The sequence below is a fragment of the Dipodomys spectabilis genome, unplaced genomic scaffold (assembly GCF_019054845.1).
Source record: "Dipodomys spectabilis isolate Male_0828 unplaced genomic scaffold, ASM1905484v1 ptg000347l, whole genome shotgun sequence".
In the NCBI taxonomy this organism is placed as follows: Eukaryota; Metazoa; Chordata; class Mammalia; order Rodentia; family Heteromyidae; genus Dipodomys; species Dipodomys spectabilis.
In genome coordinates this window covers 126,569-198,657 of record NW_024871024.1, presented here as the reverse complement: position 1 = coordinate 198,657, position 72,089 = coordinate 126,569, and the positions used below count along the sequence as shown (strand labels likewise).

The window sequence follows — 72,089 nt, the reverse complement described above, 5'->3', positions numbered from 1 at the left end:
GTACCCCTCTAAATTGAGACCGACTGCTGATAAATATGTGCTTACCTCCACATGGATTCCAGTTTTGAATAAAAAGGGCATTTTTTGTTGCTGTTGTTGGTGATGGTTGTGGTCATGGGGTTTGAACTCAGGGCATGGGCACTGTCCCTGAGCTTTTTCTCTCAAGGCTAGCACTCCACCACTTTGATCCACAGTACCATTTCCAGTTTTCTGGTGATTAATTGGAGATAATAGTCTCAAGGACTTTCTCTGCCCTGGCTGGCTTTGAACTGTGATCCTCAGATCTCAGCCTCTGGAGTAGCTAGGATTACAGGCATGAGTCACTGGCGCTTGCCATAAAGGCCATTGGTGAGTTCAGAAAAGAGCAATACTTTGGGTCAGAATTGGGGAATATTAGAAGTAGCCCCATTCAAATATTAGTTCCAGGGAAACGTGCTAGAGGATACTGGTTAAGTCCATGCATTTTGAAGACCTAATTCTTTAATTCAAATCTCACTTCTGTCACTTCCTAGTTATTTTATTTTAGGCAATCTACCTAACCCTTCCATACTTTACTATTCTCTCTTCTCAAGAGGGATCAACAATTCCAAACTCATAGACCATTGCAAAGAGGACAGACATGAATTAATAAACAGAAACACGGAAACAGTGCCTAGCATGTGTAAGTGCTCATTATTACTAGAGCTTACAATTATTTACTCTATTACTTCCTGTGATTACAATGAAGAGCAAAGGGGACACTTCCACTGTCCTCATGGGTCTTACAATCCAGTAGAGAGGACTAAGCTATATTTAAACAGCTTTCCATTTAGACTTGTGATGAGTACTACAAAAGGGCTTATGAACATGCATAAGAAGGAAATCTATCCTACTCCAGAAGAGTAGGCTAGAGATCTATGCAGCAGTGATATTTAAGCAGTGGCATGGTGAATGAGTCAGTTAGCCTGGGGAAGAGGAGTAGACAGAGGAGGAAGGCAACACCAGGTGCTTCAGTGATCTCTGGGGAGACAGGAGAGTCAGTCAGCTTGATAGACAACATTCCTAGCAGACGTTGAAGCTGCTTACAGGAAAGGACTCCATGTGCTTCACCACGGATAAAATAGAGCCTTGAGGGCCAGGGAAAAAGAGAATCCCAGAGGCTTAGCCTTTGGAAACAGATCCTCTAATCCCCTGGGAAATTGTAGGGCCGAGTTGCACCAGCCAGGAACAAGGTGAATGCTGGGGGCTACATTTGTCAAGGCACATTAAGTACCCATGAGGATATTTTGGCAAGACAAGTCAAGGCAGGGAGGACACAAAGCAGGCCAAAGTCGTCTTTGTGGTTATGTTTGAGAAGAAAGTCCTTGAATACTTAAGAATTTCTATTTGCTGTATGTATGTGAAGGGTTGAATCAAGAGACCTCAACTGCTCAAATGTATTCCTGGCATGTCCAACCTTTAATTAGAGGGGCTAAATAAAGCTGTGGCCTGCCGTTTCTGAAAGTTTGCCAACCACTGATACAGATCGGGTGGAACTCGGGGCCTCATCTGTGCTGATCCTAAGACAGATGCTGGAACTGGCCTTTTGGCTCATATCTCTGACATCAGCCCTAATTTTTAGTCATGTATCTTGTTTTCAAAGACATAAAATAGTGAAGGGGAGGCCCTGAGGGAGGGTGCGCTTAAGTCCTCATCAGGCCAAAGGGTTCCTTTGTCTAGAAAATGAATGATTGATTCCTGACTCCAAGCTGTCTGCCCCAAACTATTATCTCTCTCTGTGTAGACCCATCTTCTTCTGGCTTTCAGAGGTGCCCTTTGACTTGGGAGCAACATCTCAAACATTCTTTTACTTTAGCATCAGCAAACAGCTCAGACCGCCCAGGCAGCTCCAAGTCATGCTCCACATCACCTTGTTTGGAAACATCACCATCTGGTGGGTTTCAAGGCATGTACTCTAAAAGACATGGCTATGTTCTGCCAATGGAGGGTATCCATGAGTTGCTAAATATTTCAGCTGTACACTGATTTTGTGATTGGATCTGGAGAAAACCAAAATGGCTGGGGGGGTGGGGCGGGAAGCACAAATAAGTCACAATACACTATTTCAGGCTTCTAAGACGAAATCATGGACCATAGTCATCTGGATACATTTACTGTTTGGTTGGCTGAAGTCAGCAGCACACTATGTCTTCCTTGTTTAATCCTTTCCCCTAAAGAGTCTCATTGTCCTTCTGTGGACCTTGCCTGCCTTTGCAAACACTACAGGAAATTTTCAAAGGGTGGAAAGGAACTTATAAATTGCTGTCCTTTTCCCTCATAGATGATTGAAATACAATCTCTGGAATCTGATTGAAGGCTGAAGTGCCTTTCCTAATTGTAGGCCTTCTCTAGCATGTTCTGACCCAGAGCCTTAGGTCTAATCACCTCCCTGGACAGCCTAGGCAAGACACATGCTATGGATCCATACTGCAATTGTTCCCTCCTTAGCTTAAGTGCTTTTTAAAAAAATTCTTATACACTATCTTTTATTAGTAGTAATGGGGAGTGTAGGGAGCAGAAAGATAGGAATATTTAGTCTTGAAAGAAAGTATCTGCTGGGGGGGAGGGGCGGGAAATATACTTGGGCTCTAGAGTTAAGCTAGCTAAAGTTGAAATCTCTGCTCCTCCAGAGTTTTTAGTTATGACCTTCCATGTCCTAGGAACAGAGTGGGGGAGATCATAACACCCACTTTTCCCCCTCGCAATGAAAATTAAGTGAGAAGGAAATTTTGCTGCAATTAACACTTACTTGATAATTTTAAAATACAATTGTTTGATTTTTTTAGGGATTTGTTCTAGTTTTTATAATAAAAAGAGTTCTAGTCTTCAGCAAAAATCCTTATTCAAAATTGATCCAAACTTAGACTGGTGCTCTCAGAGCAGGTTGGGCATCTATTTTGTGTCCAACAAAATGGAATCTTCAAGAATCTAAGTGAGTATTTTTAAATTATGGATGTATTTTAAATATAGTAGTCTCATTTACTTAGAGTAGTCTTCTCCACTTCATTATCTTATAGGTGGTAGTGTTTTTTTTCTCAAATGTATACACTCTCTTGGAACCCAACTCAGAAAGAAATGCAAACACACGAAAGCAGTAGCTAAGCAGGAGCTGTAGAAAGAAAAGCAGAATTCCATGAAGTACTCACTGGATTATGAGCTCCATGGCACCATGTACTTTGCCTTTCTGTTCAAGGGAACATCTCCAGCATGCACACCTATGCATCACATCAATAGGCCCCAAAGACACTTTGGAACAAATGATATATGTATAGTATAGAAGGAAGGCTGGCGCATAGCATATACCTGAGAAAACCTTTCATGCTTCCTACTAAACTAAAACCCTGAAGAAAATTGAATGGGATGGTGTTGGTGTGAGAACAAGAACTCCATGACCTCCTGCTCCTTTATTCTTATCATTCCTCTAGCATCCTAGAATCCCTCCAAAGAGGATCAAATGTATTCATGGGGATTGGTTATAGAGCAGACACGACAAGAAGAGTGGCTTTAATTTCACAGCTCCATTCTGAACTTCTCAAACATCTCTGGTGAAATGTTTGAAAACTAAGAACGAGGACCTGATACCAAACAAATATCCAAAGCACATTTTCTCACTAACAATGAGTTATCAAGGACAAAAAAGCCACATACTTGGCTCTGTTGCCAACAAGTCATATCAAAGATTTGTTTATTTTTATATATAATTTTGTACATATCATAGATTTAGATAATTCACATGAACAGGCAACTTAATGGAGAAGAATACAGACAAATTTGGGATTTCTGTGACTCAGATTCTAGGCTTGCTGGTTACTAGTTGGGTGACCTTTCAGGTAAGACTTCCTTGAGCTTCAAATTTTACATCTGCAAAGCTGTTTTCATTCCTTATCAGATTACAAACAACCTCCCCTACCAATACCCATATCATAGGTTTATGTGGAAATGAAGTGAACAGAAGAATTAGCTAATCAGCAAAATAGCTAGTACATTATGCACACTCAGCAAAATCTCATCTTCTCTTTTCCTCCTAAGTTACAGAAGAATCATGAAAAGATAGATTCTTCTAAAAAGAAACAGTAAAAAAGAACTACTATATGATCTTGCTATCCCACTCTTGGGAATGCATCTGAAGGAATGTAAGCTACCCTCTAGCACAAATACTTGTAAATCTATGTTTATAGCAGCATTGTTTACAATAACCTAGGTGCCTGTCAATTGAAGAAAATGTAGCATATACATATACATACATGCATATATATATATACATATATATATATATATATACATATATATATATAATTCAGGCACTGAGAAAGATAAAATCATGTTGTTTGCAAGAAAATGGATAGAACTGGACCTTAATATGTTAAGTGAAATAAGCAAGATTCAGTAAGACAAGTAGTACATGTTTTCTCATATATTTGGAATCTTAAATAGAAAAAAAGGGAGGCGTAGTCAGGAATAGAAAGGGAATCAGTGGAAGAGGGGAAGGAAGCTAAAAGGGGGTAGTACAATCAAAGTACCTATGTACATGTATGAAAATGCTGTAATGAAACACATTGCCTTGTATAGTTAACATATGCTAGTTTAAAAGAGATACTCTTCTATACAGAAGCCTCAAAGCCAAGATCTAAGATGATCTTTGAATGTGCGCATATACTCAGAGACTAGAGTTCAGGAATGTGTGTGTGTGTGTGTGTGTGTGTGTGTGTGTGTGTGTGTGTGTGTGTGTGTGTGTGTGTGTGTGAATGGAGATAAAATTCCAGCCCTGCTATTTGTTGATACTCACTTTCTCTGGGCCTCTACGTCCCTCCTTATAAATCTGAAACAATAATAATGATTCCTGCATTAGAAGATTATTGCAAAGATTAAGTGTAATAGCACATTGAAAACTCTTGAAGGTGGTAAGAGTTCAATACATGGTAGTAGTTACACTTCTTAGTATTTTTGGAATGAAAGAGTGGGTTAGAAAGAGGGGCAGTGTTCTTCAATTCTAAATAGGAATAGACATTCACTTCTAGCTAAGTGGTTCCACATGTGTCCTGAAAGTCAAGTACCCTTAAAGAAGGAAACAGGAGAGATCATTGTGGCCTGAGATCTAGTAAAAAATACAACTTCACTTTTTTGAGTTATAGTGATAATAGCCTGGGAAGTAAGTGACCAACATATCTGAGGCAGAGTTCCCACAGCAAGCAGACCTGAGCCCAAGATTTGTGTGCACGTGATTTACTAAGCATTTGCTTCTGGAAGAACTAGGTAAGCAGCACGCAGAAGGAGAGGAAGCAAAACAAGGGTGGAATCTCAGCCTCACCCTTATCCTTTAGGGAAGCTGTGGTATGAAAATTACACATCAGAACTGGACTTTGATATTTTGGCACCACTCAGTCCTTGGCAAAGACCTGCCCTGAAGGAAAGTAAATGCTCAGGCTCTTCTGGTTTCCTGTGATTTTTAAGAAAAAGCATTCTAATCATTCAAGGGGAGATTTCCTAAAAAGGTGGTGAGTCCTGACCATTCGAAATACTGTTTAAATAGGGTTACAGGTGGACCCATTACAATATGTTGAAAAAAGAAATTTACAACTTTGGCGGGGTGGGGGGTGGGGGGTGGGGTGGTGGTAGTAGGAGGTGTGGGGGTGTGGGGGGTGGAGAGGGGAAGGGATGGTATGGTGAAGCAAAGGAGGAGGCAACAATGCTTGATAAGAAATGTACTCACTATCTTGCCCATGTAATTGTAACCCCTCTGTATGCTATTTTCACAAATACACACACACACACACACACACACACACACACACACACACAGAAAGAAAACACAATGAAAGACAGTTTGTCAGTTTCTTATAAAACTATACATACTCCTACCATAGGATCCAGAAGTCACACTCCAGGGTCTTTGCTGATAAGAATCGAAAATATATGTCTACAGCAAGTAGAGGTATAGCTCTAGTGGTAGATTGCCAGCCTTGGTGTGTGTGTGTGGGGGGGGGGGGTGGGGGACAAAGAGAGAGCACAAAGCCCTGAGTTCAGAGACTAATACCCGAGAGCATGCATGTGCTCTGCACATGTGCACATGTGCACAGGCACACACACACACACACACACACACACACACACACACAGAAAATGTGTGTACACACACACATACACACAAACAAACCTACACACCCATGTTAGCAGCAGTTTCATTCTTTGGGCAGTCATGGGGCTTGAGCTCTGGGCCTAGGAGCTGTCCCTCAGCTCTTCAGCTCAAGGCTAGCACTCTACCACTAGTCACTGCGCCACTTCTGGTTTTTCTGTTTATGTAGTACTGAGGAATCGAACCCAGGGCTTCATGCATGCAAGGCAAGCACTTTACCACTAGGCCACATTCCCAGCCCTTAATGGGCAGAACTTGGAAGCAACCAAACAGTCTTTAGTAGATGAATAGATGTTAACTGCATCCAAACAATACACTATTGTTCAGTGCTGAAGAGGAAAGATCCATCAAGCCATGATGACATGGGGAAACCTTAAATACATATTATCATGTTCAGGAAGTCAATGTGAAAACTCTACATCTTGTACAATTCCAGTTATAAAGCACCCTGGAAAAGGGAAAAGTACACAGAAAATAAGAGTATTAATTTGTTACTAGGAGTTAAAAGAGACGAGTATAGCACAGTAGCTATTCAAGGCAATGAAAATGTTAGGTGATATTATAGCGATAGCGATGGGTAAGTGTCATTATACATTTGTGCAAATCCATAGAATGTACCAAGAGTCACCAAGAGGAAACTGTATCATAATCTATGGATTTGGGGGTAATTATGATGTGTCAGTTCAGGTTTATCAGTTGGAATAAATTACTACTACACTTTTGGCAAATGTTGATAATAGGGTAGATTGTGTGTGGTGAGGGTTAGAGAGCATATGGAAAATCACTATGCTTTGGGGAGGGGGAGATGGGAGGACAAGGATGGTAGGGGAAACAAAGGAGGAGGCTACAATGCTTGATAAGAAATGTACTCATTATCTTGCCCATGTAACTGTAACCCCTCTGTATGGTATTTTCACAATAAAAAAAATTAATAAAAAAATCACTATGCCTTCCTCTCAATTTTTCCGTAAATTTGAACGTTCTGTAAGAAAAAATCCACAGCAGTTAGCCAGAGGCTGGTAGTTCACGCCTGTAATCCTAGGTACTCAGGAGGCTGAGATCTAAGGATCCAGGTTCAAAGCCAGCCTGGCAGAATAGTCCACAAGACTCTTATTTCCGATAAACTACATCCCAAAATGCCAGAAGTAGAGCTATGTCTTAAGTGGTAGAGCACTAGCCTTGAGCAAAATATCTCAGGGACCTTACCTACATTGTGAGTTCAAGCCCCAGGACTGGCGCGCACACACACACACACACACACACACACACACACACACACACACACACACACTTATACAGAACAACCAAGCATGGTGATGTACACCTGTAATCCCAGCATTCCAGAGACCGTGGCAAGAAAATCACAAGTTGGAGGCCAGGTTTCAGCTTAGTAAGACCCTGTTACACACACACACACACACACACACACACACACGCACAAATACACAGAAAGCTGGCAAGGTAGATACAGTCCCATCTGCAACTGTATCTTCCCTTAACATGAATTACATTCTTAGGTTGCAGGATATTTAGGGTGACCATTACATTGCTGACTATAGCATGAGCTTTAACACCAAAGACATTTTGTATTTTGTACAAAGTGCATTCACCCCACCCCAACTTCTCTAATGTTTTACCTCAATAATACCAGTAACTCAAATTTATTGTCTATTGCCAGCTAAAACCCTAAGTTTCCTCATCTTTTACATCTAATATAGTTGATATTCTGGGGATAGTGCACCATAGAGAACAATTCTTCTCTGATCTACGAGGCTCTGACAGTCAAGAGGCTCCCAAACATGATGATATGAGCTGATGGTTATATATGCTTATACTTACAACAGGAGAAAATGGAGGTTAATGAAGGAATCACTTCTCCCAAGCACTTTCAAAAGCAAGGAAGGCAAAATTCAGTTGGCTTCCATGACATGGAAATGATGAAGGTATTGGCTTCACCTGTGGACTGGCAAACTCCTCTGGTTCATACCCTTACCGCTAAGCAATTCTTTCTTTCTGTGAAAGGATGCATGTGTTTGCAGGTTATTATCTCATAGACCTGCTTTTTGTTGTGCAGACGTTGGAGGCCCAGGAATCTTCTTTCATACAAGGCTCGCTGCCCTACTTAGTCTAATATGGCAACATTTCTGCTTGAATAAAATTCTCAGGAACATTTTGTGCCTCCCATATTGCTTACAGAGATTCACTCCATTAAGCAAGAGCCCCAAAAGTTTAACAATTGGGAGGAGGTGATATGAGGGTAAAAAAGAGTAATAGAAAGGGTAATTTTAATTAGACTATAATATGGAAATACCACAATAAATCCCTTTGTATAATGAATATATACAAATGAATTTGTTTTTTTGGGTCTGGTCATGGGGCCTGAACTCTGAGCCTGGGCGCTGTCCCTCAGCTCTTCAGCTCAAGGCTAGCGCTCTAGCACTTGAGCTACAGCGCCACTTCCGGCTTTTTTCTTTTTGCTTATGTGGTGCTGAGGAATCGAACCCAGAGCCTCATGCATGCAAGGCAAGAGCTCTACCACTGAGCCACCTTCCCAGGCCCACAAATGAATTTTTGAACAAGAAGCTCATTCAAAGATCTTTCCTGGATAATCCTATTGTTATTTTGACATCTGCAGAAAAGGATGATGGGATCTGAGTTACACCTAAATCTTTTCAAAGTGGTGAATACATAGTCTCACCTCGTCTATGAGGATTACCTGTCAGGGCCCCCAAGGGATGACTGAAACAGCGGATGGTAGTAAGGCCTCCACATACAGGTTCGGTGTGTCTTACCTAAAATGCTTCAGACCAGACATGTGACAGAGATTCAAGTTTGGAATATGTGCATATAACATAATGAGATATCTTGGGATGGAGATTCAAGTCTAAGTAAGAGAGTCACTTATGCTTCATATACACTTTATTATATACACAGCCTGAAGGTAATTTTTTATTTTTTTATTGTTATTATAAAGGTGATATACAGAGGGTTATAGTTACATAAGTCAGATAAAGAGTACATTTATTTCTGAGCAATGTCACCCTTTCTCTCATTCTCTCCCATGAAGGCAACTATACAATATTTTAAACGATATTGTGCATGGAATAAAGTTTTGTGGCCTGATCATTTTGTTGGTGAATATTAGACAATATAGCATTTTGGGATTCTAACACTTCCCACAGTGTTTGTTGCACTATGTTGTTTGCTTGTTTAGAATGTTCCTTGGTCAGTAACTTGATTAGAGTCATTTAAATGAAATCTATTTCTCTATTTTCCTATTGAAGAGCCAAGGATCTCACTATGTTGCCCAGATTGACCTCAAACTTCTGGGTCAAAATAGTCCTCCTGCTCAGTCTCCTGAGTGGGTGGGACTACAGTGGGTGCCACTGTACCCAGCCTTCGACTAAATGTTTATAATTGATCACCTCCACATGGTGAGGCCATGGATGTCTTAGTTCTTTTTCCTCTTGTTTTTATTTTAAAAACCTGGCCTTTGAAAGGTCATTACTAGGTCTTTATGGCTTATTGAAGAGCCAAATATTGGTCAGAAGTTGTGCTTAAACATGTTGCGCCAGGAAGTCTTCTCTCTGATGATGGATCTGTGTGTGGGTAGAGGAAAACATTCAAAACTCCAGGCTGTTTTCAAGACTTCTCTGATTTTGCTTTTGCCAGGCTTCCTTATGACTCCTCTGTGTGTGCATGTGTTGTCTCTGTCAGCCAGGAGCTTGTGGGCGGCTTAAGCCTATTCTCATCTCTGCTGCACATGTGCACATCCTCCTATTAACTCACAATATGTGGGAAGCATATCAGCACCCTACAGTCTGTCACCTCTCCAAACACCATACTACATTCTTGCCTAGTCTGAAACAAGCACAAGACCTCCGGCTGATGGATCCACTAGTCTTCCTTTTGGGTTGCTACTGAATTTGCTATTTCCACTGAGAACATAGTTGTCCATTTAAGCATCAAAACTACTAGTTTGCACAGCCTTCCTCACCTTGATTTATTATCCCAACAATAGATCTTATATATGCAAGTTCAAGTATAGCCAGGCTAACCAATAGCATACGCTGTTCTTATACAACATTTGACGGTTCTCATAAGTAAATACATCTCAGTTTGTTTCATGCCTTTGTTTGAATTCCAGAATGTTAAAATGGTGGGGTTTTAAACAATATGTTGCATAGCTTTGTTTATTTATTTAGTTCCAGTACTAGGGCTTGAGCTCAATTGAGCTACAATGCCACTTCCACCTTTGTGTGAGTAGTTTATTAGACATAAGAGTCTGACGGACTTTCTTGGCAAGGCTGGCTTCGAACCGTGATCCTCAGATATATAAGTCTCCTGAGTAGCTAGGATTACTGGTATGAGCCCCCAGCGCCCAGCTCACTAGTCCTTCTTTGCTTAAGGCAAAAAAAAAAAGTTTTATCATTTGAGCTACACCTCCCCTTCTGGCTTTTTGCTGTTTAATTGGAGATAAGAACATCACAGAATTTTATGCCTGTGATCTTCAGATCTCAGCCTCCATAGTAGCTAGGATTACAGGCATGAGCCATCAGAGCCTGGCAGTATAGCTATATAGATGATTTTTGAGGAAAGGATTTTTCCATCTTATGCCATACTAGAACTCTAATCCTATAATTAATATTTTATAAATAACTTTTTATTCTTTGTCTTTGTGGAATTCATTATTTCTCTTACATTTTTGTATATTCTCTAGTATTTTATACATATACTTTTGTCACTGTGATCTACATAATTTTACTTCTTCCTCTCCAATATGTCTGCTTTCTCTTTTACTTGCATTATTGTCAAATTCTGTACAAAGTTGAATAGAGGAGGTAAGATGAGACAATCCTTCATTTTTTTCTCTTTATCTTTTTCATAGCCAAACAGCATTTAAAAGACACACACACACAATTTATGGCTATATAGGAGATGATGTATTAGAAGATTATATAGAAAGTTCTGGTAGCAAAGTTAAATGAGAGAAAAATGTTAAATGATTGCCCCTTTAGAACCAGGTCTCCTGCTAATTAGCTAAATGACCTTGAAGAAGTCCCTTCCCATAAGGTTCTTTATCTCTTAAACAAGGGAGGTTGAACTGACCACATATAATTGGTAGTTCTCAAAATTTAGAAATAATCTATTTTCTTAAAGTGTTTTGCAAAGCACAGAAAATCAAAACTGAAAATATAAATGAGATTACATCACACAAGAAAAGGAAGAATAAAGAGACATATTGAAAGAAATATTTGCCAATTATTCATCTGACAAAGGGTCAATATCTCTAATGTATAAACATTTCTGAAAACTCATCAGCAAAAAATCCGAATGATCCAATTTTTAAGTGGACAAGTAATGCAAATAGATACTTTTCAAAAGAAGAAATACAAATTGCTAATGAGTATGTGCTATAAATCACATCACTAATCATTAAAGAAATACAAAACAAAACCACACTGAGATGTCATCTTACCCTGATCTGAAGAAAAAGAAAAATAGTACAGTGATATGGAAATATAGTGAAAGGAGCATTCATACACTTTTGTGTTGGTAGTATAAATTAGTGCAGCCACTATGGAAAGCAGTGTAAAGTTTCCTCAGAAAACCAAAATTAGATTTACCTGTCCAACTTCTGACTATATAGCCAGGGGAAATGAAATCAGCATATCAGAGAGACAACTGCACTCCTATATTTATTGTGGCACTATCCACAAGAGCCAGGACTAAGGTGTCTATCAACAAATGTATGAATAAAGATAATGTTGTACACTTACACAATGGAATATTATTCAGCCCTAAAAATCCTATCATTTGTGACAAGATATATGCAACTAGAAGATAATATAAATAAAATAAGCCAAACAGAGAAAAATGTATAATACACTGTGTTCCTTTTCCTTTCTGGAAGCCATAAAGGGTTGATATCATAGAAGAAAAGAGCAAAATTGTAATTGCTAGAGCTACAAAGGGTAGGGAGAAGGAGGATAGTAGGTAGTTGGATAATGGGTAGCAGAGACAGCTAGTTAGGAGGCTTAAGTTTGAGTGATTTGTAAAGTATAGTCACTTTGGTACATGTATGCATATATATATATATGCACATACATACATCTCTAAGATACAATAGTGGTTATGTCAGGTTGGCTGATTTAATTTCAGATAGCCTTAATTCCTTCATTATATTTTTCTGTTTTTGTGGTGCTGAGGATGGAACTCAGGGCCTGTTACATACTAAGCAAGTGTTCTACCACTTAGCTACAGCTTTCTTAATGATTTTATTGCTGTTGCTGTCGTTGTTGTTAAACGTTTTAAAAAGTGAAACTTACAGATTTCTTTTTGTTGGTGTCCATGCTGGGGCTTGAACTCAGAGTCTGGGCCTTGTCCCTAAGCTTCTTTTGCTCAAGGCTAGTGCTCTACCACTTGAACCACTATTCCATTTCTGCTTTTTTTGTAGTTAATTGGAGATAAGAGTCTCATGAACTTTCCTGCCTGGGCTGGTTTTGAACCATGATCCTTTGATCTCAGCCTCTTGAGGAGCTAGGATTATAGGTATGAGCCACCAGTGCACAGCTAGAATTTTGAAGACAAGCTTTTACTAGAATTTTCTATGTTGCCTGGGCTGGCCTTAAACTCACAATCTTCTTCCTTTAGCCCTCCCCCTCTTCCTACCCAGCTCTAGAATTATAGGCATGCACCACTATTTCTGGCTCAAATTGGACACTTTATATAATCAGAAGAAAAAAATGCTGTTTGGATGAGGTACATGAAGTGAAAACATATATAGTTAAGAAAGGTCTTTTAGGCTCAGATAGTAAGTCCAATGTTAAGTAATAAGATTGATAACATCCAAGAATATTGACACCTTAATAGGGGATCCTGACGTTAGCAGACTTTAATCCCAAAGGAATAAGACACTCATGACAAGATGCCAAGAAGTGAGGCCAGAACTTTGTACAGAATTTTTAATGTTGATCATTAAACTTACACCACAAATTACTCTTGAGATCATAGGTTAAAAGCAGTTACATGGTTCTTTTTAGTCTTTGTTGAAGTTTATTTTATTTATTTTAAAATAATAATAGTAAAATCCATGTGAACAAACTCTTCCAGTTCTCCCCAGCTCATCAAGTCTGGAATCCATCGCCTCTCTCCTGCTCCTCTTCGGGCTGCCTGCCCAGCTCTTTCTACTTCCCTGTGTGCAGAGACTAAGTGAGGACAGACTAGTTGGGCTCATGTTTCCAAGAGAGAGTTCAAGTTTGGATTTCCACTCTAAAGTAGAAGATGAAAATTTCCTTTAGAACCATTTCCTGTTTTGAATCACAGTGTATTTGTAAAAATTTGCCAGTAAAAACCAAAGGAATAAAGTCTAAGTGGGGAAAAAAGGACAGAGAGGAAAAGAGCTCATTCATTCATGATATACTATTTTTTACTTCAGCAAAAGGGATTTATATGGGGCTGGGAAGGTGGCTCAGTGGTAGAGTGCTTGCCTTGAATGCATGAGGCCCTGGGTTCGATTCTTCAGCACACATAAGCAGAAAAAGTTAGAAGTGGCTCTGGGCTGAAGTGGTAGAGGGCTAGCCTTGAGCTGAAGAGCTGAGGGACAGCGCCCAGGCCCAGAGTTCAGGCCCCACAACTGATATTTAGCCAAATTGAGTCAATATTCATCTATTGAGTGCCTACTACGTGCCGGACCCTGGAATTTATGATTTTACCAATGTGGATCTTTTTTATTTTCTCCACAATGTTAGGATTTGGGATTGCCATTTTATTTTAAAGCTCAGGAACTGAGGCATAAGAAGCTAAGGAGACCTGTCCCAGGTCATATTGCTGGGAATATTGAAAATAGACTCTTTGGTCCCCAGAGCTAACACTTTTCCTCCCAGTCTTGCAGCTGCCTCTCCAGTTGAAGTTGTTGTGGAGACTGCAGTGAGCTGCTAAAACATGGGCAAAGGCATGCACCCTCATCCATCAGATGACAGCATTGCATTCGTCTAATTTTACCAGCCTATTTATATAGTGACATAGTATAAGTTGGTTCATTATAGACAAAGAGTGGTTGCTCTGCCTTCTTGCCTAATCTGGTTTAAATGTATTTTTAAAGAAGTCTCCTTCACAAGCCATTGTTTTACTTAATGAGGAAACACTGGAAGCTGTCCCAGTTACACAGGGAGAAGAAAAGCACACCTTTTTTTGGTGCCATTCCTGGGCTTGAACTCAGGTCCTGGGTGCAGTCCCTGAGCTTTTGTGCTCATGGCTAATGCTCTACCACTGGAATCACAGCTCCACTTCCAGAGTTTTGGTGGTTAGTTGAAGATAAAAGTTTCATAGACTTTCCGCCCTGGGTTGGCTTTGAACCATCATTCTCAGATCTGTTTCTTGAGTAGCTAGGATTATAGGCATGAGTCACCAGTGCCTGGAGAAGCATGCCTTATTATTGCTTCTCTAAGTTGTCATTTCTTCTGGTGTGTTGGCCTACTCAGTAAGATCCAAGAAAGAAATTAGTGTTGCAGGAATTGGAAAGGAAAAGCTAACACTATTTCTATTCTGAAATTGTGAACTTGAAAAAAAATGTGAAATTGTATTATAACTGAAATTCCCAAGAACCTAATAAAAACACAGTACAAATATTTATGAAAATTCAGTATACAGGATAAAATTAGTGTGTAAGAATACATTGCTTTCACAGAAGACAACAGCTGTCCATTCAAAATATAATGAAGAAGAGTTTCATCTTACTAAATATATTATATGCCCAGTAGTATGTATGAAATATGTAACACTTATATGGAGAATCCTTTTGAACACTTTCTTATCACCTAACATCATCAATAATCATAGCATCACTAAAAATGAAACAAACAGATATAGTACTAAAGCAATATAATATGAAATATACATCATCAAATATCATCAGTCCTTATGGAAAAGTATAATGTGATTCTCATCAAGCACTTAACAAGAAAATGGAGAGTAGAAGAATAAGTTCCACCATAGAAATCCAGAATGTGGGGGCTAGAAAAGTGGCTTAGTGGTAGAGCGCTTGCCTTGCATGCATGAGGCCATGGGTTGGATTCCTCAGCACCACATAAGCAGAAAAAGCTGGAAGTGGTGCTGTGGTTCAAGTGGTAGAACACTAGCCTTGAGCTGAAGAGCTGAGGGACAGCACCCAGGCCCAGAGTTCAGGCACCATGACTGGCAAAAAAAAAAAAGAAAAAAAAAAAGGAAATCCAGAATGTGTGGTATTTCACAGGGCAATTGATTTGTTCTTCATCAAATTAAAGACATAAAAGAGGGAATGAATTCTTCTACAAATTAAAAAAGATGAATACATATAATAATCAAATGTGGCATTGATCTTTGTTTTGATCTTGATTCACATCATTCAACTGTCCAACAGGTTTCTGAGCAATTGGGAGACTTTGAACAGGAACTTTATATTATATGAGAGTGAAAGTATTAGTAGGTATGATTATAACGTTAGAGTGACAAGATTTATTTATTTTTGTCAGTCATGGGGCTTGAACTCTGGGCCTGGGTGCTGGCCCTGAGCTCTTCAGCTCAAGGCGAGCACTCTATCACTTGAGCCACAGTGCCACTTCCGGTTTTCTGGTGGTTATTTGGAAATACGAGTCTCACTGCCTTTCCTGCCTGGGCTGGCTTTGAACCATGATCCTCAGATGTCAGCCTTCTGAGTAGCTAGGATTACAGGCATGCATTACCAGTGCCTAGCTGACACAAAAAATTTTAAAGAAAGCCTTACTAAATAAATTTAGAGGGCAAAATGACATTTGTGGGAGAGTTGACTTAAGGTAATTCATAAGAGGTAAAGAAAAGAAGAAAAAGTTATGGCAAAATCTTAATATTGTATGTATTAGTTTGCTAGTGCTGCTATAACAACATATCATAATAGATGGCTTAAAAAATACTCATTGATTAGGAAGCTAGGAGTTTAAGATTAAGGTGTCAGCAGGGTTGAGTTATTCTTAGACCCCTGTCCTTGGTTTGCAGGAAGTTGTTTTCTCAGTGTGTTCCCAGTGGTCTTTCTATATGTACACACATCTCTTTTTTTTTTTTTTCACACATCTCTTCTTTCTCCCAATTTCCTCTCAGTTTAAGAACATCAGTCAGAAGAGACCTGTAGGCCTAGCACTTAGGAGGCTGAAAAATGAAGTCCTCAAATTTGAGGCCAGCTTGGGCTATCTAGTGAGACACAGTTTCAAAAATAAAAACAAAACACAACAAAAAATACCAGTGTTTTCTCCATATATAGTAACATTCTGAGCACTGAGGGTGGAACTTTAATATATGAATTTACAATGATGCTACATATATGAAAGTTTATTATACACTTTAAATGTATATTACATACATTTAGAAGAGGACATAAAAATAGAAATGAACAGATTGAAAAACAATGGCCTGACCACTGAATGAGAAAACTATCTATCAGAAAGACGTCAATTACTCCTAAGAAAATGTATAATTTTTTACTTATCTCTAAAAATGCACTAATATTCATTTCCTAGAAATAAGCAAGGCTATAGTATATAGCCTTGTATATATAATTGTATATGTATTATAGTGTGTATATACATACACATGTATATCAATAAGAATAACAAAGCTGGGTGCTGGTGGCACACACCTGTTTCTCATATATTAGTTTGTTCAAAACCACAAGGTTTGACATGTCCACTTTCTTGTTGAGCTTGTGGAGAAAATAGACACTTTCATATATTAGTGTCTCTGTATTAGTTTGCTAGAGCTGCCATTAAAAAGTACTACAGAAGGGGCTGGGAAAGTGGCTCAGTGGCATGAGGCCCTGGGTTCAATTCCTCAGCACCACATAAGCAGAAAAAGCCAGAAGTGGTGCTGTGGCTCAAGTGGTAGAGCACTAGCCTTGAGCTGAAGAGCTGAAGGACAGCACCCAGGCTGAGTTCAGGCCCCACAACAGACAAAAAAAAGTGTTACAGAATAGGTGACATAAAAACCAAGAATTTATTATCTCAGATGTCTAGATGTTAGATATCTAAATTAAAGGTGTTGAAATGACTGGTTCCTGAGGGTTCTCTTCATGATTTGTATATGGCCATTTTCTCCCAGCCTCTTCATATGGTCATTCTTCCCATGTAACTCTATACAAGTTTCTTTTTTACCAGTAATAATTTTTATTTCAATCTCTTATAAGAAGTTCATCTATAGCAGAGGCCCAAAGTCACAAGTTAGACAAAAGTCACAAGTACTACAAAAGATAATGTTGATTTTGTACATGTCCCAGTACCAGGACCCTCAATATGACAAAGTGATGAATTTTGATCAATTTGTTTCATGCAATGTGTGAGAAAAAGTAGTATTTCAACTAATTTCCCAATAAGCTCATTTCAGCTTGATTAATTCCTAATTATCTCTTTCAAGACTGAAGTGATCTCCAAATGTATTCATATAGCAAGTGAGGGTTAGGGTTTCAATCTGAGTGTTTATAGGATACAATTCAATCCACAACAACCCTTATGAAGGGCACTCTAGAAATAACAACGATACTTACAAATCCATCACTCTTGACCAGCAATTCAATTTCTGGAAATCTGTGCTACAGCTATACCTACACACATAAGAAATGGCATAATCACACGTGTAAAGATATTCATTTCAGACTTAACGAGTCAGAAATATGAATTTCCTACTGCTTGATTGAACTGGTTCAATGCAAAAAAGATGTCATTGTGAAAAGAAACAAAAAGTTCTTTGCATGGTGTGAAGATCAATGCATTCATATTTTCCAGTATTTGCATAAAGAAACAAACACCTATAAGACAAAAAAGAATGAAATTGGCTGTAATGGGATGGACAGGAAAGGAAGTAAGGCTTTCTGTGTATTCCTAGTTATACAGTTTTTATTCTAAACCATATAAGATCAAAATAAATTTAAAGGATATATGTATGTGTACGTATGTGTGGTTAAGGAATATACAAGAATAAAGGATATTTTCACTTCTAAATGATGTAAATTCAAAATAATTAGAATTATGTTTATGTATAAATGAATAGGTATGTAGCTTGTATTGTATAAATAGAAAGATGTGTGTGTCACTTCCTAGCTTAGCCATGAAATCATCAGTCCGAGGAGACTAACTCTAATGTTTGCATTTTCCAGAATGGCCATTCTCAATTTATCCAAGTTGCAATGTAGGATTTCCACACTGTGCTCTCATGAAATAAAGAAAACCCTCGGGAGTCATAAATGTTCTCTTTCTTTTTCTTTGCAGAAAGGCACTGAGTATGAAGTCCAGTTGCATTTGACATTGACCAAAGTAGAGGCTGCCCAGGAGTTGTGGAGCCCCAGCTCTGGGCAGCACAAATGCCCTTGGGTGTGCTTCGCTTCAAGTAGATACAAGGGGCCCCGCTGAAAGTAGGGATGCCTGGCTGGGGGTGGGGGACCCAAGGGCTCCCTCCGCATCGAGCTGGGAGTGAGATTCCTGGAGAAAGCCCCCTTCCTGTCACTGCATCCACAGCACTCTGAGCCTGCTTGCAACCCTACAGCGTCTCCGAAGATGCTACATTTAAAAGTGCAGTTTTTGGATGATTCCCAGAAGATTTTTGTGGTTGATGTAAGTGCCAATCACATTGCTATTATTCCTTTATTATCCATTCAATAAGGGTCATTTGTGGACAGCCCATTAGCCGGCAATATTCTGTGTTCTTTAGGACCGAAGGAAGGAGGATGGTGTTTTGGTTTTTTTTTTTTTTAATTTGGAAAAGATAACTGTAGTTAATATCACAATGTAGTTTATGTTTTCCTATTAACCTTTTTTTTTCCAGAACATGTTCTCTGTTCTCAAGGGATAAGGAAAGAGGATGTTAAAGATATGCTAAGTATTTGGCAAAAAGCAGAGTAGCAATAACTTGGTTTTCCTACCCAATAAGGTATTATTATTCGTTGAAATTATTTGTCTGGGAGTCTCACCCTCTGAGCTTCTGAAGGAAAAGAAAGGGGAAAAGCTGCCCTCCTTTTAAAAAGAAAAACCTATGGGCTTAGGGTGGAGAATTATGCATTTATAACGAGACCTTCAGGAAGTAATGACAACTATGAAAGAGAAAAATAGGATAAGAGACGATTTAGTTTGATTTAGTACTTATAGTTCAGAGTTCTTAATATAATTCCTAGCTCAGAGATGATTGCATACAATTATATCTCATCTCCTCAAGAAAGAACAAATATATTAAGCACATCATTTGGTGTCCATGTTCTAGCATCTTAAGATACATACAATTTGATGTCAGAATTTATATATGAACATTTTGAAATGTTCCAATTTTTTTTTATCAGAACCCAAACTGCTTTTTATCCCCCTCTGATACTTATATTAGCTACTAACAAGGAACAAACAGTTCATTTTCCTGGAAATCTGTACAAAATGTTTGGTTGTTTTCATTTCTACATAAACTGACAAGTACTGTAGCTCAGCCGTGATATTAGGTATGTGGGTAGTCCATTTTTCAAATGAGTATTTCATTATTATTTGAATCGTGGGCTTTGGGAGGGTTGACTTCCTGGCTTCAGATGCTGTTTGCTGTCTCCTCCTTTCAGTTTTATGTGCAAAAGGCATTTCTAGGTCCATGGACCTGAATGATTTGTTTTTGTAGCAAATAGCTTCCATTAGAGGGATGAGGCATTTCCTATTCTTTCTTGGAACTATAGTTAAGGGATGGAAAATGTCTCTTGAGTAGTTTATCCATTTGGAGGCTGATGGTGAATGCTCACGGGGCTCCAATACCTGAATTAGTGAGCCGGACTATTCAAAAGACACTGCTTTAGGCTAAGTTTTAATAGAGATTGCAAGCCAGTCAAAGAAAAAATCTTTGACAAAAGGTGACAGAAGAGTTTTCTGAATATGCAGTCGTAATTCAGCTCCAATTACGTGGGGAGTGGGTAGCCCATAGCCACACAGCCCCAGAGCTGCGCAAAATTCACCTCCTGAAGAGTCTATTCTAGCAACACGATGCCAGCATGATTTGGCTGCAAATCAGATGGTCTCTTTCCAGCTGCAAGGCATTGTGTTCCTTGGGAACATAATGGGAGGGATTTGATACCTAGCAATTGTGGTGTCAAAGCATCCGATCCCTTTTGCTGTGTAGAAGGCTGCTTCCTAAGTAGCAATCATGGCGTTACCAAGAGTGGCAACAATGCTGGCTACAGTGCTGTGTGAAGCTTTGTTCAGAGAGGAAAGAACCTTGACTTAAGGTCCAATCATCCAACTGTATCTTCCATCTTATTTTTGTCAGTCATGGGGCCTGGGAGCTATCCCTCAGCTCTTCAGCTCAAGGCTAGTGCTCTACCACTTGAGCCACAGCACCACTTCTGGCTTTTTTCTTTTTGCTTATGTGGTGCTGAGGAATCGAACCGAGGGCCTCATGCCACCTTCCCAGCCCTGTTATCTTCCATCTTTAAACACTAGTGAATATGGTGGTGATGACAATGACTGACTAGTGGAGAGTATTTTTAAGATTTGCAAAGCAATGCCATAGATATTTGTTCATTGGATCCTCTATTCCATTCTATGAGTGACTGTGGGAAAAAGGTTTTTTCCCATATTGGTTTGTTTCGTTGTTTTTTTGTTTTTGCTGGTACTGGTGCTTGAGCCTCGTATCCTTGCTTGGTTTTTTCCACTCAAGGCTGGTGCTCTACTACTTGAGTCACATCTCCACTTCTAGCTTTTTGCTGATTAATTGCAAATAAGAATCTCATGGATGTGTCTGCTTGGACTGGCTTTGAACTGTGATCCTTCAATCTCAGCTTCCCGAGTAGCTAGGATTATAGGTGTGAGCCAGCAACATGTAGCTGTTTTTCTATCTTGTAAAGTAAAAAAAAAAATGGGGCTCAGGAAGCTTAAGTGGCTTGAGCAGGTCACACATACTCTAAGTACAGAGCTGGGATTTCTAATCCAGAACCACTGCCCCCAAACCTCTGTGCACAGCTGGATCCAAATGACTCACCTGTCAGTAGCCGTCTAAGCCTGAAATATTGCTTATGCAAATTATTCAAAAGGATACCATGTGCTTTGGTTTCTCTTTTGAGCCACTTAGTAGATTCTTTATTCCTTACTATGGAGGAGAAGCTAGGTGGAGAATTGGTCCCTAGAAGTCAAGCAGATCGTGGCACAGAACTTTTTACAGATTCAAACACATAAAAAGCAACCTGAGAAAACTTTCTCTTTTCTCAGTACGAGTGTCCTAAATAGGATGAAGAAATGCTTGGAATCATAACAAGAACTCATTAGTGGTTGAGCAAAACCATATGGAGTGGCTTCTGATATCAAACTGAAATGAAGTTTCAAGAAACATGGGTCATCCCCAGGGAGAATACTCCTTCAAAATAAGATTACAGAAGAAAAAAATAATTGGAAGAGGAACAGTAGAGGACTCACAGTTTCCTGATGATATATATATATATATATATATGAATATATATATATATATATATATATATATATATAAATGAAATAGCACAATGATCGTCATGCAAAAAGGACAAATGATCTGACCAAATAATGTTTGGGGAAGGCTAATTGAAATCTAGAACTCTTTATTCTATTTCCAGTGGCATTACCGAAGTGAATTTGCCAGTGTTTAAGGTCTGACAATTAAGAAGCCAGATTTCTCATCACTCCACATGAACTGAAGTCAGAGACTGATTATAAAACCAGAACTCCAGGACTAACAGTTACAGTGTGATCGGGAAAACTGGATTCCTCTTATTGATTAAATAGGAGGCCGAATGATGTCGTATCTGAGGAATTAGTTACATCATCGCTTGATAATGCATCCATCTCCACAAAAATAAATCCCTCTCACTGAGACCTTAGTAAATCATTTATTAATTTTATCATTTAGTTACATTATTACCAAAGTCCTGCTGGGTGATGGTTGTTCTTGTTTGTAATCCTGGCTACTCAGGAGGCTGAGATCTGAGGATAGCAGTTCGAAGCCAGCCCAAACAGACAAGTCCATGAAATGCTTATCTACAGTTAACTACCAAAAACCCCGAAGTGGAGCTGTGGATCAAGTGGTAGAGCACTAGTGTTGAGAAAAAAAATAGCTCAGGGACAGCACCCAGGGCCTGAATTCAAGCCCAAGGACCGACATACAAAAAATTATTATCAAAGACCTAATATTTCTCTGGCCTTGTTCTGGGCACAATTGACTCTACCAAGTACACACTCTTGGCCTGGACAGTGCTAGCTGGGCACTAACAATTTGCTTTTGGTGATTACTTTTTTTTTTTCTCATTGTGTGGTTGATATAGTGTGTTTGGGGGGAGGAGGGGGAAAGGGTAATTGTCCTATTCTGTTTAACATGTTAATGCTATCAGAAAAATGGCTTCGGAGGCATCCTGTTTGTTTGAACTTTCTTTGCTCTGGGGCTCTGTTCATTGATTTTATTTTTTTAGATGAACTCTGTAATATTAGTCAACCTTTTCCTTTACAAAATTTCAAGGGTATTTAAGGCTTTAAGGTAGATATGAGACTTCATGTTTTTGGAATGTGTTTACTGAGTATAATCCAATGAAGAAAATGAATTTAAGAACAACCTTATCTTAACATTTCAAGGTCTCCCATTTATGTAGTTATTGTCAAATATGGACATTGCGCTTAGTGCTGTTGTTGGCACGGACAATAGGAACTTGGACCACATATCCGTAGATGCTCAAGGGGGAGGGGCACTTTCTAGAATGATGATGAGAAGGAATGGAGAGAAGGAAAAGTGGAGTAAGGTAACTGTAAAATTAATCACAAATTTTAGTGTACATTTGCTTTTTGTGCATGAGAACCAAGAATATGCTTGATAGAAAAGAGAGGATGAAGCAAAGCTAAGGTTTTTCTGGAATCTTAGAGTCTAAAAAAATAGGATTTTTAGCTTGACTATGAATCCTCACCACCACCCCAGAGCTATTTGCTCATTTCAGGTTAAGATGAGAGTTTTATAAAACAGTTATCCCATCACCCAAACTGACACTGTTTAGTGCAAATCTGCCTTAACCTTTCTTGCCTGCTGCATTTCTATCTTTGGAGAAAATATTGTTTCCAAATGTCCCAAATCATGTTTCACTTTGATAGTTTATGGAAAGTGAAGCCATAGCAAGAGGTTGAAACATCTCTACAATTATATGTATCTAATGGCTAGATTATTGTGTTGGCCATGCACTGATTACCCAGTGAGATAACGCAGTGCCTCACCTGCTTCCCTGGGGACCCCATCATAAAGGCCACTAGGTGTCATTTGCTGACAGAGACAGAGATGAGGCAGTGTCTAGGGTGAGCAGTATTCAATTAAGAAAGCAAAGAATTGCCCAGTGATTGGTTTCTTTTGTCAATTTATGATAATTACCTTCGGAACATTGGTCTATGGGTTTGTTTTTCAACTTGTAATAATGAGGAAATCTTTTGTAGTTTGGTTAATAGTGAATTAGATCATCTTTTCCCTCCCCTCATAAGGCTAACTTTTTCTGTCCAAAAATGAGAGGAAATACTCTGGTGAAATAAAATGCACCTGCACATGAGACTACAAAAACTAGGCAGTAACTTATGACTCTTAGTTCATTGAGTTGCTTTGAGGAGAAACATAAATGAGATAACTTAAAGACATAAAAGCAAAGTTTACCTAGGCACTGGGCCTGTAATACTAGCATCTCAGGAGGCTGAGACCTGAGGATCTTGGTTTGAGGCCAGCCCAAGTAAGAGAGTACATGAGACTCTTCAATTAACCATGAAAAAGCTGTGAGTAAAGCTGTGGTCTTAAGTGGTAGAGTACCAGCATTGAGCAAAAAATGTTATGGGACAATACCCAGGATCTGATTTCAAGCCTCAGAACTCACACACACACACACACACACACACACACACACACACACACACACACTAATAAAAGAGCAGCTAGATTGCCGAGGCAATGTATTCAATATTCTCTGGTATATACAGTACTCTATGCAAAGTCTGCCCTGTGTCCTGAAGTTGAGGGGTGAAGCATTAAGAGATTTACAAAGCTCAAAAGATGAGGGGGCATTTTCATCTACTTCCTGATTTACTAATTCATGTATTCATTCATTTGTGTGACCCATATTTAATGAATTATGTGTTGTAAGTGCAACAGATGTTGCATAAAACCTGGGCAATAGCACTAAGTTTAGTAGTTCCGATATTAGACGATCAAACTACCTCCTAACATAAATTCCCAGCCTGATAGGGGTAGAAGGAGCTAAGGATATACCATGGTAAAATATGCCAAACTAGCCTACTGTTATATCAAGCAGAAATCACTTGTGGAAGTATAGCTTCCGAAAGAGTCATTTGGCCTGTGTTTTTCTCCATGCTGCAAGCTGCAAAGTTTCTTTCAGAAGGAATGTTTTTCACATACCAAGGCAGGAAAACAGCCTTGGTCACTAGAGACAGCTCATTAGGGGTGCAGTGAACCTGAATAAACAGACCCTTCCACCGTAACCATTATATTCCACTAGTGTCTACACCCCACCTCCACCACCATATCTCTTAGTGACAGCCTTAGAATTTACTACCCAAAGCAGATAACCATTTGTTCTGTCAATTTTTCATTATTCTTTGTTTACAAACTATAAAAGCATTGTGCTCTGGTGATTTCTTCAGACTTCACTCTGTAGATCTCCATGTATGTACAAAAGTAACGAAACTAGTATATTTTTCTCTGGCTGATCAGATCTTGTATTTAACAAGATTCTTAGATCCAGTCAAAGAGCCCACAAAAACAGTAAGGGAGGTGGAGGGGCTCGGGTTCTCTCTTGTCTACACAGTATCAATTGGGTCACTGATGAATACCAACAGGAAGGATGCATGTAAGAGTTGCTGCTGGAAGCCTTTGGGGCATGAAAAAGCCAGAAGGCATGTAGATGATCTTCAGGATTCTAGCTGAGGTAACTGACCATCAGGACAGAGCCCAGATGAGGAGCAAGGCTCATAAATGGGACAACCCGAAGCTTCATTTACACTTTATGGACAGGAGTAGATCTGGAAAGACTTTAATTCTAGTCCCTGCTCTAATGATTTTAAGGTGTGAGACTTGACAAGGATTACTTCTCTCTGAGCCTGTGTTCTTATTGTAAAATGGGGATCGTTCTGAAATTTATCTCATGAGACCATTGCAGAGATACCAGAGTTGTAAGATTGCAGGCTTAACGTAGGTGTCCAAGCTTTCTAACTCCCCTCTCCCTTACTGGCAAACCTCTTTAGCTGCTAGAACAGTTTTTCATCATCAAATTGTAATTTCTTTTGATATGACTTGATTTTTGTAACCCACCTCCATACAGTAAGGCTGTGCTCCCTCCATCCCATCTTTCCTTTGGAACATCTTGGGGTTGATGTATCATACTTTTCTTGGGGGTTGGCTTGTGCTTAGTTACCAGCCCCAAGGGATTTGCTCTTTGCCCCACATCCATAGTCATTAATCCTGCGCGGCTTCATAATAACTGTCTAGAGTTATCAAAAATAATGTAGGTCTTCCTTTAAGGAAGTAGGTAGGAATAGCCAAACCCTTTGCATTTAGGCTGCATTGTAAAGTATTCTATGGTTATTACTCATAGGAGTGCTAGCATAGTCAATAACAACAATAACATTACTGAAATAGTAATTGGAAATACTGTGTATCAACAGGCCATGTTCTAGATGTCTTTTCGATTCCCTATGTTATGTAATTCTCACCAATCAAATAAACGTCCTGAACTAAGGTACTTACACGTCTTTCAGTGACTCAGGTTTCTCATCTATAAAATGGGGATCATTTTAATGCCCACTCCCCAGAGGCATTAAAAATTAACACATTTCAAAGGACAGTGCCAGAAAGTACCATATTAATGTTTGCTACTCTGATGCCTCATGCAATCAGCTACCATTTATTATTGTTATTATTATTATTATTGCTGGTTCTGGGGATTGAACTCTGGGCACTGTCCCTGAGCTCCTTTTGCTCATTAGCGCTCCACTATTTTGAGCCACAGCGCCACTTCTAGCTTTTTCCAAGAAGCTTATTGGAGATAAGAGTTTCACAGCCTTTCCTGACCAAGCTGGCTTTGAACCATGATCCTCAGATGTCAGCCTTCTGAGTAACTAGGTTTATGGGCATGAGCCATTGGCACCTGACTGTGATTTTAGACATTGAGCTCTGATTTTAGACATTGAGCACACATCCTGAAATTTATGTTCAAGCAGAAGTATTCCAGGCTGATGAAGCCCCAAATATTGTTTATCTCTAATTGTACAAGCCTATAGTCTGAGGCATAGAGCAGTTGACTTATCAAACACCCTATCACCATTTTAATCAGTGAGCTGGTGTTAAAGCAACAGTGTATTTAATCTTCGAGACTCTGGCCAATCTTCATGTAGGTAGGAGGCTTGTTACTTTATTGTGATTGCTTTGTGGGCAGCAAAGCTTCCTGGGTTTCCATGCCTTCATGATCTATTTAGTTTAAAGCAGCCTGCCCATCCTGGGTACTCTAATGTTTGTTCATTGACCAACAGACCCACTACATCAGTTCACCAATACCCATTTCCTGTATAAAGAAGGCCAAGTAAGCCAGGCACGGGTGGCTCATGCCTGTAATCCTAGCTCTTTAGGAGGCTGAGATCTGAGGATAGTGGTTCAAAGCCAGCCTGGGCAGGAAAATCTGTGAGATTCTTCAATTAACCACCAGAAAACCGGAAGTGGAGCTGTTGCTCAAAGTGGTAGAGTGCTTGCCTTGAGTGAAAAAGCTCAAAGATATGCCTAGGCCCTGAGTTCAAGCCCCATGACTGACTCCCCCCCCCCAAAAAAAAAGCCATGTAAAGGAACTCTGAAATCAGCTCAGAAAAATCAAGCTGGAATTATAACCTGTCAACCTATTCAACTGCCTAGTCTGCCCATCTCTTTTCCAAGGATTTATTTGTCATCCTAACGTGTGTTGACTTGGGGAATGACTTGAAGGAAAAATAAAGAATGTGCTTGAGTTTTGTCTGGTCCCAGAATAGTCAGCAGCAGGCCAAGTGTGGTTTGGGGTGCTGTTTGGCCCACCCCTCATGGAGGGCCCCTGATCTTCTGCAGTCACCTGGCAATCAGGATGCCTCTGGGCTGCCTCTCAGAGGAGAGGCCTGGATGGCAGGTTTTGCACTCATGCCCATCCTGCATCTTCCCCCCAAAAGTGGAAGGAGAAGGGAACCAAAGGCAAGTGCACTTGAAGGGCTGGGGGAAGAGATGAGAGAAGTGTCTTTGGAACCAGGTGGGTGGCAGCTGGGTGTGGACTTAAGTTTGCACTCGTGGGAATCTCTGTGAAGAGTTATAGTTAGTTGGGGCCTTGCCACCCCTTCATCTTTCATCATAGTGCAGTCCAGCCTGCAGTGCCTGTTGTCTGGGTGCTTGCTCAGGAGGCCTGGCTCCTTACCCTGCTGCAGGAGTTCTTTTGTTATAGAGCCAGATTCCTCTGCATTCTGTGGGCATTTCTCCCTTTCTTCGCAGTGGACTGTTACTCTGTATTTGCATCATTGTTGGACCTGTCACAAACACAAATAACGTTGCATTCTTTGAGAGCTTAGCTTTCCCGTGTGCTTTAATACAATAAAGTTGTCAACTGCAACGGAAGACAAGGAAAAATGTTTCAGAGTGACTGACTTGAGTCTAATGACTTGGCAGGGGCAAGGGGGGGGGGGGGTTGCGGTCACAAGGCTATGGCCTCAGGGGCAATACCATCTGGGAGGTGGCAGAATTGGCCCAGTCATTTCCTAAAAGGGCCTAAAACTTGCCAACCCAGCATCAGAGAGCAGTGCTAGCCCTAGCTTCCTGATATTTGGTGCCACTCAGCAGCTTTGTGCCAAACTGTCAGAACTGGAAAAGCATTCAGTTAGACCAGTTCTACTATGGAGAGATCCACCCCTTGGTGAACTTGCACCCCTGAAAGGCAAAGCAGATTTGGCCAATGAGGTATTAGGGCCAGACACCCCTGGGAAGTTCTGTTGAAGGCTGCAAGGCTTGGGAACAATGAAAGGTGACAAGTGTTTTTTTTTTGGGGGGGGAGCACTTCTCTGTGGGTTGTGGAACTTCCTGATGTATATAGCTTGTCTGCTTCTAAACACAGCTGTTATGCACAGGCTACAATTATCCCCCCCCCCCACCACAGAATCTTATTGCAATCCCCTTTACTTTATACTCTCTCTTCCTTTTTCCTCACTTCCTCCTTGTCCTCTTGGCCCAAGGTGTGGGGCCAGAAAGGGGAGTCTGTCTGGGTGAGCTGACCCCAGGCCCTGGAAGTATTTAGGCATGGCGCCTTACCAGTAATCGCAGGGCTTAGCTGTCTTAAACAAGAGGTCCTTTGTCCTCTGAGATTCTTTCTGTGATGACGAAATTCACCTTTCAACAGTCTCAAACAAAGACAAAGGTTCTCCAGAACTTCACATTCAGAACATTTTAAGTGATGGAAAGAGCTCTGCTACCAAGTTACCATCAATTATTGCCTTTAAAACGATGACCTATGTGCTAGGAATTTCCACTCATCTTATTTCACATAGCCATTACTTAATAGGTTTGTAAGATGATATGATGAGGCTCCTTCATTCATTCTTCACTCATTTTAACAAGTTCCTAGGAGCCCTCATTGCTTTCCTGCACTGTGTTGGCTCTGAAGGATACAGGGAGGAACTGGAGATAGCACTCATCCTCTAACAGCTCATAGGCTAGTAGACAAGTACCTACATTATGCAGTATGTAAGTGGACAGTATGGAGTATTCACATAACATCAGTCAGGGTACCTTTTCCTAGAAAAATAAAAAAAGGGGAGGGCACTTAACCCAAACTGAAGTGTGGGTGTAAGGGAAGGGATGGTCACATATGGTGTTCTGAAGGAGGCAATGTCTCAACAGAGCCCTAACTGACCACTGCTAATTATTTGGGCTTGTGTTGGGCATCTGGGAGGTGAAGGTGGAATTGAAGTTTGGCCTACACAAAGGGAGAAGTAGAAATAGATCTGTGGAGCACCTCAGTCTTGTTGGATCTTAAAATTGAGGGGAGAGTGAGCTGAGAGAGTGCACATAGCAGGATGCATACTGTTAATGCCCTTCTGTACATAATATATATATATATATATATATATATATATAAAATTTAGTTCTTCATTTATGAATAATAAACTACAAGCTGACCACTAGTGATGCATGCCTATAATCATAGCTACTCAGGGGGTTGAGATTTGAGAATCAAGGTTTGAAGACAGATAGGGCAGGAAAATCCCCAGTACTGGCACTACTACTACTACTGCTAATAATAATGCTAATAATTACTAGTAAATTAAAACCAGTTTTGCATTGCCTACATAAGCAATCAAAATAGAAACTTCCATTCAAAATGGCAAAGCCAGGCAGGTGGCTCATGCCTGTAATTCTAGCTACTAGGAAAGCTGAGATCTGAGGGTCACAGTTTGAAACCAGTCTAGACAAGAAAGTCCGTAAGACTCTTGTCCTCAGTTAACCACCAAAGAGCCAGAAGTGGAGCTTTGGTGCAAGTAGTAGAGTGCTAGTCTTGAGCAGTAAAGCTGACGGACAGCACCCAGACCCTGAGTTCAAGCCCCAAGTCCAGCACACACACACAAACACACACACACACATTGCAGAGCCAAAACTTTCAAGCTACTTATGTTACGTGCTGGGCGGAGGTTCTAAGAACCTGCCTTCAGATATCAACTACACGGCCCACTTACCCACAATCACCACTCAGTGCCTTTCCAACCTAAATAGTAATGACAATAGCTAATGTGTATAGGATATTTATTCCATGCCAGGTACATCTTTGAGCATTTTACCTTTATCAGCTTGGTGAAAGGTATTCTCAACACTCCTCTTAGGTAATTGAGCAACTGGGAAAAGAGGTGAAATCATTTGCCCAAAGTCACAGAAGGGGAAGTGGTCAAAATAGGATTTGAATGGGGTTTTTGATCCCTTTAGCTACCCTTTAATGGCCAGCAATTGGTGGGGAAATCAGAGTTGGGGAAGCAGGACCTCTGTGCATTGTTAGGGAACACTTATTGGACAGATGGACAATGAGAATGGTTCAGAGAAATGGACAGGGTTAGAAAGGTTGGTGGCATCTGAGCACTAAATCAGGCCAAAAAAAAAAAGGTATTTTGTTGTTGTTAGAGAAATGAGTGTCATCAAGTCCAAAAAGACATAGTGAATTCTGTTAATTCTATCAAGCAAGTGATGTCTGTTGAATAATTACTGCTTCACCTGAAGCATAATAGATGCTCAATAAATATCGGTTGAATCAGTAAGAGAATGGACATTGTTTTTGCTCTCAGTTCCTCCAATGAAAAAACTTGACAAAATGTCAGTTTGCTAATAAAACTAGGAAGTAAGATCTTAAAACAGGAGGGATGTGACATAAGCATTTTATGTCTTAAAGTAACCATTTTCCCTCTGAACCAGCCATGTACTCTTGTGTGCTAACAATCAGTTTTCACTGAGTACTCAAAATAGGGTTGCCTGAGATGAGAAATGCCCTGCCTTGGGCTCTCTCAGAGAACCACAAAGGAGAAGCCATCTGTACTCCTAACAAAATATAAAGGCTCTTGCAGGTATTCTGTAGATGTCACCCGAATGGGTTTGCTCCTTTCTGTATTTACAGGACAGTGGATTAGAGCCTCCTAAATTGGGAAGAGCAAATGTCAGATCTGACATTCAGAAAGAGAGAAATATCTTGGGTTTGGGTTTATAAATAGCAGTGAGTCAGCTTAACCAGATCCTCTGCACAAATAATTCCACCTAAGCAATTAAAGGAGAAAGGTATTAGAAAAGCTTTCATTGGGAAGATACAACTGGTATTAAGACACAAATGGGGGTATCCCATGTTCACCACCAAAGATTGCTAATAGTTTACAAATCCCATCCTTACCCCCTTCCTAGGTTCCCACAATTCTATACTTTCCAAGTTAAAGTATACTTTTTCTTTCTACTAAATCAGGCTTTTTGATGTATAGTAGTACAAGGAAAAAACTAGATTAAACATGTTCTGACTTGGCTGTGCTTGGACCCCAATAACAAGGCCACCATATTGAAATAGTCAGAAGATGGAAGATAGCAGAGGTTCCCAGACCTGGGTTCAGCTGTAGCTGAGCCCGAGAGAGGAAAAAATATATAACCTTTGATAAGGGTTTGGTTGTAGAATCCAGATTGTTCCATACGTGAGTTAGTACTCAGGACTTTGCTGTTGTAGGCTAGAAAGGTAAAGGGCAGACAGCTGCAAGCAACTTCAGGAGTCTGTGCTGCTGAGTCATAGGTTCCAATCTGTATGAAGCATCTACAGTGTAGACAACATATGTGGCAATCAATATCGAAGGAAGGCAGGGCTGAAATGGAGTCAACGTGACTGCTATAGTAGGTCTAACTGCATGGGTATTCAACTGCACGAACCCTAGGAAGAGGCCACGTGAAGCAAGGTCAAATGTGTGGGTGAGGAGAGAGGAGTGAAATGGCAGGCCCTAAGCAATGCTTGCAAATGTGGAGCTTGGCAAGAAGCCAGGTCGAGACTGAGGCAGGGGCCTCTTACAGGCTTCCTGCTGCAGGGCAGAACTGGTCCCTTAGTGTAGTCCACAGGTGTCGACAAGCAAACACACCTGGCTCACATGAGGGTGTTGAAAGGGAGAGGGGATGGTCTCGTTCCCTTCATGGCAAGGAGATTAACATGAATGATAGTTCAGCTGACCTTTCAGTGTGGTAAGCTAAAGCCCCTAGAGGCTGTGATGGGTTTTTTTTTCCCCCTTTTAAATTTGACATCCACCTTCAATAATTGATAGAACCTAAGCTATATAAATGAGAAACTTGTGATAAGCAAAAAGAGAGGGAAAGATGAAATTCAAGTGTGATTCCCTCACCCAGACTTTAACATTGTGGTGTATGCTTTAGACATTGAAATATGACTGTCTTATGGCTCCCCAAACTCCACGTGAATCCCCCATTGCACTTAGTCTGGAATGGTTTCCTGAATATAGTCAAAGAGATTTTTTCTGTTCAGTCAACACTGATTCTCCACAGTAACCTTCAAAGGCCAGTTTTCACAGGCTCTTTGTTTAAGTAGATGTTTTTAAAGGCATTATTCCTTAAGGACTTCTTTATAGAGTATCTGTGAAATTCATAACCTGTCAGAGCAGAATGACTTCTGACCTGCTGGAATCCAGGCTGGACAACAAGTGGCCACACTGTCTTCCTTCGGCAGAGTTGATTTGGGGAACAAAGAGACTGGATCTAGGAACAAGGTGTTTGACTTCGTGTAGCTCACTGGTAGAGCCTTGATAGAGGTAGCATGTACAAAGGCCCTGGTTTCATCCTCAAGTGCCCATAAAATAATTGGGTGTGTATTCATTTCTTATCTTTCATATACCTACATATTAGTTGTCTCTATATTAAAGGGCAGCGTGGTGTAATGAGGTGAGCCCATTCCTGGAGGGCAAGAGACCTGCGTTCCATTCCCAGGTTTGCTATTTACCTGCTGCAAGATCCCAGGCAAGTGTCTTTCCTGCTCTGGATGGTAATGGTCACACTTGCAAAATGAGGAGCGTCTAATGGTCTGTATTGTGTCCTGCTATCTCATTGCTACATATATACCGAATTGATTTAAAGTTTACAAGAAAATTCCACCTACCATTTCGAATCTGGTTGTACATCATGAACACCGTGAGGATTTAGTGCTAAAGCATTACAGGGAAACAAACAATTATAATTGTTTTAATTACCCAGAGTAGTTAGTAATTTCAACAAGACTTGAGAGCTCTGTCTTAAGAATACTATTATTACACTGTCACTTTGCAACAGTCTTTCCAGGATAGGCATGATAATTTCAATGTCCCACGAGTGGGGGCAAGATTGCTCTTAAGGTGGTAATCTTGTGTGTGTAGGGGGTGGGGGTTACCTCCTTTTTCCCTTAGTAAAAAGGGTAGCTGAGCTGTGAGAATCTCTTTGACTCCAACCAACTAATCTAGTAAAGATCAGGAATCATAGCCGGTTCAGGTCACTGCCCCGCCTCCTAAGGCTGCAGGCAATGATGTTTTATTGTTCCTATGTAGCTTTTGAAAAGGTGTCTGCCAGAAAGTATCACCTATCAGATCTTAGACTAGCTATGGAATTCCACATTGCTCTTTGTAATTTGGTTCTTTGGTATCAATATAGCCGAGGGTAAAGGGCTGCTGATCAGGCAGATACTCAGTTTGATTCTCTAGGAGTCTCCCCTCCCCCCAGGACAGTCTCAGTCACACAGACCGGAAATCTTTCTCAGCAGTTCATTTCAAGCAACTTTAAGGCTCCCATCTTTCACACATGCAGCACTTTGAACTGTTTTATGCTTTCAGAAATCGAATAAAACCCAGTTGTAATGTGGTGTGAATTTCACACATGCACAAGCAACTGGCGAGGTTGTTGAGGTTGTTCGCTTTGCTCACCCTCACCAGGAAAGTACTCAGAAACCATGCTTCTCTCCAGGGTTTATGGCTGAGTCCCCTGAGTTGTAGAAAAAGGGCATCCCTTGATTTCCTACTTAGACTTTGTTGTTTTATGTGTAACTGCACCTTGTTCTGCTCTTCCCCAGATGCTAAAAGCCTAGACTGTATCCCCAGAGAAAGTTCCCTCTCTGTCCAGTTTTTTACTTACCAGGAACTAAGCCTAGAAGCAGCCTGCTCAGTGAATTTCTGTACGGCCTTTACTAATCGTCCAGGGGCCATACACAGTCTCTGTCAATGATGTTCAATATCTGACTCAATTATAGACAAATGTACAAGATGTGTACATTTAAATTTTTTTTTGCAATGTCAGAATCTTTGCCTTTTTGTGAAAAGTTAAAGCAGTCTTTATAAACAAGCCACTAGCCACGTGCTGGTCGTTAGCTACTCAGGAAGCTGATATCTGAGTATTGCAGTTGCAAGGCAGGAAAGTCTGTGAGACTCTAAGCTCCCACTAACTATGAAAAAGCCGGATATGGTGCTGTGGCTCAAAGTGGTAGAGCACTAGCCTTGAGCACAAAAGCTTAAGTAAGTTCAAGACTCAAAACTGGTGTGCGTGTGTGCGTGTGCGCGCGCGCACACGCACACACACACACACACACATACATACACATGTTATCCGGAGGTTCAACCCCTAAGAGGTTCCTGGATTCCTGGATTACTGGACATGACCTGGAATGAAGGAGAAAGGTTTGCCTTTAGTGGACTCCCTGATCTCTGAATGTTGCATATTCCTATTGCTACTTATAAGCAGAGAGCTGGATTGAAGAAGATAAACTTTATTTCTCTAAGATGCACCTTTCTTTTTTAATTATTTAAAATTTTTCATTTATTTTTTAATTTTATTGTCAGGGTGACATACAGAGGAGTTACAGTTACATAAGTAAGGTAGTGAGTGCATTACTTGTTACCCTCTCCCACATTTTTCTCCCACTTTCTCTCCCTCCCAATGTCCCCCCCCCCCCCCCGTTGGACAGATCATTTCCAACATATTTCTTTGTGAGTATTGCTGTTAGAGACAGCTTTCTTATCTATAAAATGGAAAACAATACAACATCCATTTCAAAAGTGGTTTAAGAGAATTTTTAAAAATTCAGCGTATAAATGTTCTTTTGGAAACTAAAAACGGAAACCACATAGCCATGAAGAAAACATTCATCATTATTATCAAAGATTTTTTTCTTTGTGTTGAAGGATCCTCAACAGTAAAACAGTGTGAACACATTGCTTTTCCAAACCCATTCAAAAGGTCTTCTTTTAGAGGTTACATTGATAAAATAGGCATAAATGGACAGTGAACAGACACCCGATGCTACAGATTGTATCACTACTTTTCTGTTTTCTGTGATTGGCTTTAAAAAAAGACAGAATTGCATTTTGATCTAAATTTTAAAAAAAAATGTTGGCCATTTTCACTTTAGACACTAAAGGCCAAAGTTCAGTGTATGTTATTAAAAACATGCTTAGAAAGAGAAACTTCTCTGAAGAGGAAAGAAGAATGGCCAATAGACACATGAAGAAATACTCAACCTCCCTAGCCATAAAAGAAATGCAAATCAAAACAACATTGAGATACCACCTCACCCCAGTTAGAACGGCTATAATCAAGAACTCTAATAACAACAGATGCTGGAGGGGATGTGGACAGAAGGGAACCTTACTGCATTGTTGGTGGGAGTGTAAACTTGTTCAACCACTTTGGAAAGTAGTATGGAGGTTCTGCAAAAGACTCCACATAGAGCTTCCCTATGACCCAGCAATCCCAATTTTGGGCATTTACCTGAATGATCACAAACAAGACCATACTAAAGCTACCAGCACAACTATGTTTATTGCAGCATTATTTACCATACCTAAGATATGTAATCAATCCAGATGCCCCTCAGTAGATGAATGGATCAAGAAAATGTGGTATATATACACAATGGAATTCTATGCCTCTGTCAGAAAGAATGGCATTGCCCCATTTGTTAGGAAATGGAAAGACTTGGAAAAAATTATATTAAGTGAAGTAAGACAGGCCCAAAGAAACATAAGTTCCCATGGTTTCCTTTATTTGCAATAACTAGTATATATCTGAGACAAGTAGAAATGGTCAAATAAGTTGATGTTAAGTGAAATGAACCCCAAGATGAGGACTCATATGTTTCTTTTTCTTTCTTGCTGTTGTTTCTAACATATTTATAAGATATTTCTTTGTTGCTTTGTATGTCCCTCCCCCATGGTATAACCCGGGCTTTCACTGTATTTGATGTTGAGGGGAAGGGAAAAAACAAATTGCTTAAAAAAATAAAAATAAAAACATGCTTAGACCAAAAGTGCAGAAATAATCTTCAGACTTTCTGAGCAACTTAGCTCAAATCTTTGGGTGCTCTGCTTGGTTTGGGGGCTCCCCAAATTGTCATTTGTAATTCAGGATTTGAAGAGTAAAAGGAGGGATGGAAATTAAGGAGAAGTATAGCCACATAAACATGTACACAATAACTGTGGAGTGGCATTGTGTTTAATACTATTACGGAGAAAATAGATTCTGGGCCAGTTCCAACAGGGTAATTGGGGCCAGTGGCAAGACAGACAATACATAAAGCAACTCTGAGGTTCACCACCAAAGATGAGAAAGAAAATGTCAGGCAGATGACTTTAAAAGGTAAAATGAACACTTTGGAGGTCCAGTGTTAAAAGGTTGTTTTATCATTTTAAGCCAGTAGAGGACTGTCGATATGGCAAACTGTAGCTTTCTTTGCAAACTTGTGCAGAGTAGTCAAAGTCTGTCTGCTTATCATCTGTTTTGCCCCTTTCTCCACTCACCTCTTCTACCCCTGTTCTTCAAAGCAGCAAGGGTGTCATTTGGGAGCCTGAAGAGCAGTAGGAAATGCAGATCCTATTCAATCTGAATCTACACTACAGCCATGATCCACCAGTGCCTGGCTGAATCTGGCTGAATTTTAACAAGACCCCCTTATACTATGGGAAATTGCCTTATCTTCCAGCCTAGGGGTTCTAAAACACAATCTCTGATAATGTCAACTCCCTGCTTAAAATCAATCAGCTAAGTGGTGCTGTGGCTCAAGAGTTACAGTGCTCGCCTTGAGCTGAAGAGCTCAGAGACGGTGCTGAGACCCAGAGTTCAAGCCCCAAGACTGACCAAAAAAAAATTAAAGTGATTAGTCAGATACTTCAGCCCCGTTTTACCCCCCAACTTTGAGCATATGGCCTCATATGTTACAAAGTGCCCTCCGTGTTAAGTATACCCCTTGCCCACCTTTCCAGTTACTGTCTCATTTTCTCCTTCAGCAACATGGTTGCAGGTCCATTGTTCATATCACATTTTCTAATCTTTCCTGCCTCTGATCCTTTCTTTCTCTTGCTTTACCTGGCTAACTCCAAACTCCTTTTTCATGCCTGAGTAGGTGTCCTTTGCATTAGGAATCCCTTGTACTAAAACCCTTATCATCTTTTGGGGTTAGGTGCTCTTTAGATGACATTTCATATGTTCAGCAAGGGTAATGTTATGAACAGAAAAACAAAGGCAAAAATAGCAACATGAAACCTAAAGGATGATGATCACATCGGGAAAAGAAAAAGATCCAAAAAAACAAAACAAAGAATTGAGGAAAAACATCCTGAGAGAGGCAAAGTTAAACTTTCAAAGTGTTTATTAAGAAGATTAACCTGAGTGCCAGTAGCTTATGCCTGTAATCCTAGCTACTCAGGAGGCTGAGATCTGAGGATCGTGGCTCAAAACCAGCCTGGGGAGGAAAGTCCATGATATTCTCTCTCCAATTAACCACCAGAAAACCCTTGTGGCTGGTAGAGTGCCAGCCTTGAGCTGAAAAGCTCAGGGGCAGTGCCCAGGCCCTGAGTTTAAGCCCCACAACCGGCAAAAACAAACACACCAAAAACCAAGATGCAGGCTGAAGTAGTTCTCACTTTCTGCCTTTTTGTGGGGGCAGTTATGGGTTTGACGTATGAAAGCGGAATCAAGATGGTTAAAAAAAAAAGACCAAAGGTTAAACTGCCATTGGAAATGTGATTGGCAGGCACTGAGGAGAAGCTAATCATCACATATGTGATTCCTAATATCCAAGATCTTGATTACTCAAAAACATAGTTACCTTGTGAAAATAGACCCTGAAGGTGGTCCACATGCTGATAGCTAGGTGACTACACACTAGGATTTGTCCCAAGCAGCCCTGGAGTATATCTGTAGTGACAATATAATTATTAAGGTCACATGTCACCTCCAAAAGTGTCTGGGTTTGGTTGATTAAAATATATGGCTAATGTATAACTTGTCAACTATGTTCTTCCTTTGCGCCCAGATGCCATGTAACATGCTTTAGTTGAATATTCTCATTAGATACTCTTGACGATTCTGACATTGAGATATTATTCACATATTTAAATTTTCATTCTTTTCCATATACAACTCAATTGTTTGCAGTATTTCATTATGCTGTGCAATCATCACTATTTTTGTCAACTCTGTACTGACTAACAATCACTCCCCTCTCCTCCTTCTTGCTCGCAGCCCTTAGAAAGCATTAGTATGCTTTATATTTATATGGATTTATCTATTGTGGACATTTCATATAAATGTTATTATATAATATGTGGCCATTTTATGACTAGCTTCTGGGCCATCCTGTTTTACAATTGAAGAAACTGAGACTCACAGAGATAAAGTGGCTTGCTCCAGATCCCCTCCCTCTAGATTCAGGTGAGTCTGGCTGCAGACCTCACATTCTTAACCACCCCCAGGTACTGCTTTATATTTGTTGCAGGTGTTCAGTGCGTTCTTGGGACTCCTCTTTGACCTTCTGTAGCTGGATGCATTCTTTTCAAAATTCCTCGGAAGTCTTCATTATTTTACATTTGATTTGATGTGGGAAAAAGGTAAAAAAAAAAAAAAAAAGACACTGGGAATGGTGGCACACACCTGTAATCCCAGCACTTGGGAGTCTGAGGGAGGAGGATTGCAAATTTGCGGCCAATCGTAGCTGTCTCAAAAAATAAGCAAACAAAGAAAGCCTCAAATGATGAGCAAAATAGAATAACTAAAGTAGATGACCAAGCTGAATAGATTATTGCTATGGACTGACCTGTATCCTTCTAAACTTCGTAAGGAAACTCACCCTCAATATAACCATAGAGATAAAACTTTTAGAAGGTAATTAAGGTTGAGATCATAAGGATGGGGTCCATATCCAATCCAATTAGTATAAGAAGAGGATGAGATGTTCCTCTTTCTCTCTCTTCTGCTTAGGAAGACATAGTGAGAAAGTAGTTGTCTATAAGCTAAGAGAAGTGCCTTTACCAAAATTTGACCATGCTGATACCAAATTGACATCATGCTATATCTCCAGCCTCTAGAACTGTGAGAAAATTGATTCCTATTGTTTGACCTTCTCAGCCTGTGGCACTTTGTTATGACAATCTGAGTTGACTGAGATTATATTTTGGGATTAAAAAAGGAAACATACCATAAGGAAGGAGAATGAATGATTATCATTTGTGACATCAAGAATAATCTACTAAGCAGAGCGTAATATTTTGAATGCTAGACTCAACTATGGAAATAGGAGAATTATCTATAAGACACTTTGTATGACAATTATGTTTTCACTGTTGTGAGTGTCATAGGAAAATGAGAGTAATGTATTTTGCTGCTGTTAGCATGCTATATTTTATTTGTCTATCCCTTTCTGAACCATTAAATATATAGTCTATATTTTAACAATATGTGTTAAACATGGAGATACAGTAGAATGGCTTTCCTAAAGTTGACCATGGCATTTATTGGCCAGTAAACTGATAAAATTTGCAGAAGCAGGTATCATAATAAATCATATACATAGACACATAAATACTTCAAATAATTTATTTTAACATCAATATATACACTAACATTTATATGCCTGATCACATAAAATGGTGTTTATCAAAATGAACTACAATAATAGAAATAAGAGGTTCTATGTTATTTTGCTTCTTGTTTTTTTCTCCTTTGTTGCTATTTTAAATTTCTGTACCTTTTGTCTTGTATGTTAGTTTATATGTTTTGGGGAGTGTCTAGGACAAATGGTGCACATGGAAATGATGAGACAAAAGGTGAGCAAATGCAGCAGTGATACTAGACAATATGTTGAAAGCTGGGCATGTTGGCTCACGCCTATAATCCTAGCTATTCAGGAAGCTGAGATCTGAGGATCACTGTTCAAAGCCAGCCTGGGTAGGAAAATCTGCGAGACTCTTATCTCCAATAAAACCACTCAGAAAACCAGAAGTGGTGCTCTGGCTCAAGTGGTAGAGTGCTGACCTTGATCTGAAGAGCTGAGGGACAGTGCCCAGGCCCCGAGTTCAAGCCCACAACTAACCAAAAACAGAAAAAGAAAGAAAATGAACTATACAATTTGCAGGGGAGTTTGGAAGGGAAAAACTAGGCGAAAATGAGGGCTTGGAATGTGGCTTAATGGTAGAGTGCTTGCCTTGCATGCATGAAGCCCTGGGTTTCATCCCTCAGTACCACATCAAAAGAAAAAGCTGGAAGTGGCACTGTGGCTCAAGTGGCAAAGTCCTCGCCTTGAGCAAGAGAAGTTCTGGGACAGTGCCAAGGCCTTGACTTCAAGCACCAAGACTGGCAAAAAAAAAAAAGAAAAAAGAAAACAAAAAAGAAAAGAAATATAATCATTAGCTGACTTACGTAACTGTAAACCCTCTGTATGTCACCTTTACAATAAAATGAAATAAAGAAGTAAACTACCAAACAAATACCCAAATAAAAGGATTATGAAAAATGTGGCTGCAAAATGTAAACTAGAAAACAAAAGATCATGCTTGTACTTTTTGTTTTTCCAACTGTATGTGGCTCAGTTGGATATTGTGTCAAAAAATAAAAATTCATTACATCTTCCCAAACAAAACATTTATATGCCAATCTGATTATATAAGGCCAAGATTATTTTTTAAAGTATGGACTTTTGGTTGTACCCCTTTCATCTTTTTTTTCATAGATCACACCCATAGTGCATCATATATTATTTCTAATATTTGCTTATTTAACATGAAAAAACATAGTTGCTTCTGATGCACTTTTAGTATAGAATCCTTTCAGACTTTGATGTTCACTTTCCTGGTATGTGGCTGTTATATTGAAAATTAATCTGTCAGCACAATTGGGAGATTTTTCCCTCATTGAGACTTTATAAAGAGTTCAAATTAATCTTCTTAGAAACAACTCTGGATTTTATTGTTCATAATAATGTTTGATATCCATATAATTTAATTAAATTGTGTAATAATGACAAGTAGAACCATCACAAGTATATTTAAGAGCTGAGTGCTAGTGTATCATGCCTGTAATCCTAGTGACTCAGAAGGCTGAAACCTAGAGGATCATAAGGTTCAATACATGCACCAGGTGGAGAAATCTGCAAGACTCCATCTCCAATTAACCAGCAAAATGCTGGACTACAAATGTGCCTTAAGTGGTAGAGTACCAGCTGTGAGCAAGAAAGCTGAGCAAGAACATGAAACCCTGAGTACAAGCCCTGGAACCACACACACACACACACACACACACACACACACACACACACACACACACACACACACTAGTTATCCGCAAACATAAGACTCAATTATCTGGCTTTTTGCTCATTAGATGGAAATAAAATCTTTCAGATTTCTGCCACAGCTGGCTTTGAACCACAATCCTCCAATCTCGGCTTCCTCAGCAGCTAAGATTGTAGGCATGAACCTGGCCCTATCTCCTTTTTTTGTGGGGGGGGGGGGGGGCGGTCAGTCAGGAGGCTTGAACTCAGGGCCTAAGTATTGTTCCTGAGCACTTCAGCTCAAGGCTAGCACTCTACCACTTGAGCCACAGCACAACTCCTATCTCCTTTTTAAGAATGATACTGTTAATAGTTTGATGTGAGTAATTCCAGATTTATGCCATCATATTTATTAGCATGCATTACCTATATCTTTTGATGTGCCAGACTAAGATTTTAATGTGAAATATCTTGTTTATTCCAACAGTATGATGAGATAATACCACTATTATCTTCATGTATGAATAAATTAATACTTGGAAATACTGCATAATATTCTCAAAGTCATACAATGATTGTTTTCCTCTTGAGAGAGCTATCATCTATTATACTAATGTTCATGAATCAAGTAAAATGTTTGGGTCAGTTCATCTGTTTATTCAGTAAACATTTATTGAATGTCTACTGACTTCTAGGTACTATGCATAATGCCAGGTATTGAAACACATGGGTTTTGTCTTCAGGTAACTGACACCAGCTAGATCAATCTGTGAGATACTTGGTTTGTCTCAATTCATCCCACCAGAAACTCAGTAGAGAAAGACTAAAATCCAGGTCGACTTTAACAAATTGGTATATGACAGCTGTAGGTGCATAGAAATTTGGGCAGATTTTGTGTGTGTGTGTGTGTGTGTGTGTGTGTGTGTGTGCTGATACTGGGGTTGGAACTCAGGACCTGGGTGTATGCAGTCCTTGAGATTTTTTTGCTCCACTTCTGGTTTTTGGGTGATTAATTGGAGATAAAAGTCACCAACTTTCCTGTCCAGGTAGGATTTGAGGTGTGATCTTCAGATCTCAGCTTCCTGGGTATCTAGGATTACAAGCATCAGCCACTAGTGCCTGGCAGATTAGTTTCTAGAACTAGCTATTTTGAATATTATTCTTTGCATAAGAAAAGGAGTTTGGTTATGATCTAATAAATAGGATATTATAATCACAAGTTCGAAAAGACAAGATAATACAAAGGCTAAAGATGTATCCCAGTGGTAAAGAGCTCGTGTAACATGCAGAAAACCCTAATTTGGAACTTACGCACTATAAAATTACATATATAGCCAGTACCAAAGGCTTACACCTGTCATCCTAGCTACTCTGGAGACTGATATCTGAGAATCACAATTTGAAGCCAGCCCAGGCAGGAAAAGTTAGTTATATTTGTATCTTGAATTAACCACCAAAAAGCCAAAAGTGGTAGAGAACCAGCTTTCAGTGAAAAATAAATTAACAAACCAGTTAGTGGCCAGCACACAGGCCCAGAGTTCAAGCCCCATTGCTGGCACAAGAATAAAAAATATATATACACATATATATGTACACATATATGTATATTATATATATATATATATATAATTTATTTAAAGTAGACACTGCTGCCATGCTCTGGTGGCTCATGCCTGTAATCCTAGCTTCCCAGGAGACTGAGATGTGAGGATTACAGTTCAAAGCCAGCCCAGACAGGAAAGTCTGTAAGACTTATATCTCCAATAAAATACTCAAAACAAAAACTCCAGAAATGGAGCTGTGGCTCAAGTGGCAGAGTACTAGCCTTGAGCAAAAGAATCTCAGCTACAGTGCCCAGACCTTGAGTGCCCCAGAACAGCAACAGAGAGAGAGGGGGGGGAGAGGGAGAGAGAGAGAGAGAGAGAGAGAGAGAGAGAGAGAGAGAGGGAGAGGGAGAGGGAGAGGGAGGGAGAGAGAGAGAGAGAGAGAGAGAGAGAGAGAGAGAGAGAGAGAGAGCTAGAGAGAGCAGATACTGCTCTACTGTAATGCAAGGGGAACAGGGCAGGGCAGAATTTGGGATTTCAGTTTTAACTTCTTGAGTAGGAAGACTGATTGGTTATACAAATTTCAGGTCCATCAGGAAGCTAATTGATTAGAGTGTTCACAGATGCGAATTTGAAAAAGAGCAGGCAAGTGTACAAAGAATCACAAGTAGAGAAAGAAAAAAAATCAAGAAAGTTGTGTATAAAGAGAAATCACAAGGATGATAACCATAACATTAAAAATGGAAGAATCAGATCGTAATGGTAGAAAAAAAAATGAAGGCTGCGTGTTGAGACAAAACTAAGGCAGTACCTATTATGCAATACATTCCACAAGGCGGGCCAATTCCTATGTACATATGGAGAACTGAAGGGAAATGCCTGCCCGGGAGACAGGGGTGGAAAGTTTGAACCACGTGAGTGCCTGACCTCCAACTGCACAAATGCTAGAGATCTTGAGAGCCATTTGGCAACATTTACAGGAATGGAAGAATCGGGATTATTTCTAAATAAACATAGTATGAGACTTCATGGAAGGGAGCAAAAAGAGAGGCAATGTTAAACCTTCCAAGATTGGCTAAAATAGTCTGTGTGACTACAGAAACTTTTACATGCACAGAACACATGGAACCCGGCCTTCTTGATAGGAAGGATGAAGCGGCTCCATGGAAAAATCAGAAGTAAAATACAGAAGAAAAGGGAAAGCTTGAGTTTCTGAAATCCTTTGTAAAGAAACTACAGTCTGTGATGGAATGTGGTCCTCGTGACTGAAATGTTTCTTTGCTGTTGGAGAAAAGCATTGCTGTCATCCCTCTCTTTGTAGAAGTCTTTTTCTTTCTCTTTCTTTCTTTCTTTCTTTCTTTCTTTCTTTCTTTCTTTCTCTTTCTTTCTTCTTTCCCTTTCCTTCCTTCCCTTCCTTCCTTTCTCTCTCTCTCCTTTCTTTCTTCCTTTCTTCTTTCCTTTCCTTTCTTTCTTTCTTCATAATAAAAATCCCATGGCAGCTCCTTGTCTGGAGGACTTTAAAAATAGGAGCGATTTCATCTGTCTGGAATGGTCTGTGTCAGCACTTGCCCTAGGCAAGGTTGCCACATAGGCACACACACACACACACACACACACACACACACACACACACACACACACACACACACACCTTCTCCCCCCCCCTCCCCAGCCAGGCGCCCCCTCTTCCAGGCCCCACCTCCTCTTCCAGTGCTCTCTCCCTTTTCCTGGACTGCAGCTCCAAAACGCAATCTCCCACATCAAACCAAACCTCTGGTCCCTCAGTGCAGCAACTCGCTCTCCAGGTGCTGGGGTGCAATAGATTTCACCCTTTGTGGGCTATTTGCGTTTAAAAATAGAACAATGGTTAACCCAAATGGATCTCGATTTGGTCGAGCCCTGGGCAGTGTAAGCAAGTGGAGGGAAGTCCGGAGGGGGGGGGGAGTGGGGAGAAGGGGCGTATTTTTGGTCCATGAGGGAAGTGGGGAGGTGGGCCGCCTTCCTGGAAGCTATTAAATCCCAGATGTGAGCTCTGTGCAGTGTGGTGCTGCCTTGGTGGGGGGGGGGGGGGGAGGGGAGGCGGATGGACTCTTGTGACCTCTCAAGGTTGCCGTTAATTCTAAGGGTCGGTGATTTCCAGCTCCCTTTCCCTGCACCAGGCTTCCTTTGCAGCACTCTGAGGACCTCGTGACTCTTTAACTAGGGGTTTTTCAGCAGTATGTCTTTATGCCTATCAGCCAGGGCCCAATTTTCCCATCACCACCTCCCCCCCCCTCCCCCGCCCCGCCGCCCCGCAACAGCTCTTGGGGTTAGGCAATAGTGGTGGCTGAAGATCTGCCCCAGCCACACGGAGCTCAAACAGAGTTTGCACAGTGTTCGCCAATGCTCTTGTTGTCAGAGAATCCTACGGAAGGCATTGCTTTGTGCTCACAGTGTGTGTGGGGGGGGGGGGGGGAGGGAGGGAGGGAGGGTGTTTTAGGAAGAAGAAAAAAAATGTGTAGCTTATGTAAACAAAGTATCCTCGCATGTAGATTTAGTGGGCCAAGCTACAAAATGGAATCTGTGCAAGGAACTCATAGGATTCATTTGGTTTGTTTTCCTGGAGGATTGACAGACATTTGAGAGTCCATCTGGTTCTCAAACCTGAAAAGTAACAAGAAAAAAAAAAAAGCAAAGCCTGTCCTAGCTAGGGGAGAATTCACTGTGAGGAAGGGAGATAGTACAGTGTAACAAGTGACATGTTTGAGGTAAGCCAGGACATTCAAGAGCGCCAGGTCTGCCCGCCCACCACCACCCCCCTCCCCCCAATAACATCAAGGAAAGCTCTCCTGGGAAGATGACATCTGAGAAGAGCTGGAGAAAGACAAGCCAAAGGAAGGTGGGAAGGGCACACTGTGGCAACGAAATGACAGGAATAGAGGCACAGAGGCATGAAGTGACTTGATTTGAGGTGCACAGGGAACTGGGAGCTGGCTGTGATTATTACCGGGGGAAGCGTCAGGAAGAGGCGACAGGCTGGAGAGAAAGAAAGGGAGGGAGAGAGTGAGAGAGAGAACCCCACTGAAGGATTTGAAGCGGGGCAGTAAAGGGTCAGATTTATATCTCAATCAAACCATTTGTCAATTTGGAGAAAATCAAATTGCCTGGGATATGAATGCAGGCAGGATTTCCATTAAAATGGTAAATTTGCACATCTAGCCATAGTTTAATGCACAGTTCTTGTTTTTCTGAGGTCTGTCATTCGTCTGAAGATGTTTTAGAAATATTGCTAAGGCCATGGGTAGAATGACACATCTGTATTTGTAAAGGTCTCCACAGCATTTAGGAGACTAAAGGTCCTCTAAACTGTACTTAAAAGATGTGGACTTCGAGTCTCCTTTTGTCTTTAGTCTACAGTGTAGTGACAATAATAGGTTGTGTATACTCTGATCTCTTTGTTTTGTTTAGCAAAAGTCCTCTGGGAAAGCACTGTTTAACCTGAGTTGCAGCCACCTCAATCTTGCTGAGAAGGAATATTTTGGATTAGAATTCTGCAGTCATTCTGGAAATAATGTAAGTTCGATTTTATTCCAAGGTTTTGGTGTCTTTTATGTTTGTGCCAGTAGTAGGGCTTGAATCCAGGGCCTTAAGCTCTCACTTGGCTTTTTCACTCAGAGCTACCAGTCTATCATTTGAGCCACACCTCCACTTCTAGCTTTTTTGCTGGGTAATTGGAGATAAGAGTCTCTTAGAATTTTGTCTGCCCAAGCTGGTTTTTGTACCCCAACCTACAGATCTCAGCCTCCTGAGTAGCAAGGATTACAGGTGTGAACCACCCAGCACCTTGCTCGGTTTTGGTGCCCTGAATTGCTTTTAAATATAGTTTGTATCCAGGTATGTACAGCTTTACTCCCTGATGGAAGATTTTGAAGAAATTTACCTTGTGACAAAATCACGAAGTTTTACCTTTTCCCTCAGTGTTTATTTCCGTTTCCTCATTGTGCCAAACCAAACTCTTCTGCCTTGTGCTTCTATTTTGTCAGTCTGAACAGTTCATCACATGTTCTGTAGTTTGATTGTCTAGAGGCAGATCCTCAGTCCCCAGAATTAAGACTATGGACCTCACGGGAGCATATGCAGGGGACATTTCCTGCCATGTCTTAGGCTTTTGTGATCATAGTGTTCTTCTGCTATGACCTGCCTTGGCATATGTGTAATCTGGCACCTTTCCATAAAAGTTCATTAGGTCTATTAAGCTGGCATTTGGGGACTGCAGGATTCAAATGTGGAGCCAAATGCCTTCATTAGTCTTTGTAGGCACTAATGAGCCTCGTCTGTGACACCTCTGTCATCACACTGAGGCAGAGGAGCAATAATTCAAATGTCAACAACAAAGTTTATAGATCAACAATGTCCACTGTTATTGGCAGAAAATATGAGGGGGACGATTGAGTGTGAGGAAGGTGCATCATCTTTATGATGGCCCTGTTTGTCTGTCATTAGAAGTCTAAATAGTCCTGGTATTTGCTCATTTCATGTTGACCTTTATCGGGTACCAAAAAGAGAAAGCAAGCTGCAGACAGTGCCAGGTTCTACCAATTTTTTCATTAATGTGATTGCAGGTTTGGTTGGAACTTCTGAAGCCCATAACAAAACAAGTAAAAAGTAAGTACCAAAAAAAAAAAGCCTTTAAGGAATATAGGTCTCATTTCCTACTTGAAAAAGATTTCAACTCCTCTTAATATTAAGGGCGGAAGGGAGTTGGATAATATGATTTCAATTCTTCACACATCCAGGAGATTTAGCAATTGAGAAAATTGTCTTAATTTTGCCTGAGATGAAGCAGTTCACACCGCTGAATCTTCGAGTAGATCTGAAGAAGGAGGATAATTATGGCAGAGGATTGGCCCTAGCAAGACAGCTCACTGACACTGCACATCCCCTAACATCCATAATGACAATGTGCAGTGCCCTTCACCTCTTGCCTGAACATCCCTTAGTTTTATCCCATCACACACATTGCTCCTTTGTGTCAGTCCACATTGCATATACCTACTATGGATGGAAGATTGCCCCGATGCTTCACAATGTAGTGGGGATGTTTTTCAATTTGCAGTGTACATGACCATCACTGGTACTTCTGGATAAATGGAGATTCCTGGGCCACATTTCTAGGTTGAATGTGTCACAGGTTCCACAGGTGTTTCCGACCCAAGTGGGTTTTGGTGAACACTTTTGTTTGATTGAGACAGACTTTCACCATGTATCCTGAGCTGGTTTTAAAGTGACTGGGATCACAGGCTTGTATCACCAGACTCACTCAATGTAGAGTTTGAGATAACATTCTCAGTGTCTCTTGCTGGTTCTTTTGTCCTTCTGCTCTTTACACGTGGATATTTCCCACAGTTCTTTGTTCCCACTGTGTAATGATGATCTATCATATTATTGCATCATCTTCTGAACTACATTACTATCAGAGGGAGCTATTGAAAATACATGCTTGACCTCCTCTCCTTCGTGCTTAAATTGTCTCCATGACTCCCACTACCCAGGAAGTTTAATCTTTTGTTTTCATGGGGTCCAGTTACCTGCCAGCTTTCCCCTTGCCACTAACCAATTGTATTCTTCCACTTCTACATTGGCAAAATGAATCTTAAGGGTAGGCCTCACAGACAATTATAGGATACCCTAGCAAACTGGAATTTCAGATAAACAGAGAATATTATTTATGGAAGTACATCTCAGGCAATTATTAACTGAAACTCACATTGAACTGAGAATCCTGCATTTTTACTACTCAGGTGTTGACTCCTCTAGGAAGACTGCCTTGGATGTTTCCAAACTCCTTTGTGAATCTTGTGCTCTCCACAGTGCTTTTTTCTTGTGTGGGGGGGAGGGGGTTAGTGAGGACTGGGTGACTTTCTTTCTTACCAGACTGGTCTGGGAATTCTAAATGATTTGTGGGGTTTTTTTTTGCACTCTCCAATGTCTGCCTCGCATCATATTTGGGTATGATAGACACCCAGCAACTATTTATTTGGTGAATGTTGCTGTATGTGGTGATTTGGGATATTAACAATGTCTTCTTGTTCATTTTTGCCATGTTGAGCAGAGAACCCAGTGCTTTATGCATGCCTGGGCAAGTATTCTGTCATTCGATTTCATCTACAGCCCCAAATTTCTGCTTTTCAAATGCAAGTAGGTATGAGAATCAGCAGGTGTGATTTTTCAGAAGTATGCTTTCAGATAGAAAGGGATGTCCTGTTGTGTGTCCAGTTCCATTTATGAGCTCCATAGGCCAGGTGATAGTGATCTGCTCCACTGAAGTTGGCCTTCTCTCAGGCAGGAAGGCAGCATCCCAAGTAGCAAGTGGTTTACCTTCCTGGGTGGGACACTTCTTAACAGAGGACACAGGAGGCCCCAAAGGGAAACATCTTTACTCAGAGGGAGGAAAGGCGAGGAGAGGCATAGGAGAACTTTCCCAAGTGCTATGTTCATCCTCAGACAATCCTGAACTATCAACATTGGACATGTGAAAAATGGAAATCTATGCGAAGCTGTGGAAAGGAGTAATGGAGAGGGGAGGGAAGAGGAGGGGTGTGTTTGTGTTTGTGTGTGTTTGTGTGTGATTGTAAAGACTTGTAACTGTTGTGATGGACATTTAAATAAAACTTATGGGGATATTGTGTTTTAAGATCCTAAGGAAGTTGTTTTCAAGTTTATGGTGAAATTTTTCCCAGTGGACCCTGGACATCTTCGAGAAGAGCTTACAAGGTAGAGTGTTACATGTGTATCTGCTGCATGACCTAATGTGAGAATCCTCTTCTCTGTGTAACAAAGAATAGACTGGCTCTCTGTTGAGAGAAGTCTTAAGTCATTCTAGAAGTAGGACCTGACTGGGTCCCAAGATGTTAAATTTTCCAAAAGATTAGGCCTTTAGGGAGAAGGAGGGATGGTGTTCTAGAAGTAGAAGCAAATCTGGGTGGCCCCTTGGTGGTTATGTCATGAACTGTTGCCATTATAGGCATGTTCTTCATGAGGCTATTTCAATCAGCATAGGTAAGATGGCGAGAGATTTCCTCGGCCATTGGAAATGGGTGTGTGTGTGTGTGTGTGTGTGTGTGTGTGTGTGTGTGTCCTATAGGTAGATTGTATTTTGCAATGTGGCTATGTTCTTATGAAAAATGCTCTTTATCACTACAACACAAGCCTACATCTACAGGGATCTACAGGGATGTATTGTGAGTATCACTCCCCCCCACCCCCCCCAACCTTATTCTACATTTAGATTCTTTCACATAGACCGGATCTAGTAAATAATCTAGCCCAGCCCTTTCAGTTTACAAATGAGGAAATATCTCTTGGGAGGTAAAGTGACTTGGTCAAGATCACAGGATGTTGGCAATTATTCTTCCTGACATCTCCCCTCCTACATGGTTCAGGGCCAGTTCAACCTCACCTCCTTTGGCATGGGGGGGGGGCATGTGGAGCTTTGCTGAGGGGTCTTTGCAGAACTTACTTTTCAGAGCCTCTCCCCTACTTTCTCTTGGTTCTCTCCACATTTGTGAGTTGTAGGCCACTATCTTAGATCACTTGATAACTCTGCATCTATATTAGCCTGCAGTATTAACTTATTTCGATTGAGTTTTAAATTGGGACCAATTTTGGTGAAGATAAAACTTCTCAAAAATATGAAAAGTATCACTGTGAATGATAAATGATTCATTAGCTGTTCAGAGCAAGAGTTTGGTATTTGTAGCAGCGAGCTAGCTGCCTTCTTAACAGCGAGGAATGTGTCAAATGATAAGAAGTTTCCTTTTATTTTCCTAAAAGCAAATAAAATGCACGTTCTATTTGCAACTGCACTGATGATTCACATTTACATCTATAATTAAAAACAATCAATGGCAAAGGTTAGGCCTCTCCTAAATTTTCCCTTAATGGTCATTTGAGAATCTTTACCTGTAGTTGACGTCACGAAGATGCTTTGTTTGAGGCTAATACATGGACATCTGAGAATGGCTTGCAAACACAAATTTTAATTGAAACATTTCTGATCCATTAAGAATGTTTACAATTTGAAGAGTTATACTGATGAATGTTTCTGTAACCTGAAAAGCCACCTGATAAAATTTTTTCAATGTAGATTTTCATCCATCATCTGCAATTAATTTTGATCCACCATCTTGCCTTCAAGGCATTAGTTACTCAAACATTCCATATAGAACTTTATTTAGAAAACCACATTTAACAAGGGAGATGTGCAATAGTTGATTACCGTGTGTGTGTGTGTGTGTGTGTGTGTGTGTGTGTGTGTGTGTGTGTGTTCAGATGCTGGGGCTTGAACTCAAGGCCTGGACACTGTCCTTGAACTGTTTTGCTAAAGACTAGTGGACACTGTCCTTGAACTGTTTTGCTAAAGACTAGTGCTCTACCAGCTGAGTCATGGCTCCACTTCCAGCTTTTTTTTGGTATCAGTGCTGGGCTTGAACTCTAGGCCTACTCTACCACTTGAACCACACAGCACCATTTCTAGTTTTCTGGTGGTTAACTGGAGATAAGAGTCTCACAGAGTTTTCTGCCTGGGCTGGCTTTGCACTGCAATCCTCAGATCTCAGCCTCCTGAGTAGCTAGGATTACAGGCATAAACCACAGGTTCCTGGCTGATAGTTAATGTTTTTTTTTTTTTTGTTTTTTTTTGGGGTCCGGTCATGGGGCCTGAACTCTGGGCCTGGGCGCTGTCCCTCAGCTCTTTTAGCTCAAGGCTAGCGCTCTACCACTTGAGCCACAGCGCCACTTCCGGCTTTTTTCTTTTTGCTTATGTGGTGCTGGGGAATTGAACCCAGGGCCTCATGCATGCAAGGCAAACACTCTACCACTGAGCCACCTCCCCAGCCCCATAGTTAATGTTTTTATGTATAAAATATTTTATATAGAAACATTCTTTGCATTGTGAAAGAAAGCAGTCAGCAGTAGAATCTTTGTTTTATAAATTTCCCCCCAAAAGTTGATTCTCTTATGGCCTTACACAAATGGTACAAATGCTCTCCATCTGGCAGAGCCTTTGTGCCAACCTGCATTTTATGGGTTCCTGGTAAGGCTTCCATGGGAAAAAAAATGGTGGTGTGGCTGCATTTAGAAGCTGTTAGTTCCATACCTACTGGGTATAAAGTGCTGGGCTGGACCTTGATCATAGAGACACGAGGCCTTGATTTCTGAAATATACTCTTGGATTGATGGTAGCCTGGATTCAGTTTGGGTGGGCCTGAGTTGTAGTCACAGTTTCAGTATCTTTGGGTAATAGGACTTGTCCCCCAAACACCTAACCCCTGGCAGAATAAGTGTAAAATGAAAATGACTTCTGCTCCACCAGCCTCCATGGTTGTTTTGTGATGCATACTCAACTGTACTTTGTGAACAGTAAGGTGCTGACCTCCTGAGCACTCATACTTTGTGGAACTCCCATTCTCTTTAGCTAGAGATATGGTTTGCTCCATGGCAAAACCACCAGAGAATGATTAGTCCCTCAAGTTAGTTGCTTTACACCCAAACCAGTCCTAGCCACCAACTCAGCTGATCCAACGCCTGTGTCTTACTCAACATCCCAAAAGGACATCTGACTAACTAGGGCACTGTTCCTTTTTTTCTTGTTTTTTTTTTTTTTTTTTTTTTAAATCATCTTGTATCTTATTTCTATTTCTCAGGAGATTCTTTTTCTCTCTAATTTCTTTGAAGGTATCTTTTTACTCTTCAAATAAAGAAGGATTTGGCTCTGGAAAGGCTCCCATGCAGTGACAACTGCACAGCATTGATGGTGTCTCACATCTTACAATGTAAGTAAATTCTATGTAGGGGCTTATTAGCCAGATAGAGAATGAAGCTGAGCATCTTCTATGTGCCTGGCTCTATGCTGTGGTTAAGATATGAGAAGGCTAGGCAGAGGTATAGCTGAATGACATGAGGTAGTAGGACAATCTTGCTTCATTTCAGCCATTTGGGGTATAAATCAAATCCTACCTCTACTATTTCCTAATTGCACGACAAGTCTATTTACTTCTCTGAATGTCCTTGTCTTTAAAATAGTGACAAAAAGGGGTGTTGCTGTCCAAAAAGAAATGTACCCATCATGGGACTTATGTAACTGTAACCCCTCTGTCCATCACCCTTAGACTAAACAATAAAAGGTTTTAGAAAATAAAATATTGACACACCTTCTCATGGGGTGGTTTTGAAGATGAAAAGCAAATGCTGATTTCTTCTACCTCAGTCCACCTGCATACTACTGCTGTTAGGCTTGCTGGCCAGGAGCTGGTCTGGACAAATCTGGGCATGGAAATGGCTAGACAGGCCTCAATTCCCCCTGTTTGCCCCAGGATATATATCTGCTACGTGCTCTCTGCAACATAGTGTCTCGTTCAGTATGATTTCTTGGTTACTCTCTATCATAGTGGTATAGAACAAAGCAAACAATGTAGCAGGTAGAAAGAGGCTAAAAGGGAAAAAGGCCTCAGGCCTCTATTAGAGTTCCTCATAGTCCAACAGCCAAGTAGTTAGACTAGAAAAAAAATAAGGAAGGATGGCAGAAATAGGCCTGGGGAACTGAGCGGCCTGCCTAGGAAGAAAGCACAAGTGGAGAAGACCAGGCTGCTCCAGAAGTCCTGAGGGTAGGGTCTGGGTAGCTAGAGATAACATCTCTTCTAAGGCCAGCTGGACTTGCTCGGTCTTTTAGAGAGACCTCCCCAAGAATACAGTGTTCCTTGCTAATCCAGCAAGATCACAGCTTCGGTTGTTGTTTTTTTTTTTTGTTAGTCTCATAAGTTCATTTTTGACCTCTGTCCCCTACCTTCCTACCAGTCCATAAATGGTAAATTTCTGATTTCATAGGGAGCTTCAGAATGAATTGCTTGGATAAGGTCAGTGTCTGAATCAGTGTTGGTCAAGCGACTCCCAGGTGGGATAAATGTTGTCCAAAAGGCAGTAGGCAGTAAGAGCGGTAGTAATCAGAGAGCACTGGTGAAGAAGCTGCCTTTTGTACTGAGCCTTAAAGGGACATATACAGATTGAGTGGGTAATGATAGGTAAAGAAAACAGCATGAAGGAAATTGTGGGCATATAGACTGCCAAATGATGCATTGTTCAAACATAGTGATTGTTTAGGGAACAGTGGAAAATGAAGCATTATTTTGAATGCCAGAGTCACTAAACATATGTCCAGTATTATATTTGTGGGGTGTGGGGGTGAAGGGGATAGAGAAAACATCCTCCTCTACTAGCTCCTGTTAAAGTAACTATCAAGGGAGTAGGACTCCTAGGTGGCCTCTTTTGGGGGAAATCCCAATTTCATTATTAACAGTTCTGCCATATGGGGTTGGGCATTCCCTAGTGGCCATTCCAGGCATAGCAAAGAGTTCTTGCAGACTTTAATAACTCTTTCCATAGAAAAACAGCTGAAGTTTCCATGAGTGAGCTTTTCACAATTAATCCCATTCAAACTTATACTTTATGATTGTGTGCAGAAAACAGAATGTTTGTTTATCTGTTCATTTACTCTTTCCTCCAGTATTTCTTGAATGCCTGCTGTATTCTAGACATTTAAAAAGCTCCACCTTGTGACCTTCTCATTTTACATATCCCACTGTCAAAAGCAGACCGAGGCCTATTCAAGCCAGATAGGTACTCCCTCCTAAACCCAATTAATACATTTTAAGTGGTCTACTCCTTTGTAATATATTGTTATTCATTCGCCACAAATTTATTGAATAGCTACCACGTGTTGGATACTATTAAAAGCACTGGGCGTGAACTAAGTAAAAAATCCTTCCTTTAGGCTATGTGCTGATGGCTCATATCTGTAATCCTAGCTACTTAGGAGGCTGAGATCTGAGAATCATACTTCAAAGCCAGCCCAGTCAGGAAAACCCAAGTCCACAAGACTCTTATTTCCAAATAACCATCCCCCCAAAAATCAGAAGTGGAGTTGCTGTTTAAATGGTAGAGCACTAGCCTTGAGCATAAAAGTTCAGGAACAGATCCCAGTCCCTGAGTTCAAGCCCCAGGACCAGCACAAAAAATACCCTTTCTTTAAAAGGGGTAACATTGTACAAGAAGCATTGTACTTATAACCTGACTTACAGAATTACAACCCTTTCATACAAGTACTTAATATTAACAATAAAAATAAATGCAAATTCTTACTTTTGCAAACTTTAAAAGATGAATTATATCATGAATGTTAAAAGGTGCTAAGACCAATTAGAGAAAAAGAAAACATGGAAAGGAGATGGGAATTTGGGGAGGAGGAACTGAATATTTAATTAAAAATATTTGTACTGTCTTTAAGTTGTTGTACAAATGAGTTGTCATTCAACAATGCAGTTTATGAATACAGTGTGATCAACATCACCCTTTCCAACATACTCACCCATCCCTCCTCTACCCACCCCTTCCCTCACTTTTCTTAGTTTTGTAGGATATTTATTGAATTTTTGTCATTTAACAAAGCAGTTTGTGTAAACAGTGCATCTGTGTCACCCCTTCAATATTTTCATTTCCCTTTGATCCTCCCCTTCCCTTATTTTTCTTAATTTTGTGGTACATACAATAAATTCTTGACTGTCTTCTTCCCCCTTACTGAATATGTAAATAAGACAGTGAGGGTGAGCTTATGTATGAGCAAAGACTTGAAGGAGGCAACAGAATAAGTCTTTCAGAAAACCCAGTGGAAGAAAGTTCCAGACAGCACCCAGAGCAAAATGCCTGAGGTGGGAACCTGCCCTCACGTTCCAGAAACAATAAAAAGGCTTTGATAAATGGCTTGGGCTGAGTGAGAAAGGGAGTGGAATCATGGTGGACTTAAAAGCAAATTAAGCCAGGTGCTGGTGACTCACACTTGTAATCCTAGCTATTCAGGAGGCTGAGATCTGAAGATCGCAATTCAAAGCTAGCCCGAGCAGAAAAAGCTCCATAAAACTCTGATCTCCAATGAACCACTCAAAAACCAGAAGTAGAGCTGTGGCTCAAAATAGTAGTGCAATAGCCTTTAGTGAAAGAGCTCAGGGACAGTGCCCAGGCCCTGAGTTCAAGCCCCAAGACTGACCAAAGAGAAAAAAATATATATTAAGACCTTGAACATGACTCTAATGAAATGGGAAGCCATTGAAGTAGAAGGGAAATGGAAGAAGCAGGAAGCCCAGATAAAGAAGAGTTTGCAGGAGAGAGAAATTTGTCATACTCTGTCACTGTTGATACATATTCGTTTGTATGCCATAATTATAGTGCTAGATTGTTATAGCATTACACACAGAAAAATTAACACAGCCTTAAGTGTTCTTAGGTTTTCCTTTAGGGTCAACTTAGAATCTTGCTCTCAATAATCTGAAAAGGTTGGGGTATGCGTGTGTATATGCTTGTGTAAATTTAAAAATGGCTCAATTGATGTAGAATTTATATACTATGAAATTCACCCATTTAAACTACACAGCATAATGTCTTCTACCAAATTTACAAACTCATGTAATCATTTCCACGATCCAGGTTTTAGAACATTTTCATAACATCAGATCTCTGAGGCACATTTATTTATTTTATATATATATATATATATATATATATGTATATGTATATATATATATATATATATATAATTTTTTTGTGCCAGTCCTGGGATTTCAACTCAGGGCCAGAGCACTGTTCCTGAGTTTCTTGGGCTCAAGGCTAGCTCCCTACCACTTGAGCCACAGTGCCACATCTGGCTTTTTCTGAGGAATTTATTGGAGATAAGAGTCTCATGGACTTTCCTGCCCGGGCTGACTTCAAACAACAATCCTCAGATCTGGACCTCCTGAGTAGCTAAGATTATAGGTATGAGTCACCAGGGCACAATTTCAGAGGCAGATTTAGAATCACATTTGGTATTGCCTACCTTTTTATTATGGCTATTCTGATACAGATAGAGAAACATCTTACTGCAACTGTAGTTAGTACTTCCCTAGTAGGTAAATCATGATGAACACCTTTTCATGTGTTTATTTCTATATTTTCTGGGAAAAAATATACACTTAAAACTTTTGTACATCTTAAAATGAGTTATCTTAGGATTGCGTTTTCACACAAAGCCTGATTTATAAGATAGGTGATTTGCAAATTTCTCTCACAAACTATGCTTTTCATTTTAGAATCATGTCTTTTCACTTCTAGATTGTCTTTTGAAGTACATTTTTTGTTATTTTCATGTAATCCTACTTTATTTTTAATGGATCTGGTTTTTGGTACTGTATCTAGGAACTCTTTGCCTAACTTAAGATTATAAAATATTACCCTAGTTTTTATTTACATCTTACAGGTTTATCTCTTAGTTTCTGAGCCATCATCCATTTTGAGTTCATTCTTGTCTGTATGGCATGTTGCAGTGGTCCAACTTTATTTTTTTCCCCAGTCCTGGGGCTTGAACTCAGGGCCTGGGCTCTGTCCCTGAGCTTGTTTTGCTCAAGGCTAGCAGTCTACTACCTTAGCCACAGCACCACTTCTGGCTTTTTCTGTTTATGTGGTACTGAGGAATAAAACCCAGGGCCTCATGCATGCTAGGCAAGCACTCTACCACTAAGCCACCTTCCCACGCCCCAACTTCATATTTTTGCATGTCGATGTTCATTTATACTCAAGCCATTTGTTGAAAAGACTGTGATTTCCTCATTGAATTATCTTGTCACTTTTGTCCAAAACCAATTTAAGGGTTCATGCCAAGACTTTCAGTTATGCACTGTTGAGTACTTAGCGTTGATGTAAGTTTTGAAATAGGGAAGTGTATATACACCAACTTTATTTTGCCTTTTCCCAGTTATTTTGTTTGTTTTGCATACTGTGCATTTTCATGTAAAATTTAAGAGTATAAGTCAATTTTTCAAAAATTTCTGCTAGAATTTTGATCAGAACTGTATATAGATCACTTTTGGAAAATATTGCCATCTTAATCATACTGAATCTTCAAGTCCATGAACCTGAAATCGCCTTCCACCTACATAGATATTTGAAACATTTCTCTCTGCCACATTTGATAATTTTCAGTAAATAAGTCTTATATTTATTTTATTGAATTTTTGTGGCATTTATTTTTTTGTAATGTTACTATAAATGGAGCTAGCTTATTGCTAGTATACCCAAATATGTTTACTTTTTATATATTAACCTTTTACCTTGCTACCTTCCTGAATCCCGTGAATGAATTTATTCATTCTTGATAGTTTTCTTGTGTGTGGGGGGGGGAGGGGGTTTCTTAAGATTTTTCACATGTGGGATCATGTTGACTCCAAGTAAAGACATTTTTATCTCTTCCTTTTTAGTGCAAATTCTTTACATATCTTCTTGTTGCTTGATTATACTTAGAATGTTGAGTGAAGTGGAAAGAGCAGATATCTTTGTTTACTTTCTGGTTTTAAGGGAAAGCATTTAGTCTCTGACTATGTGGTATGTTTATGATGTTAGCTACAGGTTTTTCATAGATAACCTTCAACAGGTTGGAGAAGTTTCCTCCAATTCCTTGTTTGGTGAATGTTGTTCTCATTGTCTGCATATTTTACTCAATCGGAAAACACCACAGGATTCCATGGAGAATTTATATACTCTCACAGAACATATACTGCTAACAGGTGTGGTTATCTCTGTTCTCATTTTATCTTAGATTAAAAGTCACTATTGAGAACAAAGTATTCTAAACTTTGCCTTCAGAGGGAAGTCAATGACCAGGAAGTAACTATAAATCTGATAGAGAAGTATAACAATCACAAAGAAGACAAAGGAATTCAAAAGTCAAAGCAGTCTGAAATCATTTAAACTAAGAGACAGATAAACCTAAATGCCACTGTAACCAGTATAGGCACAATGCTGCAATAGATATTTATAACAATAAGCTGGAAGCATCTAGAAAAGAGTAAATTATGATCTTGGATACACTGCTAGCTGTTTGGAAAGGGCAGCATTATTTTCAGAATGATTCATATGCTGGGGATTTCTGATAGCTGGGGATTTACTAGACTCTCAATGTACTCAGTGAAGACTTAGCTGTGCCTGGCTTGTGAGGTACTTAGCATTTTTATCAGCCCCCTGTTTTTGATAATGGATAATCAGTGTGTGGGGGGATTGGGGAGATAGTTCACAAGGGTTGTCACAAGAAAGTACCATGGACTGTGTGGCTTAAATGACAGAAGTTTTTTTTTTTTACTTTCTTTTTTTTTGTAATTTTTTTATCGTAAAGATACTATACAGAGGGTTACAGTTACATGAGCAAGGTAATGAGTACACTTCCTATTGAGCATTGTTAACCCCTCCATTGTTTTCCCCCTACCATCCCTTCCCTCTCTACCTTCCCCGAGGTTCTTTTTTTTTTTAATTGTGATTATGTGATTACATAATTTCCCAAATTTCACAGTATTGTGGAATAATGATGCTCATTTAAAGTCACAAGTTCATTCTAACTTTCCTGGAGCAAATTGAAATGACAGAAGTTTTATTTTTCCTTCTCCATTGTGGAGGCTGGAAATCCAAGAGATCAAAGTGTTGGTAGGTGAGGTTTGTGCTTAGGCCTCTCTCCTTGGTTTGTACATGGCTGTCTTCTTGTTATATCACCAGAGTCCTTTTTCTGTGTGTTTATTACATTTGTAGCATCTCTCTGTATGTCCAAATTCTCTCTGTCTTATGTGGACACTAGTCAGAGTGGATTAATATTCTTTTTTTTCTAGTCCTGGGGCTTGAACTCAGGGCTTGGGCACTGTCCCTGGGCTTTCCTGCTCAAGGCTAGTGCTCTACTACTTTGAGCCACTGCACCACTTCCTGTTTTCTGGTGGTTAATTGAAGAGTCTCACAGACTTTCCTACCTGGGTTGGCTTTGAACTGCACACGTCAGATCTTAGCCTTCTGAGTAGCTAGGTATGAGACACCAGGGTCTGGCTAATATTCTTAATTGCAATTTAATACCTTTTAAAGGTTCTCTGTCCAAATACAGTTGCTTTTGGTGATACTGCAGGTTAGAATTTCAATATATACACTTTGGGAAGACAAAATTCAATTTATAACATGTGCTGGTTGGAAGAAGGAGAGATTCTTTTTTAAAAAAAAAAAAGGTGAGAGAAGAAAAACCTTCTAACAAAATATTTAATTCTAATCCTGGTCCTTTAGTATGTGGTTAATGAGTCTCAAACTTACCGTACTGAAATGTTATAGCAACTCGTTGCTTCTGATTTGAAAACCAGCCAGTTGTTTCACTCCCATAGTAATATGAATATATGGAAAGCTTGTGATGGGAGCCATGGGGCTATCATGACTGTAGAGAAAGGTCTGCTTGGCCTCTGTATGGTATTCTTACAATAAAAAAGAAAGGTCGGCTTGGGGGAGAAAGCAGAAGGTTTGCCAAGTGCTCCATTGCTAAACTTTTTAGTGTAAATGTGAACAATGTCACTTTTCTGTCATGCAGCAGAACTGGGAGACTTTCATGAAGAAACAGTTAGGAAGCATCTGGCACAAACTCGGTACTTACCAAACCAAGACTGTTTAGAGAGCAAGATCATTCACTTTCATCAGCAACACTCGTAAGTACTTTCACTGGCATCTGTTTCTCCAGTGCAGGACAGTAAAACAGGGGGCAGACTCTTAAAACTAAGCCCCTAAGCCTTGAGAACCCCAAGGCTCAGGAAAATGCTGACTCCTCATGGTGCTCCCAGGCAGGAAGCATCATTCTTACTGCATTTATTAGGCTCATAATTCCTCTCCCTTTGCAGTGGCAGGAGCCCAGCCGAATCAGACATCCTGCTACTGGACATAGCCAGAAAACTGGATATGTATGGCATCCGACCTCAGCCTGCCAGTGATGGTGAAGGGATGCAGATTCACCTGGCTGTTGCTCACATGGGAGTACTGGTGTTACGGGTAACAACTCTTTCCTTTCCGGTCCTTTACCTGACTGTAGGGTGGTTATCTGCGTTCAAATTGGAGTGTCAGTTTCCAATGCTAGAAGAGGGAGTAAGGCGTGGAAATGTCTCCACTGAGTATATTTTTCTTTTATATGCAACCCATAGTTGACCAATGTTGATTCGATTCGATGCCAGGATGGTAGGGAGATGAAGTCAAGAGGCTATTTTGGAATTCAAGACCAGTGGGCTTGAACATCTGAGAAACAGAGGCTGTGACACTGTCCAGATCCTCCAGAGGCACCCTGAGGTGCTCCCAAATATGGTGAATTGTTTTTCATTGGTAGATTGTGTGTGTGTGTGTGTGTGTGTGTGTGTGTGTGTACACTTATACTTGGAGTTGAACTCGGGGCCTGGTCCTTATTTTTTGCTAAGGCTAGTGCTATCTTACTCAAACCACAGCTCCACTTTTGGCTTTTTGGTGGTGAACTGGGGATAAGAATCGCATGGACTTTTCTATTTCGGCTGGTTTTGAACAAGGATTCTCAGATCTCAGTCTCTGGAGTAGCTAGGATTAAATGCATGATCCACTGGTGCCCAGTCCACTATTGTTTTAATTGGAAGACACCTCTGATGCCAGCTGGTAGGGACTTAGTGTCCTGCCCTACTAGCAATAGTTGATAGTTTATTCAGATTTGGCCACCTGTTAGTTCTCTGGTCTTCCACTATCATTAATTCTCACGCCAAGGAGCATTACCAGAAGTTTCTCAGCACATTTTCAATCTACTAAAACAAACACACAAACAAAAACCTCTTTCTAGAGCCAGGTGCTGGTAGCTCATGCCAGAAGGGCACTTGCCTAACCTTCAAAATGATAGAAAAGAATTACAGGTAGATATCTATGTAAGTTCAAAATATATCATTTGTGAGAAAGCAGGAATTGACCTCAGGTGCATTGACCACAAGACCAAGTTAAAACACTGAAGTCACAAAGCAGGATGGACAAGGTCTCAGCTAAGGGAATCTTCGCATTTCCATTTGGTTGACTGTAAACTATTCAGCACGAAAGTTACACTGATGGGCAACATCCCAGTAGTTCAGTCCTAGGAAGGAGTACTTAACTTTAACTTTAACTTCTGACCTTCCTATTTCATCCTATATAGGATAGGATGGGAAAGGAAGAGAGCAAGGCCATCATGTTGTATCCTTTCCTGGTTAGTTAATAATAGTATAGATGTTGGGCTGGGAAGGTGGCTCAGTGGTAGAGCGCTTGCCTTGCATGCATGAGGCCCTGGGTTCAATTCCTCAGCACCACATAAGCAGAAAAAGCGGGAAGTGATGCTGTGGCTCAAGTGGTAGAGCGCTAGCCTTGAGCTGAAGAGCTGAGGGACAGCGCCCAGGTCCAAAGTTCAGGCCCCACAACCGGCAAAAAAAAAAAAAGTATAGATGTTAACTAGCTCTGTTTTCTCTAGCACAAATTCAACCACAAAGATATTCTTGTATTAAATGCCTTTTCTGTGTTGTGTGTGTGTGTTCTTTCATTGTATCTTTCTTTATAAAAACAGATCTCTGGAGATATAATTTGCATATCATGAAATTCACCTGTTTTAGATTACACGATGATTCAATGATTCTTACTGTATTTGCACAGTTGGGCAGCCATCTATTAAGTCATCCCCTTCCCCCCCCCATGTATTAATTATGCATCTGTACTATGCCAGGTATTAGAGCTATAGAGGTAAATAAGAGTAATCCTGAATTCCTGGAACTTACATTCTAATAGAGAGAAGACAAACAACAGGTAATTACATATAAAGTATGAAAGTATGGTGTGCTAAGGTAATACAGATGAAAGGGGCTTAACATTTAAACTATGACATGTGGCAGTTACCCAGGCCAACAAAATAGGTTGGGAGATGAGGAAAGATGTTCCAAAGAAAGGGTAAACATACAAAGGCACTGAAAAGAATAAAGCATGACACTGTCAAGAAGCTAAAGTTATATTATACACATGCATTTGTCACTGGATGAAGAATAAGGGATAAGGGATGAGGGGGTACCCTCACCTTCCTAATTTATAATCAAACTGACAGGAACTTCTGATCTACACATGAAAAGAATTCCAAGGAGAGTCTCAAAAAGGAGAATCTTATAAGGTAGAAGTTTTAGTACGATGGGATAAATTAGGGAGAGATAGAAAAATGGAGAAATATTTTCCAGTTCCTCATACAAGGAATGGCAGTAAAGACTCAAAATGGTGGCTATTCTCTGAGGCATTTATACTTTCTGAGCTGAGTTCATCTAGATTAGTAACCCTTAATCATTAGACAGTGGTTCCAAATGGTCCAAATGGATGCTATTTATTATTCTTCAACATGGAGATGTGATACAGGCCGGTCCAAAATGCAGAGCTACTAGGTGAGTTTCAGGAGTTCCCTTTGCCAGACATGCATTCCAGTTTTTTGTCTTTACCTTAATTCATCAAGTTTGAAGTTTCCTCCTCCTCCTCCTCCTCCTCCTCCTCGTCTTCCTCCTTCTCCTCTTCCTCTTCCTCCTCCTTGTCAGTTTTAGGGCTGGAACTCAGGGCTTGAGTGCTGTCCCTGAGCTCTTTTGCTCAAGGCAAGTACTCTACCACTTTGACCTAGAGCTCCACTTCCGGTTAATTGGAGTGATTAATTGAGTCTCACAGGGACTTTTCTGCCTAGGCTACCTTCAAACCATGATCCTCAGATCTCAGTCTCCTGAGTAGCTAGGACTACAGGCGCAAGCAACTGGCACCCAGCAGCTTCTTATCTTCTCAAAGGAGAAGGAAGATACACTCAGCACCTTTATCTCTTCCTGTTCTTACAATTTAGCATCTAAAATACAGTGGTGAGAGGGGAACTTGCTACTCTGGTTTCTCAGTTTAATTCTGGTTCTAACTTTTGGGTCTGGCCTGTTTTCTATTTATTATTTTTAATTTCCCCATTTTCTCTTCTACCTATCCTGCCTCATATGGTAATATCCCAAGGAAGTTCCTTTGTACTAATAAATATACTAATAAAAAATAGAAACACATTAAACATAAAAGAGACAAAAGAGTTACTTATAACTTACTGTGAAGATCCATAGAAATAGTGCTCAATACCAGACTTACGCATAGCAGTAGCTAATCTATCACAGTTAGTTTTACTGTATAACAGATACACATGACAAACTAGTAAGTGTGGTTATTTGTAGGGAATGGGTAGATGGGGACAAAGGTAGAGATAATGGCAGCAGGACCAGACATCTCAATACTATGTGTCTTTGTGTATAGTTTGACCTTTTTGGATTATGTGAGTAAATTACCTGATGAACAAGAAAGCAAAACAAACCAAAACGAATGAAGAAACATGCGCAGCTATTTGGAAGACCAAGAAAGCTACGAAATATGAGTAGACTAAAGAAATTAGAATCTCCTATGGAAGGTGTATCAGAGTGGACAAGAGGGCTTTATTGGGATTGGAGATGTGGCTCAGTTGGTAAAATGCCAGCCAATGAGTGAAAGCATCAGGTACCTAGTTTGACTCCCAGTCTCAGACATAGAAATGAGAGAGAGAAGAAGAAGAAGAAGAAGAAGAAGAAGAAGAAGAAGAAGAAGAAGAAGAAGAAGAAGAAGAAGAGAGAGAGAGAGAGAGAGGGGTTTTACTGTGTGAAAAGCATTCAGGGTAAGGAGAATGGAGAGACCACAGGAGAGAAAGCCAAAAAGGTGTTTTGGGGTACTAATGTGAGAGAGAGATGACTGTGTTTTCAATATAGAAGAAACAGCAAAATCTTACCCAGATTTCATGATGCAGGAAGTGAGGAGTTATTGAAGGTATATGAGAAAAATGTGTCAATAGTGCAAACAAGCTTTTCATTTAGCAGTTAAACTTGGAAAAACAGAGAAGAAACTAAAGAAACTAAAATATCGATCTTTCCTATTGTAATCTTAGGATCGTGGCTTATGCTTTTCCCCGGCATTTCCTCTCTTGCTTACATTCTAGAACAGCTTGTGTCCTATCTGGAATGCTTAGCTGTAGCTTCTTAGTTCAATAAGATCAGTCATTGCAAGAGATAGGTCATAATGGTCCTGTTTATGCAGTACATTTTCTATCATATTTGTACTAGGTTACAAACTCACTCATGTTCACACATTCTGAAATTATCTGTTTCATTATAGGGAAATACAAAGATTAATACTTTCAACTGGGCTAAAATCCGTAAGTTGAGTTTTAAGCGAAAACATTTCCTCATCAAACTTCATGCCAATATTTTGGTAAGTAAGGTTCTAATAAATTATTTTTGCTTCCTATTCACTTAGAATTCCTTGATTGTTTCTGCAAGTGGTTATGAGTAGTGACAGTTGACTGGCCCTGGGGAGGTGAGATGCCTCTTCTCTTGCCTCTATATACATCAGCTAGAGCTTTAGTCACATTTTAGCTTAATACAAACCACTAAGGAATATGATTTTCAGTTCTGAATAAATAAAGTAATAGAAACATGGGGCAGCTGGACTGAAAGGCAAGTCTCCATGGAAACTACTGTGGAGGGATTTCATGAGTCAGATGGGAGTGACTAGATCTCCGTCTATGGAAATAACCATTTGTTGTTCTCTTCTCCATTTTACAAAACATCATCACCTAATTCCCTTAAAAATTATTTAACTCCTAATCTTATGTGCCAGCCAAGCAGGAGGTACAGTTCATACACATTTAAGCAAAAGAGGGAAATATAACCAGGTGCTAGTGGCTCATGTCTGTAATCCTAGCTACTCTGGAGGCTGAGATCTGAACATCACAGTTCAAAGCCAGCCCAGGCAAGAAAAGTCCATCATACTCTCATTTCCAATGAACCACCAGAAAACCAGTAGTGGAAGTGTGGCTCAAAGTGGTAGAGTGCCAGCTTTGAGTGGAAAAAAAAAGGTGAGCAAGGGCACACATCCTTGCATTCAAGTCTCAGTATGGGTAAAAGTAAAACAGAAATGATTGGGCATTTGTGTTGTCTATGGTGAGATAAAGGTGCCAGGAAAGATGCTATTTGAGGATCATGAGAGAAAAGAAACATGCACATCAACAAAATTTTTGTCCTGCAGAAGGTCCAGTATGGGCTTCATTCTCTGGAACCTGGTGTTTTATGAAAGTATGTATTTGCAGTTGAGGGAATCAGATGCAGTGGAAAACTAATGGAGAAAGTGCCAGGCACTACTGGTAGGAACCTGGAAAAGAATGTGGGGGAGAACAGTACAACAGGTAGGTGGGGCAGTTGCAAATGGGATTATGAGAATGGCATGTGGTCTTGGGTTGGTAGAATGAGACAAACTTGAATAGTAGGTCTAGAAAGCCACACTCCCCTAGGACAGATTCAAATATGCTTTTTTAAAAAAAGCAAAACAGCACATACAGTACGGAATAAAAGCACAAAAGAGGAAGTATTTGTAGCTGGTACATTAAAAAGGCACATGTAATCATGTGGTACATGTAATTATCCTATAAAAACTCTGACATCTACAAGGAAATCTGCTACCTCTTTCCTGATGATCATTTATAACTTCTTAACTTCTTGTTATCACAAAAGTATACCTTTTGAGGGTTCATTTTCACCTAATTTACAACTTCATAGAAACATCCCTGGCAGAGAAGAGACAGGGTAAAAGAAAGCATTTAAGGTAAGGGGAGTATGCAAAGAACTTTACACAAGGTTCTATTTGTGAGCAGTAGTCCCTGTCTGCTTTTCAGAAGGTTGCCAATCATTTGATTTCAGTAACTGTGAAGTCTATGGGGAGCAAAGTGGAAAACCAGAAGCTGCCTCAGCCACTGGCCCAAGAGTTGAAAGGCTTTAAGATTTGAAGGTCTTTGATATTCTTGGAGTATGTTTTGCTTGATGGAAATTGGTTTACACAGGTGTTGTGCAAGGATACGTTGGAGTTCACCATGGCCAGCCGAGATGCCTGTAAGGCTTTCTGGAAGTCTTGTGTGGAGTATCATGCTTTCTTCAGACTTTCAGAAGAGCCAAAATCAAAGCCCAAAACTCTCCTCTGCAGCAAGGGCTCTAGTTTCCGTTATAGGTAATGAATTACATACTACACACAGGAAAGCTACACACACTACTTCTTTTCAGTAACATGGACAGCAATAAGAGGAGTGTGAATTCCAGAAGCAATAGAGAATTCATCTGAGACATTTGAAAGATTATACCGTAAATTGCTCATTTGAGGTATGCCATAGTTAGTACTTCCTATTAGGAGGCAGGTGGAGGGGCATTCTACCTAACAGATTGGAACAGAATTGCAATAAGCACCTTGAAAAAAAAAGATGTGTGTGTCAGGCTGGGAATGTGGCCTAGTGGTAGAGTACTTGCCTAGGAAGCATGAAGCCCTGAGTTGGAGTCCTCAGTATCATATAAATAGAAAAAGTTGGAAAGTGGGTCTATGGCTCAAGTGGTAGAGTGCTAGCCTTTAGCAAAAAGAAGCTCAGGGACAGTGCCCAAGCCCTAAGTTCAAGCCCCAGGACTGGCAAAAGAGACAGAGAGAGAGAGAGAGAGAGAGAGAGAGAGAGAGAGAGAGAGAGAGAGAGAGAGAGAGAGAGAGAGAGAGATGTGTTCAATAGACCTACTGTTTCCTTAAATGCAGGGTTTTGTTTTTTTTTGTCTGTCATGGGGCTTGAACTCTAGGCCTGGGCGCTGTCCCTCAGCTCTTCAGCTCAAGGCTAGTGCTCTACTACTTGTGTCATAGCACCACTTCCTATATGCAGTTTTAACATAGGCCATGGAAAGGAAAGCTCAGCAGCATCCTTTTAGTGGTGGGTAGAGTGGAGAAAGCACTGGAAGGGGATAGGGGATTAAAAATGAATGAGCAATAGTACATTGGAAGTTCCTCACCACAGGTCACACCTCAGAGGCAAGGGAGGGAGGACTGGGAGGGGGATTAAGATCTTGTTTTTACTTGAACACATGAGCCTAGGAGTTCATTGGGAGAAGCTTTCAGAAGTCTTAGCTAAGACCAAAACACTCTAAGCTAATACTTCCACATAAGGGATTTTTCAAAGCAAGGAAGCCTGCCCCAATAAGAATTGAGATGTTAAAACACACACACACACACACAACACACACACATACACACACAACCTTATTTTGGATGGAATCTTTCCAAAGTGTATGCTGCAAATCTCTGCCTTCTTAAACAGACGATACGGAGCATATTTTGCCCTTTTCTTAATGACCTGAGTTATTATAAACAGTACTTATTACCCTCTGCAGGCAGCTGTAGTGCAGCATTGGCCTGAGGGAGGAGGAGGCATGTCAGGCCTCGCACTACAGTGATAAATGGCCCAGACTTAGGGGGTTTTATTATTCTTGTGATTTCTTTGTTGGCTCTTGTATTTCTCCCAGCAGTCAGCTGGATTTCTTTGCTAGTGTATGCCTGACTGGAGCAATCCTCTTCCATGGTTTAGTTAGCTGCTTTTCTTCCACTATGGATTGGAAAGCCAGATAAATATCTTAATAAGAAATAGTGTGCCACTTAAGAGTCAGTTGGGTTTTTTTAAATGAAAAAATTCTTATTTGGGGTTGTTTAGTTGAAATTGTCCTATTATTGGTTCATGAATAGGAGGTGTTAGTATTCATGGGCTAGCCAGAGATTTGCTGTTATGTCACAATCCAGATGCTTTTGGTTTCAATAATAAATGAATGAGGCTTTCAAGTTTTAGTAGCCTATTAGCTTGTGATAGTATTCATGCTTTTTCTTTTCATTGTTATAACAGTGGAAGAACCCAAAGGCAACTTCTGGAATATGGGAAAAAAGGAAGGTTGAAGAGCTTGCCATTTGAAAGGTAACATGTTTTGCTTCTCTGTTATACTGGTTTTAAGTTGAATTTTAAGATGAATGTGTATCCTCATATTCCCTGGATGGCCATTTCAATGACTTCTCTGTTTGGGTGACTTTAGGAAACATTACCCATCTCAGTACCATGAACGACAGTGCAGGTCATCGCCAGATATTCTCTCTGATGTGTCAAAACAAGTAAGGTTTCTGACAACTCTTTGGATAAATGTAATCTGTCCTAATTGCAAATGGTTCAAGAATTGATTCTGTGACAATCTCCCAGTGTGTATAAAGGTTACTCTGTTGGAGTAGATTAGCCTCCCAGGGAGGTCTGCTGGCTCAATGTTTCTTGCCAATAAGCCATTTCGTAAACTACCACTGGTGTGTAGCTTCAAGACGGCAAGGAACTGGAATACCTTCCAGTTGCAACCTGTATTGTTATCCTCTTGCAGAAAGCAGATACAAAGATGTTTCTATAGCTTTATATTTTTTTTTTAAATTAAATGTTTGGAGCAATAGAGGAGGCTAATCTGATCATTGTGCAATATGTGCATTAGGAAATACCACAGTGAACCCCTTTTATAATTAATACTCATTAATGGCAAGAGAGAAAATAACCTGTAGAAGGATATTAGATTTTGTGTAGAGGTTTTAATATTTTAGGGTTGTTTTTTTGTTGTTGAATATATAACTTAATTTCAAGAGAAAGTATTGTTTGCCTAGAACCCAGAAATGTCTTCATTTGAATTCTGTAGTATAAACTTTGTTAATCATGTTTCCTTTGTTGACCTACTAGGGCTTGAACTCATGGCCTGGGTGCTGTCCCTTAGCTTTTTGCCTCAAAGCTATTGCTCTACTACTTGAAGCACAGCTCCACTTCCAGCGTTTTGGTGGTAAATTGGCTTTGAACTACAATCCACAGATTTCAACCTCCTTAGTAGCCAGGATTATAAGCATGAGCCACTGGCTAATTTTTCTATGGAGACAAATTATGATATGATAAACTCACTTGACTTCATTCAAGTCGTAATTTTTATCTGAAAGGTCTCAGGTATGATGAATGGTACATCTAAGTATCTGACACTCTCATGCCCTCCTCCTACTACAGAAAATAGGGAAGAGCCTGGAATAGGAAGAGGAGAACGTTTACTTAATGTCACACAGCAAAGGAAAGTCAGAGCATGCAAGATTCATGGTTCACTGATATAGCTACTAAACTTTTTTAGACACAAGGAAACCTGAAGTATCTAAAACTTGGAGGCTGGAAATGGGATGCTATAGACAAATACTATTGTACATTCTTTTTAACACATGATAGGATATGGTACAAATTATTATTCTTTCTTCAATAGCTGTCCATCATGGATTAGAACATAGATTGAAATGATTTGTGAAATCTTTTAAAGATTTTTAAAAGCTAGTTGCCAGTGGCTCAGGCCTGTAATCCTAACTACCCAGGAGACAGATCTGAGGTTCGAGGTTCAAAGCCAGCATGGGCAGGAAAGTCTGTGAGACTCTTATTTCTGATTAATCAGCAAAAAGCCTGAAGTGGAATTGTGGCTCAAGTGATAGGGTGCCTTGAGTGAAAAAGTTAAGGGACAGTGCCTAGGCCACGAGTTCAATTCCTACCAGGACCAGAACACACCAAAAAATGATTTTTAATTTGTATATTAGTTGTCCAATACAGGGGAGGGTTTTGTTGTGGGATTTTCATGTAGTCTACAAAGTACTCACCTAATTACTCTCCCTTATCCATTCTTAAAATCTTCCTTTCGAAATTTGTCTCTAACTTAAGACCATGTCCCCACACTGATGTTTCCCCCACCCCCTTTTCATCTTGTCCTTTCTTTCAAGGTGGACGATTTGAGACTGGCTTATGGCAGCGGGTACTACCGAAATGTGAATGGTGTGCATGCATCTGAGCCCCTGTTAGATAGCAGGAGGAGGAACTCTGCAGTGGAGGTGACCTTTGCAGCTGAGCTAGAACATTCCAAACCAGAGGCAGACCCCACATCATTACACCAATCCCAAAGCAGTTCCTCTTTCTCCTTTATTTATTCAGACTCTGTCTTTAGCACTGACCCTGAACCTGATCCCAGAGACTTCTTTGAGGAGAGGACTCCTCTAAGCTCCTTCCAAACAAGTTCTAAGTTTGCTGACAATCACATAAACATATCCTCAGGCCTCACAAGCAAAGTGAGTCCAGCAAGGCAGCTAATGTACACAGATGTGCCCTATGTTCCTTATACTACGCAGCAGGTTGATATTATGCCTCCCCAAGTCTTTTTTTATGTGGACAAACCACCCCAGGTGCCCAGGAGGTCTCCAATCATGGCAGATGAAAGGGTAAGACCAGATAGCTATAGAGAACCCACTGCAATAAAGCCAGCCAAAAGAAGCCCAAGGAATATCAGAATGAAGAACATTCAGCAAGATCTTCAAGAACTCCAAGAAGCTATGGCCAGGACTAGTGGTAGGGGCAATATCAATGTAGATCTAGAAGAGGAAGACCCCAATTTAGAAGATGCGTTTGCATATAACATTCAAGAGCAAACCCCTAAACGGTCCCAGAGTCAATCAGACATGAAAATGATTCGTTTTCCTTTTGGATCAGAATTTAGACCTTTAGGGCCATGTCCTGCTCTGACTCGTAAAGCAGACCTGTTCCCGTGTATGTTTGCAGAACAGGAGTTCCCAGCAGTTGTGGTGGATCAGACTTCAGCAGAGAGGTATATAGCTAGCGAGTCCAGTGATTCAGAATCAGAGATTCTTAAGCAAGACTACTACTCTTTGTATGGTAAAGGAACAAAGTCACCTATGGCCAGGATTCGCTTGTCTTCTGGTAGTCTACAACTAGATGAGGAAGATGAAGGTGTTTCTTTCACCACCTCAGCTACTGAAGACAGGACTCTGCTAAAACCATGCAATTATTTCTTAGCTTAAAAAATATCAACTCGATGACCATTTCTAGGCCCGACTTAGGTAAGAAATAAACTTTTTAATCAGCCATTTTCTTAGTCACATTTAATTTGACATTAAGGGAATCTTCTAATTGTGACCACCTAATGTATGGAAGATCCAGCTGTTGCCTCACTCCTGGAGCTTTTCTCTTTAATTTCCTCTCAACATCTGGAACAAGCTTTCTCTGGGAATTGTGGTAGGCTGAAGGGAGTATTATGCACTTCTTCATACAAACATAAATGAAAGACATACTCTTCAACACTGAAAAACGGGGAGAACGTGGGTGGGCATATGCAACTGGCTTCTAATGTCGTTTTCTGATTTAGTAAACTATGACTATGTCGATCATTTTGTACTTAAATAATACTAAACAAAAGTTTCAGCCCTCAATGTTTCATTGGAATCCAGTAAAAAAAAAAAAAAAAGTTTGTTACATATTAAAGACTTCAGTATTGTGTACTTGTATTGGGGGGGGGGGGGGGGGTTGCGCAAGGCCCTCCTACCAAATCAGGAATAAGAGGGTAACAGAGCTCTTCTCAACAAAACACATTCTTAGAGTTAATATAGGACATGGCAGAATTGTAAGCCCATGAATTTCATCAATTATGCTCATTTCTAAAGCCAGATATATGCCTGATGAGAATGGTATGCT

General features: G+C 40.3%; 1 protein-coding gene across 1 annotated transcript; it reads left to right on the top strand.

The window, feature by feature from the left end:
- Positions 1 to 18,705: 18,705 nt before the first annotated feature.
- On the top strand, positions 18,706 to 71,727 carry Frmd7 (FERM domain containing 7). The gene is made up of 12 exons (XM_042665795.1): positions 18,706 to 18,762; positions 46,226 to 46,330; positions 47,380 to 47,422; positions 49,453 to 49,531; positions 52,493 to 52,590; positions 60,222 to 60,336; positions 60,526 to 60,673; positions 64,838 to 64,933; positions 66,558 to 66,721; positions 68,415 to 68,483; positions 68,599 to 68,674; positions 70,331 to 71,727. Exons 1-12 carry the CDS (start codon positions 18,706 to 18,708, stop codon positions 71,417 to 71,419), a joined length of 2,139 nt encoding a protein of 712 aa, XP_042521729.1. The 3' UTR covers positions 71,420 to 71,727.
- The last annotated feature ends 362 nt before the right edge of the window (positions 71,728 to 72,089 follow it).

What these genes read in the sequence shown, in the direction of transcription:
- Frmd7 (XM_042665795.1), top strand. Translation starts at nt 18,706, where the DNA reads ATGCTACATTTAAAAGTGCAGTTTTTGGATGATTCCCAGAAGATTTTT. An exon ending in CTTCGAGAAGAGCTTACAAG is followed by an intron (nt 49,532 to 52,492) that starts GTAGAGTGTTAC and finishes ATTTCTTTGAAG; the next exon opens with GTATCTTTTTACTCTTCAAA. An exon ending in CACTTTCATCAGCAACACTC is followed by an intron (nt 60,337 to 60,525) that starts GTAAGTACTTTC and finishes CTCCCTTTGCAG; the next exon opens with TGGCAGGAGCCCAGCCGAAT.